This window comes from Xenopus laevis, chromosome 9_10L, assembly GCF_017654675.1.
Source record: "Xenopus laevis strain J_2021 chromosome 9_10L, Xenopus_laevis_v10.1, whole genome shotgun sequence".
Taxonomy (NCBI): domain Eukaryota; kingdom Metazoa; phylum Chordata; class Amphibia; order Anura; family Pipidae; genus Xenopus; species Xenopus laevis.
In genome coordinates, this window is record NC_054387.1 from 95,985,192 (window position 1) to 96,052,599 (window position 67,408).

Below are 67,408 nucleotides of genomic sequence, written 5' to 3' on the forward strand. Positions count from 1 at the left end.
GGCAGAAACACAGGCTTAGATTTGGGGAGGTTAGTCGGCCAGCGACAAATATCCTTTTCTCTTTCGGGGTGTCTAATCTCCTCAAACTGCCTCCCGCCAACTAGAATGGAAATCGCTGGCGGGGTGGCAATCGGTGCGCTTTGTTTTCCAAAGTCGCCTGAAGTTGCCTCACATCCCATCAGCGTTTTAGATTCTAGCCAGCAGGAGGCAGTTTGGGGAAATTAGTCGCCCCGAAGAAGAGGCGATTTATCGCCGGGCGACTAATCTCCCAGATTCCGAGCATGTGTCTCTGCCCTAAGTTATAAGTATTATCTATTTTGTAGCCACGGCTGGCTACAAGAAGCTCCGTGTGTCATTGCCCTTAGGCACTACAGTATGTGCATTCATGCAGACATATATTAAATTATATGAACATCATATACTTGTATGTATGCATTCATAGGCCCTGTGTTACTACACCAAGTCAACTTGGAAAACATTCAGCGCAATTGCTTCTCAATCATGTAAAAAAGCAAGCGCAGTTGCATTCATTTTGGAGAATCGGCTGCAGTTGCATCAGGTACAATGCTCCCTGGCCAGCTCAACAAAATTTTGGTAAAAATGCTTCCTCATGGGAAAAGGCATGGCGATAGCACTCTGAATTGCCCTTTGCTCGCTCCACTTGTGGTCATAGTTGACCCGTGTACCCTACAGTGTTAACAACATTGGACTTATAATTAAACTTTTTGCAGTACAGAGGAATAATTACTTTGTGTTCAATCAATAATTTTTCTTACAGGCGCCTGAAGATGCATTTGTTAGAGCTAAGAAGGCAGATCAAAATTTTTACCTATTTGCAAAAAAATTGGGAGCGGATAGTAAGTTGCTAAGTATATTAATGCTTATCCCAATATGACAGTAAGGAGAGCCAGAAATATAAAAGATACTGTTGTGCATAGTCATTATGCAGTGCTAAAAAAGAAAGAAAGTTGGCTGAATTGAATGAGTAAAAGGATCAAGGAAAGTTTTCAGAGTGGAAATTGTAAAATGTGTTATTTTTATGTAAACCAAAATAGTGTTTACACATCCAAAAAAGCACTGGTGTTATATGTTTTATGTTGGGAAACATTTTCGTAATTTAGAAAAAAACTTAGCAAACAAGCTAAAGTTAAAAGATCCCAAGAATAGTGTAGAGACTTATCTCAGGGCAAAACATGATGGGATTGTGTGTGTGATGTGAAGGCTTTTGGGTTAAATTTATATGGGTTTAGAACTGGGGATTTGAATAATGGCCTCTTGCAAATTGAATCCAGATGGATTTGCAAATTTGAACCCTTGTCCCATCTCCATTCTGCAAGTAGAAAAGCCATGGTCCTCAAAAAGTTAACTATTTGTAAGAGTTGATTGATGTTTAGAATAAGTATTGGCAAAATATTTTTCTTTTTATTGGAGTTTTATATTTGTGTACAGAGGGGGGGGGGTGAGGTTGGTGTACCCTGGAAGGGGATATTGTCGAGGTAACAAAGTAGGGCAGGGATCAGAGTGTTACGTATAGTAAGAGCAGGAAGTGTTAAAACATTCACAAAATTATTAACATTCTGAGCAAGTGTTTAATAAGGAATCTTCCTCTATTGGCATGTAGTAGAGTGAGCATGTCCAGCAGTGTGTATGGACGCCAAGTAAGGTCTTCATTTGAGTTAGGGCTTGTATATAAATAACTGTGGCATCAACCCCTTTATTGCCTCCTCGAGATTGGTACTTTTATGGTCATATTAAATAATTAGCAATCTGAGGATAAGAAGATTTTCATGCAGTGTGGAGCCGTTAAATTAGTACAGACTCCTGATTAATGTCCCAATTATTCCAAACTTAACAGTTACCAGGTAACTGAAACTTACCAGGAACTGTTTGTTTCCACCTCTGGTACCATGCAGGATGCTGCCTTAGGCAAGTTTCTCTGCTCGCCTTATGGAAGGAGTGACCCTATGCATAAGATGTACTTTTGGTAGTACACAAAGTCTAGTAGTGGACATTGATAAATGTTTTTCTGCAAAAAGTTCTCATTATTACAAGTGTGTGCTTGGCACAAAGGACCTCCAAGTCATACTTGCACAGGTTATATTAAACATTAAGGACAATAAAGAGACATACAGTCTTTTATCTGCTGGCCTCAATATTTTCTGATGGTTGAAGGACACAGAGTCCTTTTTAACCATATTAAACATCCAAACGTTAAGTTTAAACTGGCAAGCCTTGTTTTAAGTGTGAAATTTATATATTTGTGTGTGTTTGTATGGGTACTTGGATTAGGGTTTAACTTAAAACACTTTAAACTTTTACTTTAAAACACTTTCATTTTTTTAATGTTACTGTTCCTTTAACGGCTAGGCCTGTGAAATAAATGTAAATAAAAAACTCATATTTGAGATATAAGATCTGCAAAAATACACACCAGGATAAAAATAATAATAAAAATGTATGTTTTAAGCCATTCTTAAAAGAAAAACAGGTTGTGTTTGGAGTGCTTGGATTTTCAGAATATATATATATTATGAATTTAAGACTGCGTAAACACTAGCTATATGTCTCTGGGTATTATTAATAGTAAGTCTGCATTTTATTGTTTTATACTAAAGTAGAATTGTAAATGAATCTATGCTTTTACTTTTCCATTAACAGGTTAACCATGACAATATTGCAGATATGGCAGAAACAGTTTCCTTTGCTGTTTCATTCGGGGTAGGGTGGAGTTGATGGTGAGAAATATAGGAGAAAAGGTTATTATACAATAGAACCCTTACCAATCAGTCACGTCGCAAACAAATTAGCTATACTTAAACATTATCTTACTGTGCGTAAGTGTTTAAAAATTCACACTATTTACATAGTGAAAACATACCTTTTCATGAGTAAGATAATAAGGCACGCAATCTGACTACCTTCTGATATTCATATATTAAAAGGTATGTTAAAAGAAGTGGCTTGGTTGGAGGTTATTTATTGCTCTGGGCCCAATGCTTGAGAGGTGACCAGTACTTTAAAATGACAAAAGGAATACACTGGAATGGCAGTTACTAATGGGTATCTGGGTTCTGACATACAGACAGGCTTTGGTATATCTTCACAAAGCCTATCTGCAGATCAGCTGAAGACACATGGGCTTGGTGTATATCAGTAGCAGTTTTTTGCTGGCTTTTGCTGGTGTGTGGATGGTGTCGAGTAGAGTGGCTTTCACCTCTACTGGAACTGTTCTTGCAGAAGAATTTTGAAATGCGTGTTACTATAGTGTGTTACTAATTCTATTGGTTAAATGCAGGTACTGCGACAGAAGGGCAAGGAGCTGGCTGAGCTAAGGATTGCAGATGGGCTAGAAATAAAGAAAAATTATCTGTAGCAGTAAAAAAAAGTAAACAATTCTGACTCTGTAAGGAAAAAAAAAGAAAATTTATTTGTAGCAGTAAAAAAAAAAAAAAAAAAAAAAAAAAAAAAAAAGCAAACAATTCTGACTCTGACTCTGGTTCTGAGTCCCAACAGAGGAAAAGCTGGTGTAAAAATGGGCAAAAAGTGGGGAACTATGAAAATTTTCAAGTGGAAAATGGGGCCAACATTGGGGCCCCATACAAGATAGACCCTTCCAGTGTCTAGTTCTTCAATAACCTTTACAAACTTGGAAAACATGGATGTTCCATGCTTACGGGTATATGAAGGGCATATTTATCAAAAAAAGAAAATAAATGGAAATTGCATAGTTATTTATTCATATTTATGCCTCTAAAATACAGCTGGGAAAATTCCCTTTGGTTAAATTTGTTGTTAGTCTTTCGTACTTATCTCAATCAGAGCTCCAAAATCTGCTGTAATCAAACTACCCATGTTTATTAACATCTGGTTTTCATTCACATAATGGGAGAAAGATCTTTGTGGCATATGGAAGATGCTTCTACTTATAGGAGGCAAATACTTCTACTTATAGAAGGTGGCCAGTCAAGAAATGTAGGCATTCCCAGGTCATTCCCCAACTGCTATAGACAATGGGATACCCATTTAGATAAATGGGAAGCTGCTGTTTAATGAAACAGGATTTTTGATTTCCAGCGTTTTCTCTCAGAGGACAGTAATTAAAACATCTGTGTGCCATTAGCCTTTTAGGTGGCTATACACGCAGAGATATTACTGTATAAAGGGCAGACATAACACACTTGGTATGTAGAAAGATTAATCATTAACCTAAAGCCTGCTATCTTGGAAATATGATTATTCGTATAACAAATTAGTTGGTAAACGGGTGTCTTTACACGCACCGCCAATCAGGAATCGGCTCAAGGATGTCTGTCCAGATTATACCTTGGACATGTCACAAAAATCTAAAAAAGAGATACTTACACCAGAAATTACAATTTCATTACATCTATCATAATTTTGGCTTTGAAAGATACTTGTAGCTTTGCCATAAAGTATTTGCACAATGCTTTTGACTACCCGTGCTCGTCTATGAGACGACTGCCATATTTGTGCAGCAGGAGTCCGTTAGCATTAGAAACTCTAACTGACAGGCTGACAAAACAGTCAGGTTTAGAAACTTCAACTAACAATTACTTACAAAAACAAACCTCTCCGCAAAAAAAGATCAATATGACCTATAGGTAACTTTAATGTACATTCATATTTTAAAAAGTAGTTTTTTAGTGTTGGTATCACTTTAAGATTGCCTGTTGAATAATATAATAAATAATCTAAAGTTTGCATTTTTTTTGTCTGTTTTTTTACTCACAATGAAGCTTCTGTGATTTGTCTGATGCAATTGCGAGCAATATGTCAAAGTCCTTGTACATGTGTGTACTCTTTTAAGGTCCCCATAGATAGAGATTTTTCTTTGGTGAATGACTGATTTTAGCAAAATCTGACCAATCCGTCAAATTATCGTGAAGTTAGTGGGAATCGAACAATCAGCCAGGTTAAAAAAAATTTATCGGTTCCAGTGCAATCTATCTATGTTTGTAGGGCCAAGCAGGCAGCTACCCTGAGTTTTCCTGGCAATATCGCCTGAAATGGTCTTTTTAGTTGATGGACAAATCGTACATTATTTAAACAATCGTTTCGAGATAATCGTGGTCTCACGATAACGAAAAGATCTTTTAAAGATCTTTACATCTATGGCCAGCTTAATGCACATTGGATGAAATTGCATTGAAAAAAATGCTAATCCAGAGAACTGTCCAAAACAAATTCACCACTACCAACTTTATGAAACACTGAAATAGCTGTGCAATGGGGGGTGGGGGGGGGGAGTAGCAGGGAACTTAAAGGGGTTGTTCATCTTTATATGGTGTATGTTTGAATGATATTGGTTATTTGTGGTTTTTGCGTTATTTAGCTTTTTATTCAGCAGCTCTCCAGTTTGCAATTTCAGCAATCTGGTTGCTAGGGTCCAAATTACCCTAGAAAGCATGCACTGATTTGAATAAGAGACTGGAATATGAATAGGATAGGAACTGAATGGAAACATGAGTAATAAAAAGTAGCTTTATAGATGGGATCAGCGACCCCTATTTAAAAGCTGGAAAGAGTTAAAAGAAGGAGACAATATTTAAAAATACTATTTATAAAAATGCTGAAAACCAATTTAAAAGTTGCATACCCTTTAAGGTGGCTGAAGAGCTGAAAAATCTGGTGTTAAAATGATTATATGATGATATACCACCACTTATTTACACTCTTTTATAAATATTGCCCACAGTTATACCCCCACTGTTACTGTTGGCTTATTGCTTTTCTACTTGATAAATATTACCATCAGAATTTTGCACGTTCACTAAAACATTTTAGACCAGGGCATCCCCTGAATCACCAGGCCACATAACAAATTTACTCAAAACTTCCACCTTTGTTTGGAGAGGCCATACTCCACTTCAAACATACCAGCTAAAAACGGTCTGTTGGTAATAGTGACTCTATATTGTTTGTTCATTGTCAGTGTGATGAAATGTGAATACGTGTGTTGTGAGTAAGTGCTGCAATGTGTATGTCCAGGTTCAGGGGTTCAGTACAGCAGTATAGTGAAGAACTGCACATGTGTGACTGTTTGTGGTACCAGTGTGTAAATGTGTTGTACTGTGATGCAATATTGTTTATGTGATGTTACTATTATTAAAAGTGTGTGTGTGTGCATGGCGCTGGAGTTTGAAACTGAAACTGAGAAGCCCCAGGAGCTTGTGACCCTAAAGACATGCTACTTGGATAGCAGGGGGTTAAATGATTCTGCTGTTTTATAACAGGTGAAGCAGTCAGACATTTATAGTATAACATGGCAGGTAAGACTGGCCTGCTCTATTCTTGCTTTCAGCTAAGACAGGAAGTGGGAAACAGGAACAGGATAATAAATCAGAAGACAAATGGCAAAACAGTAGGATTGCCCTTAACCAAAATATCCACACAAGCAGAGGCAAGTAGACCAATGGCCTATAGACCAAACCGATGCATAATTTGTATCCCCTTAGAAAAGGTTTAAAAACCACTTGCATTGGGTCCTGTCTTCCTAAATGACAGTCATTATGTTTACACTAGGTTGCAGTGAGTCAACCTCCCCAAATAGCAAAACCATTGCTTCAAACACGCTAACAGTCCTGTCAGTGCACAATGACCATAGGGCAGATTGGCAAAGAGAGTGCCCTATGCTTTGTGTGACAATGGCCTTAGTTACTAGCACTAATGTAAATTTTGTGACTGCCACTGATTATGCTTGTCACTGGATTTGTTTCCTGTTTATCGCTACTAAAAGCATTGCGTGCTTAAGGGAGCTTTAGCACACGTGCAGATTCGGGGAGATTTAGTAGCCTGGTGACTAATCACCTCTTCTGCGGGACGACAATCTACCCGAACTGCCTTCCCCCTGCTATAATGAGAAAATGGCAGCTCCAATGCACTCACAGTGCTTCGATTCCTGAAGTCGCCTCACGAGGAAACTTCGGATGACTCAGGAAATCAAAGCGTTGTGAGTGCATTGGCGCTGGTGTTTTCTCATTAAAGCAGGCAGAAGGCAGGGGGAAGGCAGTTTGGGGAGATTGTTGCCCCGCAGAAGAGGCGATTAGTCGCCGGGCGACTAAATCTCCCCGAATCTGCCCGTGTGCTAAAGCCCTAAAGGCACAGTAACACCAACAAGTTTTTTTTCAACTGTATGACTATACTCTGCTGTTGCCCTGATAAGACTGGTGTGTTTGCTTTAGAAAGACGACTCAATTTTATGTAAACAAGCTACTGTGTAGCCACGGGGCAGCCATTCAAGCAGAGGATACACAGTAGATAATAGATAAGTTCTGCAGAATTCCATTGTACTATAGTACGTATCTGTTATCTGCTGTGTACCCATTGTCTTTTCTCCCTTTTCAGCTTTGAAGAGCAGCCTCCATGGCTTCACAGCAGCTTGTTTCTATAAAATATAGTTGTGTTTCTAAAGCAAACACACCAGTGCAGCACAACAGTACATTATAATTTAATTACTTGAAGATATTTTCAGTTTTTGGCATAACTGTTCCTTTAAGAACATATCTATTATCCGCCTCTTTATCATTAAGGCTATGGTCCACACATTTGAGCATTTTACAATCAAATTTGAATCTTCATAGTCTTCCATGGTAATTGCTCTGAACCTGTTGGTGCACCGAAGGGTCAGGGGATTGAGGCTTGGAAATTCACCACTAAGAAATTTTTGACAAATGGGGACTATTGATTACCATTATCATTATAGGGGCTTCACCGACTAGTTAGTCTGACTAAAGTTCATCACTACTTTTCCCACATAGTTACATAGCTCATTTAGATTGGAAAAAAAGACAAAAGTCTATGAAGTTCAACCCCTCCAAATGAACCCCAGTGCATATATACACATACAGTGCCTATACCCCTTACAACATTACTCAGCAGGGTGTTCAACATTTCTCTCTCTATTTCTAATCTCTATTGGTTGTATTTGGGTTGACTGATTAGAGCATGGACTGGACACTGCACATTCTAGTAATCATTCTAGATTAAGAAGAAAAGAAAGAGGATTGTTCATCGTTTTTCTAATATGGTTATTTTCAGAATAAGCTTATGCATGAAAAAAGTTGAATATGTTACCAGCCCCCTTAGGTTCACCTTTTAATATGCAGGTATGGCTATTAACTATCCAGTAAGCTGTATATGTTTGAAAAAAGATAAGGATAATTGGTATAAATCAAAATTAATTTTGTCTACGGAGTGCACCATTCCTTTGGATATATATATATATATATATATATATATATATATATATAATATCAAAACAGGGGGGTTGTGGGAGCACTCTAAAGGCTTTAAAGTATATATAAGTATAATAAATGCTTTTGCATATGTACCCAAAACAGGGGTTATTTTGTTACAAAGTTATGATCATAAAACCCCGAATGGCGGTCCCTAACTTGTTTTATATTTTATGTGCATTTTAGCATTACCTGTAATCAATGTCCGTTGAACGCTGTTTTTTCACTAAGGGCTAAATCCTCCCCAGCCAGCAATCAGGATTTTAAAGGAGAGATATTCCCAAAACAAACGCCCAGTTTTAAAAGCATAGGATCACCACTAGTTTAAAGGGGGGGTATGGGGTGCTACAACCACTGAAGCTATGCCACAGCTCCTGGCTAAATATACAATATCAAAACAAGGGGGTTGTGGGAGCACTCTAAAGGCTTTAAAGTATATATAAGTATAATAAATGCTTTTGCATATGTACCCAAAACAGGGGTTATTTTGTTACAAAGTTATGATCATAAAATTGATAAGCCACCATACCACGTCAAGGTAAACCCCGAATGGCGGTCCCTAACTTGTTTTATATTTTATGTGCATTTTAGCATTACCTGTAATCAATGTCCGTTGAACGCTGTTTTTTCACTAAGGGCTAAATCCTCCCCAGCCAGCAATCAGGCTTTTAAAGGAGAGATATTCCCAAAAGCCCAACTTACCCCAGAGGAGCAGGAGCAGCAAGAGGACGGAACCGCTACATTGTCGCCTTTCTGACAGGAGACGTTATCCCACACGTCGCCGTACACCACACCGCCAACCACACTGCTTAGGCTCGGGCCGCGCCCCCACTGCTGTGGGATAACGTCTCCTGTCAGAAAGGCAACAATGTAGCGGTTCCGTCCTCTTGCTGCTCCTGCTCCTCTGGGGTAAGTTGGGCTCCAGTGGTCTGTATTCTAGCGCACACGGGGAATGTGGTTACTCACGATGTGAGCACTAAATTACCTGCACTGATTGGCCATGGATATATCAGTTCACCCATCACGCACGGACCATTACCTCACCTTATGGGACGCAGGTCCTTTAGAATAAGCGGCCGATCAACGTTATATATTTATACACTCTTACTAGTGACGCACATTTGACCCCATGATGTCACAGGTTGTGCTTTTGGCGCCATTTTGTGTTTAAAAGCTGATTGTTATTTTTACTGTACACACCACCTGAAGAAGGCTCGAGTACAGGAGCCGAAACGTTGCAATAAATTGGTTATTTTTTTGCACTTTACAAGTCCTTTGTGTGCGGTTTTTGTTGCTTTATGAATTTTTCATGATAACCTGCACCTGGGCAATTACCTAATTAATTTGAGTGCTCCAGCTACATGCATGATTATATATATATATATATATATATATATATATATATACACACACACATATATATATATATATATATATGCCCTTTGATTTTTGTTTGCCGAAACGTTATTCGATTTTGTTTTCTAAATAAACACTTTTCATACTGCTAAGACCTGAGAGTGCTAGCTTTTTTCCTGCTATACCGAATATTTTGTCTTATTGCACCCAGGCAATTTTGACTATTATACGAGTTGTGCCGGCTTCCAGACTGCTTTATATATAATATATATATATATATATATATATATATATATATATATATATATATATATATATATATATATATATATATATATATAAATAAATAAATCTACTGCATACATTTATGAAGGTTCTGTTATTTTTTCAAGGATTTTTCAAGGTTTCATTAAGGGAAAACAAGGATTACAATGTTATATTGCATAAGAGTAACCAGAGAAGGTAGGCTGGCTTCCTAGAGACCTTTGTCAACTGGCCAGATGAAAGATTAATTGAAGAAAATGTAATAAAGAAACATCAAAATGCTCTGATCTACAAAGGACATAAAATGAAAAAAAAATGCTAATAGGAGCAAGGAACTGAAAAAACAACTGAAGCATTTCTCAACAATATAACAAAATTAAAGTTAAAGGAAAGGCATAATTAATTAGGGGTGTCAGTGTACCCCAGTTCAGTGCAGTTTTCAGGGAACAGGGTATCAGGTAAGTGATTGTAATACACAAGAGCCATGAATATCCTCTAAATTATATAGTGAATAAAGTACCCCCTCTTGTAAAATATAAGGATATTATAAGTTACAGAGGAGTTCCATGACCATATAAAAACAGATAACATCACTAAACACAGTATATAAGGATATAATTTACAGGATATTCATAGCTCCTGTGTATTCTATCCTTATAAATGGTGCTTGGTGATGTCATCTATGTCACATGACTCACTGAAACTTGTGTATTATAATAAATAATGTAGCCCCTGTTGTAAAATATGAGGATATTAGAAGTCACCTTAGAGTTCCATGACTATATAAAAGCTGTTTTTATATGGTCATGTAATTCTCTGGTGACTTATAATATCCTTATATTTTACAGGCTGCACGTTTTTCACTATATAATAACTCGGGGAGGGGTGCTTAACATTTGACACCCCCAGTGCTTTTTAAACGTTCTTCTTCTTTAACAGGGGTAACACATGGATAGGCAATAAAAGAGAATGTCAGAAAATACTAGACACTAGATTAGAATTTTTAAAAATGCAGTGTATAAATTCCACATTTGGCATTAGCTTAAATAGAAAATACATTTTCAAGCTAATATTGTCTAATTGGGAGCCTGTGGGACTCTCTTACACAAATGTTATAAAAAAGATTTGATTAAGCTCAAGTAAGCGACTTCTGTAGGATTTGGCCATACAGTATTTAAGAGCATGTTACATTAGATCCATGCAGTATTGTCAGTGCATCAATGGATGTTTTACTACCCCCTAATGAAAATGTTTCTGTACCACAGGCTGTTTAAAAAAAAAGAACAAAACAAAACTTTTTTTCCTTCAAGGCATGTTTCAGAGGCTGTGCTCACCTGAATGCTCCTTTAAATACAGTATGAAAGCTAACACAGAGGCGGATTGGTGTTTTACACATGAATAAAACCAGGCCACTCCTGTGGAAGGAGGGGTTTCCAAGTATTTACAGCTGTTCTTTGAACAACTCAACAGTAATTTGTGGCTTCTTCCAAGGGGAAATAGTTGTATTCTGCTCTGAAAGTAGAAGAGACTAAGCATTCCTGTCAACCATGGCTGATTTAACAGCAGCTGACATAGAGAACATTAATGAAATATGGTGCAAAATATACGCGAATCCAGAGGAATCAGGAAAAACAGTTGTTATCAGGTAACTGATTTAAGATCAAATTTCAGCTAGTGTTTGCAGAGGCAGGGATCATTGTACACTGTCAGCGTGAGCATTTTTATATGTGTCTGTGGTATACAAGTCTCTATCCACTGCTCTGTTTGTAATGCACATTGCTAGTCCTACAGGATAGTAGGTATATCATAGAAAAAAATGTATAATGCTGAGCAACAGTAGTCAGTAACAAGCTTTGGAAGCAGCAATGTGTATGTTCTAAATTATAGGACTCAGCAGCAATATCAGCAGTTCATTTGCATGAGCATGGTGAAGAATTCCCAAGGGGAAAAGCTGCCAGGAGCAGGTCCATCATTAAAAGGACAGATTGTGTTACTGAATGACGTAAAGTCCTTGTCACTTCAAAGCCTGCATTTTCCATCCGTAAATGTATCCAGTAAACCAAAGAAATGCAAGCAGGGCATGTAGTAAAAGCTTATTTGATGCTTCATGTATTCCTACATTTTGGGTTTAAATATATAATGCAAATGTATTGCACAAAAGCATTATTCTCCAAAACATTTTGTCTGAATTGTATTTTGAAATAATCCACACATAAATCTCAAAAGATAATAAACTATGCCGGCTACAACCAATGTGCATAAAATACATACATGTGCTGTAATGAAAGTGGTTTCCACTCTCTTGTTAAAGGAATATCAACACATAAATGGACTGCTTACATGAAATACTGGGTACAGATAAAACATCCTTGAATGTATTTGAATTATTTTCACTTTTTTGTGTTACCAGTATTTTAAGTCGCATAGGGGGTCTAAAAACCAAAATATTTACATTTTTATAATTGTGCAACATAGCACTGTCAGTAATACAATGATATATTTACAGCAATATCCCTTGGGTGCATGTTATATCAAGAACATATGCATTGCACAGCTAGTGGGCTCAGGTTTCAGTAAGTCAACATTGCTCTAATGTATGGACAGGATAATACCATTCTTGACGAGTGCTAGAATTGCTAGTTTACAGCCCTTCTCACCCTAACCAGGTTTGGTTTCCCATTTAGTTACTGATTGTAAGTCACATTATCTTTCACCCTGAGGATACTTACAGTGTCGGACTGGCCCACATGGATACCAGGAAAACTCCAGGTGGGCCCAGGTGTCAGTGGCCCTCATGCTGCTAAACTTTTGGCCTATTTCATGGCCATTCCCTATTTCTATGAGAACAAATAGCCTAAATAGATTGACTAATTGATTACAGTATTTAGAGAACAGACTAGGAGAATAGAGGTTGATTAAGGATATGAAGAATATTAGTACTGAGAGTGGGCACCTGATCTAAGGTTATATGGTGGGCCCCTGGTCTAAGGTTTTTGGGTGGGCCCCTGGTGTCTCAGTCCGACACTGGATACTTATTCTGGGTTGTTTATTTCTGGTTTTCCACTTTTTTCTTTTTTTTGGCAATCGCCACTTACTGCCCTGACCTTGCACTGCTGACTTTACAGGATTTGTTATTTTCTAGACAAGAGGAATTCTGATTTATTTCATGTGGGCACTCATAAATGTGCTGTTTCCAGGAGCCATTTATATGATACTTGTTTTCTGAGAAATGTATGTAAGCTGTTTGCAGCTGGAAGTTGATGGCCACAATGAAGAATAATACTTTACAGTTCTTTTTCTTGATACACTTGATAAAGGGCCTTGCCCGAAACATGTAGTGTGCTGTTCACTACCCCAATAAAGATACACTTGCAGACTCAGCTTGCTGCCGTGGACTTCCTGCAATTACCTCCTTTCTATCACATTGATCTATTAGGGTATCACCACAGGATACCCTGCAGGAGTACCACCAACACATCATACAACTTGCCAGAGTTCAGCCCTGCTACTTTTTGCAGTTCTTTTTCTTCCCTTGATCACCATTTCTGGTTCAGAGACCTAAAGGCCCATTTATCAAAGTCCGAATTTATCTCAATATTATCTGAAAAAACTGTGACCAAATCCGTACGGGGTTTTTTCTCCGTATTTATCAATACACTTTTACGAAAATTTTGCTTGCGGGGAAAAAAATCTGAATTTTAAGAATTTTTAGGAATTTCCACCCAATTTTTTTCAGATTTTTGCCCGAAAACCTTGAAAAGTTTGGATTATTGCACGCAACCCAGTGCAGATCAAAAAATCTTTGGGACTTCTCCCATTGATTTATATGCAACCTCGGCAGGCCTGACTTTTTCCATCCTCGGGGTATAATAAATTCCGAAAAATTGTGTTTTTTTTAATTCCGATTTTGTGCTAAAAAAAGATGAATTTTTTGGATTTTCTGCATTCGGAGATTAGTAAATAACCCCCTAGTATGTTGCACATTTCTTTAAAGGGATCCTGTCATCGGAAAACACGTTTTTTTCCAAAACACATCAGTTAATAGTGCTACTCCAGCAGAATTCTGCACTGAAATCCATTTTTCAAAAGAGAAAAACAGATTTTTTTATATTCAATTTTGTAATCTGACATGGGGCTAGACATTTTGTCAATTTCCCAGCTGCCCCTGGTCATGTGACTTGTGCCTGCACTTTAGGAGCGAAATGCTTTCTGGCAGGCTACTGTTTTTCCTTCTCAATGTAACTGAATATGTCTCAGTGGGACATGGTTTTTTACTATTGAGTGTTGTTCTTAGATCTACCAGGCAGCTGTTCTCTTGTGTTAGGGAGCTGCTATCTGGTTACCTTCCCATTGTTATTTTGTTTGGCTGCTGAGGGGGAAAAGGGAGGGGGGTGATATCACTCCAACATACAGTACAGCAGTAAAGAGTGATTAAAGTTTATCAGAGCACAAGTCACATGACTTGGGGCAGCTGGGAAATTGACAATATGTCTAGCCCCATCTCAGATTTTTATTCCCCTTTTCCCTTTAATCAGAGTATTCAGTCATTCACATCAGCCCTATTAAGCTGGCCATAGACATGCAGATAAATCCTTATGTCTGACAAACAATTGCACGTTGCAATCTCCCAACCTACCACTAAACATTCAGATTAAATGAAGTAGTAAAAACAACAAATCAGACAATGCTTTGGCCATTTAAATCACAGATAGTAGTGACAGTCCTCCTTTGATATTCTCAGATAGGCAATACATGCAGAGATATTGTCAGTAGCCCATATAAATCTTTTAACCAGTTCGATAAACCAACTGAACAACCTCTGCAGTTTGGAATTTTAGCAGCTACCTTAGCCTGGTTGCTAGGGTAATCTAGACCCAAGCAAACAGGCGAAGGTTTGAAGATGAAGGTTATGGAAGATAAACAGGAGAGGCCTGAACAGAAACATGAGCAAAATAAGCAATATAACGTTGTAGCCTCACAGAGTAATACTTTTTTGGCTGCTGAGGCCAGTGACCCCCATTTGAAAGCTGGAAAGATTGAATGCAAATAATTGAAGACCAGTTGAAATGTTGCTAACAACTGACCTATATAGCATACGAAAAGTTAAATTGAAGGTTGACTAATTAATAAGTAGGTTTTTGGTCTGTTAGAAAAAAACAATGCAATTCAAAGAGTGGGCAAATGAGTCCAGTGTTAGCATATGACCCTCACAGACCCAATGCAGACAATGTTAAGCAAAGCCAGAACCCCCTTAATTCAAGATCATAATTCTCATAACTGCATCACTATAAAACAGTGCTGATAAAATATTCCTGTAGGAACCAAAGGTACCATTGTTTCATTTATATGCCACAGGCATGCAACACTAGGAGGCAGATTTATCAAAATGTTAGGTTAGAGCTCGCCATATCTCATCCACGTTCTATTCATTCCTATGGGATTTCAAAGTATATTTATCAAGTTGTGAACTCCACCCACTGATAAATACAATTCTAAAACTCCACAGACAATATTGTATAAATACATGAATGAACTTTATGACAAGTGAAACGTCAGTACAATCTCTACTAGTGTATGGATGAATTAGATAGCAACCACAATGTTGTTCATGGTTTGCATTATTTATCATTCAATTGCTGTTTGTGACGATCCTTTACACACTCCAGATGTAGATATGGCTTAGTTAATTCTATAGTCAACTGTAAATGAATTTTGTATTTATGAGAGAGACTGTGAGGCAGTGGGTGTTAGTGGAGTTGCGGGAGTAATCCTGCCTTAAAGAGACATATAGGAGAAGTTAATTCCCCCCCTAATATTGTGAGCAATAATGTATTATATATAGTGTTGATTTTACTTTGGCTAAAAATAAATATCTTTAAAAATGAGAGCTCCCTTTAGATCTTCTACATTTGCTGTCTGAGTTCAAATGAGGGGTGGGCATAGGAAGTCCCTTCCAGTAGGAGGGGGACAGCCAATCACAGCCCTACAGTCTTACAAGCAAATCCAGGCTTAAGTTTCCTATCAGGTCAGGCTTCTGATTGGTTCCTGTAGAGCGCTGTCAGCTCCCCTGCACAGCCTGGCAAATGAGGTAGCAGGAAGTAGAACAGACACAAGGGACTATTAGGGTTTTTGAAGAAATCAATCAACCCAAAACACTATTATTTTCACAACTTTCCTTCTATATAGATATTGGTGAGCCCCATAGATGGGCCAATAAGCTTGTTGGCAGTTTTTTTTTGGTCAGTGAATGGCCAATTTAAGACTTTAGTTATTATGGATTTTATACCCTATTTATGTAGTAAGGATGTATCACATGGTAGTAAGTAGGAAAGCAAAATAATGTCTTACATATTATATAGATTCTTAATATGTTGTGTAGTATTGCAATATTTTTCAGTACGCTTGTATTGAACGTTTAACACATATAGTTTTCTTCTTAAGTGATATATATATACAGTATATGTATATATATATATTCTTAGTGATATATATACTATTAATCTCATGTTGATTTTGGCAGTCAAATTAACATTCCTTCCTCTGAACAAAATAGTCTGGTTTCCCCAGAGCTCAAGTTTCTTATGAGCATGAATGATTATTTTTAAATGAACGTTGGCTTATTTCTTTGTATTATAACATGAAGTGATTTCTGCAAGCTTTTAGCATTCCTTCAGCAAGTTATTATTCTACAACCAGAAAGGGCATATTTGGATGAACTTTGTGTATAAATCATTTTCATTGCAGTGAGTTCCAAGTCAATGACCATTACTACGCATTAAGCATTTTATGAGGCAGGAAGTAGTGTTCATGATAGATGTAAACACTTTATTTAGACCCACATCTCAAACTGCCTCCTAACTATCGCCTCCTGGACGAACAATGCAACCTCAAACTGAACCTAACTAAAATTAAGCTTCCTACCCTTCAAATTACATTCATGCAATTTCCAAAGCCTGATGCTGCTAAATCACTCATTCGTGTCCTTCTCCTATACCACTTAGACTATTGCAACCTACTTCTAACCGACTTCCACCTTCCCCCCTGTCTAAAACTCAACTAATTGGAGTCATTGGAGTCCTCCTGCTCTGTACTGTTCATCCCCTGTTAGGGCAAAGGCACACAGGATGTTTTATCATTGGCAAAAAAATCTTGGCTACCATAGGTGACAATATGACCCCTCTTTTATTCCCGGAAATTTAAACAAAGGTATTTTATAAGCAAAAATAAATATTCTCCACACTCTCTAAAGCAGGGGTCCCCAAACTTTTTTTTACCTGTGAGCCATATTTAACCATACAAAAGTTGGAGAGCAACATAATAATGCAAAAAGTTCCCAGGGGTGCAAAATATAGGATGTGATTGGCAATTGGTAGTTACTCTGTGGATTTGTAGCCTACAGGAGGCTCAGTTTGCCAGTTCACCTGGTTTCTATACAACCATAATTTGCCTCCTAGCCAGGAATTCAAAAATAAACACCTGCTTTGAGGCCGTTGGGAGAGAGCAAGATGTTGCTCACAAGCCACTGGTTGGGGATAACTGCTCTAAAGCATCAACCAGTTCCTTTAACAAAAAATTGGTTTTCTATTGTTCTTTGAGCCTTTCTTTTCTAAAGCCATTCATTGCTTATTTTATCAAGCCATCCTTCATCAAGTTTCTCACCCCCTGCATTCTAAAACTAAAAGCAACTCCTTCCAATCTTTAAATTACTACTGCTGCCATCACCTGCCTGTCCTCCTCTGCTTACCTTGTGTAAGCTTTAAAAGGTATCAGTACTGATTCGGGTGCAGATCCTGAACTGTTACTGCAACATTTAGTGTATACATTTTTCAGCAGCATCTCTGGAGTAACGAAATAAATGTCCTGAGCAAATTGTTGATGGATTTCATGTTCAAGGGGAACTTGTAATTGGTCAGCTATCCTCCCCTTCTAAACTTCCTTAACAATTCTTAATTTTACCCTGTCAGGGTGTTCATTACAGGATCTAAACCTTGCTTGCAAAATGATGGCCTGTCTGAATGTTATATGACATTCATCTAAAAACCTCATCTCTAGCAGACATTAACTGTTCCTTAACAGCTGTGCTTACTGGTGACCTCCTCTTTTCCTGTAGGCTCAGTGACCTTGGTCCCAGTAGATAATAAACAGCCGGCACATGGATATGCTGTTTTTACTGTGTCAAAAAGGGAAACAGTGTTTGGGGGGGCTGTCCCCCCAGGGGGGGAGGGCTGTCCCCCCACCCCTACACTTGAAGAAAAGGCATTATTTTTGCTTTTTCCCGGCCTGAGCTCCATATACCCTATGAACCTAGAAAATACTAGTAGCAGAACAGACTTGAACTTGAACATAAAGACTTATAGCCAATTGCTGAAGGTACACAGTATTAACCTACACTCTAGACCGGGACACCAGTCTTTATGTTCTTCTTTTACTAATTTTGTTACCCTGCTCTGTTTTCTGATTTATGTGTTTCTTTAAATTAAAGACCACATTAGTATCTCATATTAAGAATGTATTAAATGGTGCTTAATAACATGTCAGAATTGTATACAGCCTCCCACACACATCCCTTTTAATTTAGTACAATATCTTGTTGGCTGTAGCATGTGTGATTTATTCAGCTGAGTACTGGGCAATATATTAATTACAAGTGCTGCTAAGATCTCTTCATCAAGGATGCATTTAGTCCAATGAATATTTGCACTTATCTATTATTTATATTCCATGTGTTGCTTTCAATGGCAAGTTGTTGGTTATTAATTCTCTTATGCAACATATGCAGTCATAATACAGATTCCTATACTACACCACTTAAAATATAGTTGCCACTTAATCTCTTGAAATTAGAGACGTAAACATTTACATTAATTTGGATCTATTAAACATTACTACACAAAAACTAGTGAAAACTGCAGTATGTATGTAAATGTATTGCTGATAAGCCGTCAACAGGGCCGGATTTACATAGTGGGTGCCCCTAGGCCCACTGACGTTCGTCACCCCTGTCCCCTCCACTTTATTCGTACAAATTTTCATTATCTGGACTGGAGCAATGGGAATTGGTGCATGGGAAATTTGAAATTTTTTTGTATCTCCATCGCATCCCCAGTGTTTTGGAATCAATGTGGGTGTGGTTGGGCAGCAATTCCCCCCCCTAAAATCCTGCCGCCATAGGCCCAGGCCTAGGTGGCTTTTCCACAAATCCGGGACTGGCCGTTCAGCATCACTTAACATATTGTAGACTAAATGCTCTGGTGTGGTTTGTCAGGCTGCAATCCCAGTACCAGTACATTCAGGTGATTCCCTTAAAACTCTATGGGAGATGGCAGGGGACCACTTAATTCTCTTTTTCCAGCAGACAAAAATTCAATGGGTTCAAAATCCACCCTGCTGGCTAAATCGAATCCATGGCCTGAAGCTAAGAAACTTAATGCTGCATTTCAACATATCAGACTGATTAACAGCTGGTTGATTTGACCAAACATGTGGCAACCAAATTGTGGGAGATTGGTCAGACCAGTCTGTGAGGATTCATATTGTTTAGGGTTACATTTGGGATTCATTATTTGGTCTGGTCCACTAGTGCACCAGTGTGGTGCATTAATCATCATACAATTTGGCCAGAAATGTCAGATTGAAGGAAATAATACATCCAGGACTCTTAGGCTATCATTTAATATCACCCAAACTGTTCTGCATAAAGTATGACCATTATTGAAGATAGCTACATCAAAAATGTTCACATTAGCTTTAAGCGCAAAACTGGTCCAATCTTGGGGCCAGCAATGAAGTTTTTTCCCTTCGAAATTTCAGATGGGTTTTCCACTTCCTTTGGAACAACTAGCAGTTAGGCAGGTTAAACTTAGATCAAAAGGTTTAACTCAATGGACGTCTCTTTTTTCAATCTAATCAATTTTACCTTGTTACCTTCATAGCACCTTTTATTTGACGTGTATTAGGGATGCAATGAATTCAATATTTTGGGATTTGGCTGAATCTTGAATCTTTCAACAAGGATTCAGCAAAACCCAAATTAATCTAAACCCTAATTTGCATATGCAAACTAGGATAAAGAAGGGCTAAAAAAACCCTGACAAAAAGTCAAGTTAAGGTTTTTTATTCAGTTCAGCCAGGCACTTGGATTTGGTTGAATCCTGCTGAAAATGGCAAGTCCCGAGCCAGATCCTGGAATCAATACATCCCTGAGGTGTAGGCTGTATACAGCAGTGTTATAGACATTTCTCTCTACTGGACATGCTAGAAAAATACACACTTTATCCCTGTTTCCCTTCCTGTATTGATCAGAATTTGCATGTAACCTATATGTTTGGTATACACACACTTATATTGTACTGGGCTGCGGAAGATGTTGGCGCCTTATATGTGTACATAACAATCTTAATAATGAGAATATGTTCTGGCACTATCTGTGCAACAGATCCACTCAGAAATGCTGAATTGTGGGGACATTTCTAAGTAAACAATTATAATAATATTTGTAAGAGAAATGAAAAACTCCACACTAATTAGCCTCCACACAATAATTGAGTGGGTCTCTCAAAGTCTAATGGGAAAATATTTAGAATTAAATACTTGGAAGAGAAGACTAATGGGACAGAAATAGCTTTACAAAGTACTGCGGAAGTCCAGTATTGGGTGGCCAGGAAGTCCATTTTTGGCTTTGCATTTGTTGGACAACGTCCAGACATTTATCTGTTCTCTCTGTACACCACTAACAGATGGACAAGAAAAACACTCTCTGAATATTGTTACAAAATAAAGTTCCATTTTAACCTTAAGTTTAGAGGTTTGGGCTTATGCCATAACAAACAATGAAGGACAGAACATTATTATTATTATTATTATTATTATTATTATTAAAAGTGTTAACATATGCTGCAGTGCTGTACAAATATTTGTAGGGAATGCAAATAGTACAACAAACATAAGCAAACCAGTTACAATCAATGGAACAAGTATAAACAAACCAACATAAAAAGGACCCTGTCCATGGGACCTTACGGTCTGGGGGGTTGGGGTACAAGAAAAACTATGAGGTTATGAGTTTAAGGCAGTGTATAGTAAAGGGTGATGTCAGATACACTATGCTACATGGACACAGTAGATATAGAATTGTTATACTGAATTTTGCAGTAAGAAGGTGGTGTTGAAAGATTTCAGGAAGGATAGACCCCTCAAAAAGGGAAAATTTTAAAACATTTTAACATTTTAAAATTAGGCTAATGTCACACAATGAATCTCTCCTCTGATGTGTTTTCCCCTCAATGCGGAGCCTTTTTCACTTTTGCTTCACAAATTATACTTTTCTAATTTTTGTTAAAGTAAACCTTTATGTTTACTAAAGGTTCATTGCTACTGGTCCTTAACAACGCAGGGTTTTCTGTCTTACTGCATTAATTATTTTGGGTGATAGCTCTTCTGCATAGAAACACAGTGGAGAAAAGCCAATGTGAAGCACTTTCACACTCATGGTGTCATGACATAATAAGAAGGAGTGAATCAATTTGCATTGCCTTTTTAGCCTTGTGCCACTAGCCTTAGGCTAATGTAAGACAGGGCATTTTAAACAGCACCATTTAGAGAAAAATATGAATCGCATGGTAATCTATGGGAAATAATGTACCGAAAGAACACATAGCATTGACTGGTGGACCTGCGCTCACAAATCTCCAACCGAATGATGAACAGAGGAGGTCTTTTTGGCTTTTACTATTTTCCACCTAATGCCAGTACCTGTGGAACAAACCCATTTGATATTAGCCTAATCCTCTCCATTAAACTCTCCATTAATTTCTAAGTGATTTTTAAAAGAGTATTTATCAATGGGTGAAAGTGAAAGTTCATTCCTAAATACGCCTTTCAAATTCCCATAGAAATGAATGGAGAGTGGCAGAATTTCAGTCTAGAGGACTGTGGCGATCTCTAACTTCACTCTTTGATAAATATACCCCCATGTTGGCCCAGCAACATTTCCCTTTTTACTCACTAGCATTGCATGTCCAAAGCAAATAAGCAGTATTGTTATTAAATATGAGACAGAGTAAACCACCTTATACCATGAACACTTTCTTTATCTGTGTATCAAATTATTTTTGTGGTTGCTAAACCACCAAAACATGAAGAATTATGAAAGCTTTGGAGTAGTTTCTCTTGTCTCTAACTGCAATAATACTTTAATACATTCTACAGAAATAAAGATAACCAGTAAGACATTCTGTATTTCTATGTACTATAATACACAATGCATAGTACTGTATATAACATATTTAATAACAATACATGAATATTCATTATAATAATAACAATATAATAATAATAATAATATAAATTAGCTCCTGTGATGCTCCTCCAGCATGGCGAGTACATAGTGAATAAAGTACCCCCTCTTGTAAAATATAAGGATATTATAAGTTACAGAGGCGTTTCATGACCATATAAAAACACTGGGCCATCATGAAACCCAAACTTATAACCCCTTGTAGGGCTACCCCTGCTACTGAGAATGTCAGTTCTCCCCCCCCCCTTCTTTATCCCCCTACAAACACATTTTCATAGGCAAGGAAGTATTCTGTACATCTATAGCTGTGAATTCTGGCATCCCAGGAATGTAGTTGTAAATTAAAAACATATGTTATGCATGTGTTTAGATCATTAGAAGCATTTCACATTATTTTGAATTGAGAAGGGGCTTTTTGATTGCTGTACAACATGCCAGTGTTTGAAAATTTAGCACTTGCACATAAATAATTTAAGATGTTATGATAGCGTGTAATGTTTTGTTATTTTGTAACTGCTGGCTTTGCTTTTTGAATATTGGAAACATCTGTGTGGGTTATTCTCTGCTTGCTGTGGCAACATGTAGTGTTTCTCCTGCCCCTTTTCCATTGGGAGCAGCGTGCTAAATTAACATGGCACTCACTTTTAATAAGTGCAATGACTCGTTTTAAAAATTTTACAGACACATGAAAAATAGTAAACAATTTCCTTACAGGCCAACGGAATAATGTTTGTAATGTGATGCATATGGTGTCTGTATCAAATTATCTGTTTTTAGGGTTTTGTCAAAAGGCTGGGTTTGTCTCCAATAATGATTAATTATATCTTAGTTTTGATCCAGCACAAGGTACTGTTTTATTATTACAGAGAAAAAGGAAATCATTTTTAAAAAAATTTGGATTATTTGGATAAAATAATCCAAATAAAGCTCCGTAATTTTGAGATTTCTGGATAACGGGTTTCCTGATAACGGATCCCATACCTGTAATATGATACATGGTAAGTACCAGAAAGATACTCTTTTTGACCTGGATAAAGACTTTGATGTCAGATCAGCTTAGGTTGAACTAGTTTTGGCTCCCAAGGCAAACCTTGCAAATGTTATCCCTACCATCAGTTTACATCCCCATTTATTTGCGACTGTAAAATAGTAAAAAAGTAGATTATGGAAATGTTGTCATTCCATATTTTTAAATTCCTTTCCTTTGCTTACTGTATTTCTCTGATCTTTTCTCTTATCCTAAAAACCTTTGGGGGTCAGGGTCGGACCTGTTCCCCTGATTGGCTGCCCCTAAAAAAAAAAAAAAAAGATCTTCTGCCGCTGCGTCGGTGTTCACACATGTGCGTGGCAGGGGTGGGAATTTAGAAGTCGGAAGGGGGCCCCTGGTGACCCTCAATGACCCTTCATTTTGCAGCCCTGGTGGCCCCCAATGCTCCAGTCCGACCCTGTTGGGGGTCATTTATAACCACTGGACAAATTTACACATGGGCAGTAACCCATAGCAATCAATTATTAGCTTCTTTCAGCCATCTGCAGGTTTAACGGTGAAAGCAAAACTGCCCAGGTGCAAATTTGTCACCTCCCCTGGCAAGTTTAATTGCTTACCTGATACCATGGGCTGATGCTGCTATTACTTTTGTACCAGTCTGGGGTCATTTTTCTTAGGGCTGGTATAGGGCGGGCCAACTTATTGCTTCTTCTTCCCATCCATACCTTGCGTGTAAGTGATTAAAGCCGCTGAGAGTGCGTACCAAATTAATCTTTGTACTAAGTACTGTATAAATGGATAACATTATGTGTGGCTTTTATTTGTGAGTAGGCATTGGGTTCCGTTATTTATTACATAAGAACTGATTTTTGTAGACTCATATAAAAGTAAGTTACGGTAAGTTATTTTCCAAATTACAACTATTCTTTAGGAATGAAAGCCTTTAAAAGAATAATGATTAATGAAGCATTTGCATTTGTCACTATTTTAGACTATTTACAACGTATCCCCAGACAAAAGTCTATTTCAAGAACCTGAAAAACATTGCCACACTGGAAGAGATGCAAGTGAATCCTGGAATTCGAGCTCATGGAAAGAGAGTTATGGGAGCCTTAAACCAAGTCATTCAGAACTTAAATGACTGGGAAGTCGTGAGCAGTGCTTTAACTCATTTAGCACAAAGGCACCAAGATGTGCACAAGGTTGGAGTTAACAACTTTCAGGTATGCGACTTTATATATTAATATATATCACTATATCATATTACATATTATAGTATTGTTTTATATACTGATTTTTTTCATTACAGGTAAATGTTTCAGTCACAATAAGTTCCTAAATGGTACTTGTGTTAAACAATAATTATTACTAAATACAGCAATAAAGAGCCCATAGACCCTAATGTATTCTGCATAGAAAGAGTAACCCAGAAAAAAAACAGGGTGGCATTTGCCCCATTATATTGTGTGTGTGTGTGCAACTTTATATATAAGAAAATAAATATATTTGGCACCACGGCTTGCGACTCTAATACAGTGTGTGCATAGAGCTTATACAAGAAATATATATACTGCAACACTTACGGGTGCAGAATTAAATAAACATGTAGAAATCTTTAGAAGGACCCACATGCCAATTTGCTGCAAATCAAATTGTTTTTATTATTATTAAGTTGTGGCCACTTTAGGGCCTTGAGAAAGTTGCAGAGGAGTTCCATGACCATATAAAAGCAGGAGGCCAAAGGCCAAGGGGCAAATTCACTAAGATTCGTAGTTGCGCCAGGCGCAACTTTGCCGCGCTTCGCCGCACTTCACCAGGCGTAGTTTCGCCAGTGCTCCGCAAATTCACTAAACTCCGAAGTTGCGCACAGGGGTAGCGTAAGGTTGCGAAGTTGCGCTAGCGTTGATTCGCTAAGTGAAGCGAAGTTACGCTAGCGAAGGTTAATTTGCATACGGCGCCAAATTCAAATTTCAATGGAGGAATACGTAGAATCACTACAAATGCCTGGGAAACCTTCAAAACATCAAATATAAAATTTTTCTACACATGTGCCCACTGTATAGTTAAGTTGCCATGAGTTAGGAAATGAAGGGGGGAAGGAGGGGAGCCCCAACAAAAATTCTCGATCTTTTTCAGCCTATCACCCATAATATAGAAAACACGCCAGCGTTTTTTGGGACTTAGAAAAAATTTGAACTTTTTTGGAAGCAATCCCTATCTACTCTATTGCGATTCGCCTGGTCTGAGGTGGCGAAGGAAGTCTAGCGTAAAAGGTAGCGTTCAGTACACTGCACGCGTTAGTGAATTTGCGTAGTTACGTCCATAGCGAAAATTCGCCAGGCGTAAGGGTGCGAAGTAACACTAGCGAATCTACGCCAGCGTTCGTTAGTGAATTTGCGAAGTAACGAAAATGCCCAACGCTAGTGAATTGACGCTAGCGTTCGGCGCTTCAGCGCTTAGTGAATTTGCCCCCAAGTGTTTTTATACAGGTCATGGAACTCCGAGGTGGCTTCTAATATCCTCTTATTTTGAAACGGGGGTACTTTAAGTATTATAAGACACAAGTTTCAGTGAGTCATGTGACAGAAATGACTCAATTTTGTCGTGAAGTAAACGTGCGGGAGTGCAGGTCCTTCTGCTAATCTATATATCTATATATCTATATATATATATATCTATATATATATATATATATACACACACACACATCTTGATAAAGGTCCATGGTGAGGACTGAAACATCGATCAAATATATCATTAACTTTTTTCATGATAAATCCTGGAGTGCAGCAGCATTCTTCTCGAGTGGATATTGTATTTCTGTATTGCAATTGCACCCTGGTGTGTAACTCCTTATGTGTGTGCCCTAGCCCTTCAATGCATATATATGCCCAATTATGCTCTCTGCGCTAGCATTCTTGGCCCTCTCCGCCACCCTCGTGGACCCCCCCCGGGACCCCCTCTGGCGCAAAAAAAGGTGATCGTATGGGGGAGGGGGGTGGCAGCAACAGCAAGCTGCCTCAGGTAGCGGAGGGGCCAGGATCGCCCCTGCCTACATTCATTCTAATATAATTAAAAAAAAATCATAAAAAAACCTACCTTTCTAAAGAAGTGTATTTTTAAAAATATGCATTACATGTAAATGCTGGTGCTAACTCAGAGACAGCAAGCAAACCTGGCCAACTTAAAATTTGTTGAGTGCACTTAAGAAAATTGTAATTAAATGAGATCCACTTTGAAGACTTTAATAGCCTTTGTTTAGCATCAAACTTGGTACAGGTTAGTTTGTACAGTATGGAAAGAAAGAAAATCATTCATTCCTAACCATACAATTGTCTTGTGGTTACTTGCCATTGTCTGTTTAATTTCCTTTGTTATTTATGCCACATAATTATTATGTTGGCTTTGAAGAAGCCAACATACTGTTCTACTAGTTCAGCTCGTTCTTATTCTTATTATTATGTTGGCTTTGAAAAAGCCAACATCTTGATCTACTAGTTCAGCTCGTTCTTCTTCTTCTTATTATTATTATTATTATGTTGGCTTTGAAGAAGCCAACATACTATTCTACTAGTTATTATTATGTTGGCTTTGAAAAAGCCAACATCTTGATCTACTAGTTCAGCTCGTTCTTCTTCTTCTTCTTCTTATTAGCGCCCCCACATTTTCTAAACGCTACTCCTCCTACAGTTTTAGGGGTACAAGCGCCAAACTTTCCACACCTATTCGCCTTATTACGTTGCTTGTGCTTTAGTAAGGGATCCCACCCACTGCGCCCGTGCGGCGGACCACCGAAGACGCCGTTTTTCGTATTGACTTTGACAGGGAAAATTTTCAAATCAATGCCGCTCGTACAGTTTTGAAGCGACACTCCCCAAACTCGGACCACATATTGTTGGTGCCACCCCGAATAAAAATATGTATTTTGGGGGGGGCACCCCAAAGTGGGCAGAGCTACCAACAGCCAATGAAATTTTGAAATTTCTAAACGCTATTCCTCCCAGAGTTTTAGGAGTACAATTATGAGACTTTGCACACTTGTTCGGCTCATACCCGAATAGGTTGCTTGTGCTCTGTTAAGCAATCCCACCCTCCGTGGCCCCCCAAAGACCCCATTTTTTCCCATAGACTTTCATTGGGAAATTCAAAACTTTTGCCACTCTTACAGCATTAAAGTTACACTCACCAAACTTGGGTCACTTAGTCATGGGACTCCAAAAAGTGGGCGGAGCAAACAGCCAATCAGATTTTCCCTATTGACTTCAATGAGAAAATGTCAAACACTGTCATTCCCACAGTGTTAAAGCCAGAGACCCAAAACTTGGCACCAAGGGTCACTGGGGTTAAAATTTTGAAAAGTGGGCGGAGTCTACCACAGCCAAATATTAGCCATTTGTTTAAATGGGAAAAGTTACAACTGTCGCCACTCTTAGGTTGTTAATGGGAGGGTCCTCAAACTTCACTGGAGGACCGGGATCAAAATCTGGAAAAGTGGGTGGAGCCAAAAACAACCAATCAGATTTCTTTGATGATTTAAATGGGAAAAATTAAAATTGCTGCCATTTGCACGTTATTGATGTCATGGACCTCGAATATCACAAATGTGGTCACTGGGTGTTTGCACTTCAAAGTTAGGAAAAGTGGGTGGAGCCACCAACAACCAATCAAATGTCATTCATTGATTTTCAAGAGAAAAACATAAAACTGCTGCCATTTTTACAGGTTAAATGTCATGATTCCGAAACCTTAAAGTGTTAGTCACTTGGTGACTCTGGTTCAGAATTAGGAAAAAAAGGGGCGGGGCAACAACAGCCAATCGGACTTCAGCCATTGACCTTAATGAAAAACGCCAAATTGCTGCTATTATTACGGCGTACATGCCAAGTGTCCCAAACTCAGCACAATTACTCACTGGGTGACTGTGGTCAAAATTTAGGAAAAGTGGGCGGAGCCAATAACAGCCAATCAGATTTTACCTATTGACTTCAATGTAAAAGTTTCAAATACTGCCATTCTCACAGTTTTAAAGCCAGAGGCCCCAAACTTGGTACAGACCATGACTGGGTGACTGGGGTTAAAATTCGGAAAACTGGGTGGAGCTTAAAACAGCCGATCAAATGTTACCTATTGCTAATCAATGTCAATATATAAGTTGCTGCCATTCTTTCACAGTTAATGGCAGGGACATCAAACTTGGCACAGTCGGTCACAGGGGGACTGGGATTCAAACTTTAAAAGTGGGTGGAGCCAAAAACAGCCAATCAGGTTTTTTGATTTATTTTAATGGTACAATTTGATCTGCTTCAATTTTCACAGTTTTAAACCAGATTCTACCAACTTTGTGTACTCTCTATGCACCAGGGGCGACTGGCCCCAACACCTCTTGCGTTTCAAAGCCAACATCTTGTGGTTTCTTCAGAAACGACACCATCTAGTTATTATTATTAGCGCCCCCCCACTTTCTAAACGCAACTCCTCCTACAGTTTTAGGGGTACAAGCGCCAAACTTTCCACACCTATTTGCCTTATAGCAAAGTACATTGCTTGTGCTTTAGTAAGCGATCCCACCCACTGCGCCCGTGCGGCGGACCACCGAAGACGCCTTTTTTCGTATTGACTTTGACAGGGAAAATTTTCAAATCGCTGCCGCTCGTACAGTTTTGAAGCAACACTCCCCAAACTCGGACCGCATATTGTTGGTGGCACCCCGAATAAAAATATGTATTTTGGGGGGCACCCCAAAGTGGGCGGAGCTACCAACAGCCAATGAAATTTTAGCAATTTTCTAAACGCTTCTCCTCCCAGAGTTTTAGGAGTACAATTATGAAACTTTGCACACTTGTTCGGCTCATACCCAAATAGGTTGCTTGTGCTCTGTTAAGCAATCCATTTTTTCCCATAGACTTTCATTGGAAAATTTGAAACTTTTGCCACTCGTACAGCATTAAAGTTACACTCACCAAACTTGGGTCACTTAGTCATGGGGTCAACCTGAAAAGTTCTGTCACATTTTGGGGACTCCAAAAAGTGGGCGGAGCAACAACAGCCAATCAGATTTTCCTTATTGACTTCAATGAGAAAATGTCAAACACTGTCATTCCCACAGTGTTAAAGCCAGAGACCCAAAACTTGGCACCATGGGTCACTGGGGTTCCAATTTGGAAAAGTGGGCGGAGTCTACCACAGCCAATCAAATATTAGCCATTTGTTTCAATGGGAAAAGTTAAAACTGTCGCCGCTCTTAGATTGTTCATGGGAGGGTCCTCAAACTTGGCACAGTTGGTCACTGGAGGACTGGGATCAAAATCTGGAAAAGTGGGTGGAGCCAAAAACAACCAATCAAATGTCATTCATTGATTTTCAATAGAAAAACATAATATCATTTTTAAAGCCAGAGGCCCCAAACTTGGTACAGACCATGACTGGGGTTAAAATTCGGAAAACTGGGTGGAGCTTAAAACAGCCAATCAAATGTTACCTATTGCTAATCAATGTCAATATATAAGTTGCTGCCATTCTTTCGCAGTTAATGGCAGGGACATCAAACTTGGCACAGTCGGTCACAGGGGGACTGGGATTCAAATTTTAAAAGTGGGTGGAGCCAAAAACAGCCAATCAGGTTTTTGGATTGATTTTAATGGTACAATTTGATCTGCTTCCATTTTCACCGTTTTAAACCAGATTCTACCAACTTTGTGTACTCTCTATGCACCAGGGGCGACTGGTCCCAACACCTCTTGCGTTTCAAAGCCAACATCTTGTGGTTTCTTCAGAAACGACACCATCTAGTTAGACCTATTCTCTTTTACTTTATTTGTTAATAGTACTTTCTTGATACAGTATTAAAGTGATAGTGACACATTCCTATAACTTTAAGAAATGTGTTAGTATCACTACAATGCTCCTCTGTTATTCTGTTTAAAAGTTCCCCTAAACCACCTACAGCCCAGCTGCATTAATCCCCTTCCCACACTCTGACCAGGCTATTGTTGCCAGAATATGGAGATCCTTTCCTAGGCTGGAGTACTATATACACTTACTTCACAAGGTCCCTCACTCTCCACAGACCAAGGACACATTGGGACAGGGTAAGTGCTGTAGAATCAGAGTGGCTTAGAAGAACGTAGTTAATACCGACAAGTGCTTTGTAGTTACACACATTTGCATGATTCACAGTTGAAAATATGCTCGTTAAAACTAAATTCTGTTTCTGTAATGTTAATTTATATATTTTTTTCAATTTACAGTTGCTGTTTTTGGTAATACTGACCATCTTTAAAGAAGCCCTTGGAGCAGATTTTACTCCAGAGCACTGTAAATCCTGGGAGAAACTTTTCTCTATAACCTACAACTTCTTGGACAGCTGTTACACAAAATCAGATTCCTAATAAAACTTTTTTGAAAATAAAATATCTCGAACGTTTAACATGTAACAAAACGTAACATGTAACAAAAACACATTTCACACAACAATGCCAAATGCATATTCATATTTTTTCCCTTGTCTTATTAAAAACTATGTAAAATAAATGTCCCTGTTTTCGTTTGTTCCTAGTGAATAATGAAAATATAGTTATAATTCTTCAGTCTTCTGACAACTTTAATTTCTTCTCAATTCCATGCATAGTTAAACCCAAAAGCCATCATTTTTTAAAAACCTCCTTCTTGCATGATCATGTGAGTTGATTTATAGAAGTGGTCCCCAACCAGTGGCTTATGAGCAACATGTTGCTTAATGACTCATTTGCTGCTGCTCCCAATAGCCTCAACGTGAGTGCCCATTTTTAAATTTGTGGCTTTGAGACAAGTTTTGGAGGCATAAAGATGCAAATTTACTTCCAAACAGAGCCTCCTGCAGGCCAAAGATCCACAGAGGCATTTTGACACTTATTTGACAACCCACAGAAACTTTTCCCATGTTTTAGTAGCTCCCACACTCTTTTTACATATGGATTTGGCTCACAGGTAAAAAGGGTTGGGGACCCCTGACTGGCTACAGAAAAGAATGAAGCCATGGAAAAAAGAACTGCATTTGTTCAAACAAGTGAATTCATCCGTTTGTAATTCTTCCATAACACAAATTATTGATGCCTGGCTATACTAGATTGACAAGTGGTACCCACAAATTTGACCTTAATATGGTTCAGGCTGTTGGGAGAGAAATGTGTCTCTGATGGCAGCAACTCACTGTTTACTGGATGCCCCGAACCTCCCTGGATCCCCTCCATCTCCAAAAAAGGGACCTGCGAGTAGGTGTCCTATATAACCTGTATTAAATATTCATCTTACTAGGAGCTGGGGAGCCTAGTGGCTGACGGATGGTGCTCAATTTTAATAATATCACAAAAGGGCATATTAATAAAGATGTGTAAAATAACTTTTAAAGGTCAAGGTCGGAACTAGGGGTAGGCAGAGTATGCACGTGTCTAGGGTGCAAAGGTGGAGGGGCGCCAGGCACGTACTTACTCCTACCCCTAGTCCGGTCCCTTCTCTGCCGATCGGCCACTTGTTCCCATCTGTGCAAGTGCTCATGTGTACGAGCGTCTATTCGCGCATACGCAGAAGCCTAGGGCGCCTGCCCGACTTGCCCCGGCTCTGTTTAGAGTACAATTTACAATCCACCCTAAATTTTTGGACTAAAATTCACCCCTCTGACAGGAGAAACGACATGTTACATAGGCCTAGAGGCTACAAAGGAAACCGTTATGTCAATTATTTGGTCAGGGACACTTTTCCCAAGAAATACAACCAAGCGGAGATTGCCAACCTATGAAAAAAGCAAACACGGGAAAATGTAATTGCTATTAATCATACTACATATGATATAGATATCGATGAGCGAGAGACCCTTCCCATCAGGAGTGTCTTTGAGATCTGGATGCCCAGATTACAGTATTTAGGAATTACAATTTTCCTTTTCCCTGGCTGTCCATGTCAACATTCACTCATGGGATATATCCAAAATTCCAAGTTTTAGAACAAGATTTAGCCAACAAAATATAAATACAAATATAACCACAAATCTGCATTCAGAGAGAGTAGAACACAATAATTACAAGAACACTACAAGCTGCTATACATGTTAATGCAAAGATATGAGCAAATCATAAACCGCAAATGCATATTAACTGTAAACGCCATAAAAGTTTACAAAAACAATATCCATACTGCAACAGCTGTATGCTGCAATGGGAGCAATTCTGCAACAGCAGTATGCTGCAAAAAAAGTCATGCTGCAAAAAAAGTCATGCTGCAACAGTAATGCATTTTAACAGTAGCTATGCCACAACCACACTATGCCAACAGGGGGCCCACACTGTCGCTGCAACAGGAGCCACTCTACAATAGCCCTACACCCCAGCTACACTACATGTCATGTTGAAACAACAATAAATTCTGCATTGTAATGTAGCTACATAGCAGGTTAATAGCATCATAATAATGGTGAGCTGCAGTGCTGCAGATATACACATCATTTATATACTACATAGCAGCAGTGATACACAAAATATTAAAGGGGTAGTTCACCTTTAAATAATATAATGTAGACATTGATATTCTGAGACAATGCAATCTGAAAATTTTTATGTTTTTTCAGTAATTTAACTGTTTGTTCTGCAGCTCTCCATTTGGTATTTCAGCAGCTATCTGGTTGCTAGGGTCTTATTTATCCTAGCATCCAGGCAGTAGTCTGAACATGAGATGGCAATATGAATAGTAGGGGCCTAGATAGAAAGAAAAGTAACAATAACAAAAATAATTGTAGCCTCACGTAGCATTCGTTTTTGGCTGGTGGGGTCAGTGACCACCATTTGAAAGCTGGAAAGAGACAGAAGAGAAAGGCAAATAAACTATAAAACTATAAAAGATAATAAAATCCAATTGCAAAGTTACTAGGAACAGGGCATTCTATAACATAAATGTTAACTTAAAGGTGTATTGAAAATGCTTATTAATATGAGAATGGTGTTTTAAATGAGCTTAAAAAATTATTTATTTTTATAAAGACCTGCAATATTAAGGGGTATAGCTTCTATTTAAAAGGACCACAGGCTGTAGTGGTTTTATGGATATAAATAATACTGTGCATTGCTGCGGCAAAGAACTGTAGAAATGCACCTAGTATAAATCCACTTCAACGAAATAACATTGATGAACTTCAGAGATGCTCAGAGCAGTCATATTCTAAATGGCAGTAACTTCAAATTGTATTTTTACTACAGTAAATGCAATAGAAGCAAACATTGAAAATAGTATAGTATACTGTATATGTATATGCAGTATAGTAATATATAGTATAGTAATCTGTCAAAAATAACTTACCTTTGCACTGCATTGTGATACGAGCAGGGGTACTTGTGGAAATATAGCAAACAGAGGTTTGGCCATAAAGCAACAGGTGAACAACAGTCAGTACCTTGCATACAGTCGAAGTGTTTGGGAGTTCAATCCCTGCAGGCTGCAGGTGAATCCAATAAAGCCATAATCAGTCTGCTCAGGCCTCTCCATCTATTAGGAGCTCTTGATCAATTCCCCAATCCTTTCATTCTTCTTTACCACTTTAATTGCCAAAAAGCTTACCCATAACCTTAACCATAGCAGCATTACAGCATTTCAAGGATCACCAGCCAGAAGGGAGGTAAACAAGTTTGAAAGACATTGGGTTAAATGTTGATACGTTCCCTTGAATTTGAATATATTAATCCAAATGTGCCTCATTGGTTGATTTGAATTGTATGCTATTCAGTTGTTATATCTTGCTATGTATGTTTAAGAAACATTTATATGCTGTAACATATACAGGTTTGGAATCCATAATCCGGAAACCCATTATCCAGAAAGCTCTGAATTATGGAAAGGCCATCTCCCATAGATCCAATTTTATTCAAATAATCCAAGTTTTTAAAAATGATTTCCTTTTTTTCTGTAATAATAAAACAGTACTTTGTACCTGATCCCAACTAAGATATAATCAATCCTTATTGTAAGCAAAACCAGCCTATTGGGTTTATTTAATGTTTAAATAATTGTCTAGTAGACTTAAGGTAAGAAGATTCAAATTACAGAAAGATCTGGTATCCAGAAAACCCCAGGTCCTGAGCATTCTGGATAACAGGTCCCATACCTGTAGTAAGTGGCAGGTACAAACTCTCACCCCCAAAGGGTGCTACTCGTGGAATGATACAAGGGCATTGCCCTGATGGCCCTGTTAGTTTATACGTCATCTTGCAAACAATGCAACTAGCAAACAGATAGTTAGGTGCTAAGGGAATATATATATATATATATATATATATATATATATATATACTGTAATTTAGCCACTAGCTAGAATTAGCAAAAATATTAGCAGTGATATAGAAATTTGAAGGATAGAGTGATGGTGATTTGTGAATCAAATGTGATTAAGTCTACACTGTGTGTAATGAGTTTTCAGAAATCATGACATTAAGGATTGTTATTATTCCCATTAATATAGGTTCCCTCAGAGTTTAAATATCTGATAGCAATCTCATATCTTATATCCATATTAGGTAAACACGTGTTCTACTTCTGCTTGAAGTAATTGAACAACTCATTCTTTTAGAAGTTTGACAAGAAAGCTTTATTAACACTTATTGTGTTGTTATAGAATCATCTTTATCACAGACAAGCAGTTGTTGGACTTTGTATGAAACAAAATTCTTTAGAAGTAGCCATGGCTAAGAGCAGCCACCAGTCCAGCGCTGAACTTCTCCCAGGCAGCTTGAACTTGAGGAGTGAAGGAAGCTCCCAGTTTGCCAGCCAAGACAATAACAAGCACATCAGCAAGACGCTGTGAAAGTGACAAACATTAAAATGTTAAAAGTCTTCCTTTATTCCTTCCTTTAACACAGTTGGGCTTTTTTATAAACAGTGGGCAAATTTGCACCTGGGCAGTAACTCATGGCAACCAATATAATGTTTGCTCTTGTTGTTCAACCTGCAGCTGGCTGAAAAAAGCTAGCCAGTGATTTGTTTCTATGGGTTGCTGCCCAGGTGCAAATTTGCCCACTGTTTATACATGAGCTATTATGCTCACTTATGTAAATAAGAAGGCATATCACACAAACAGCAAATAATGTTTATTCAAATATATGTTAAATAAACCCTTAGCTATGAAGCAGTTTAATAAAAACATTTAAAACTCAAGAGTATATTTTAGATGCAAGCATACACAAACAGAAAACTATATCTCATTATAGTTCTCAAGAACAATTTTGTGTACAGTATGTCTGCATTAAAGGGAAGATCCTATTATAAAACATATTCCACTTAATTATGTCTCAACAATTAAAAGTCAAAAACTATTTTTTAATAGTCCACTACATTTTAATGGATATGAGCAATGGTTCCCTTTTAGTATGAAAACTAATAAGCTGATTTACTAACACAGCGACTTAACCCTAGAATCAAATCAGATCTTTGACTTTAACTTGAAGTACACCGATCAGAACAAATTGCTCATTAGTTAATATGGTTAACTATACTGGAATACTTTTATGTAATTAAATAAATACTGGAGATACTTCATGGCTGTATTCTCTTCTCATACAGAGTCATGTTTAATTGTTATATATTGTAATTAAAATAAACTGAAAACAGAAAAGTGTGCCTAAGAATTTTATAAGGTTATAACCCATACCTTGAAGTTTTCGGGGTCCACGTGGAGTTCCTGAGCGTGTTTCTTGCTCAGACTGGAAAGGAAGTGCTTGACATCATCTATATGGTGGATGGCTTCATCAACAGAAGACAAAACCTTCTTGCCATGGGCACGAACCTTGGCATTTCCAGAGATGGCAGCCACATTGGAGAGGTTTCCGAAGCTGCTGAAATACCTCTGGGTCCAGGGGTAGACAACCAGCAGCCTGTAGAAATGTTACATCATTTGAAAATGATGAGTTATTATAATTATCTTAAGCAATGTTAAAGAATACTGAAATATTTACATTAATAAAAATAAATCTTTCTCAATGCAATATTTAATATATCAGGCAAACCCCTTTATTTCAGCATATAGAAAAAGGGCATTTATGTACTTTGTCACTCATGGAGCAGCAGGAGTGTTGTTGGACGGCAACTACTAGATACATTTAAAATAATTTTACATTTAAATGTTTGCTATCATAGTGCTAGAACCTCTAGGGTCTATTTAACTCAGTCTCTAAACCCCTAAAATAAAACGATTTTAAGCCATGAGCAATGTGTTTCAGTTACCTGGTGAGGGCATCATGGCCATCATTTTCAATGCTGACCTTGGACCATACGGCATTAATGGCGGATTTCTCATCAGCTGACAGGTGGACCATGGTGGCTGTAGATGGAAGTTGCTTCAAAAAATGAAAAGTAAGAGGCTTCTATCCCTTGGAGTTGTTGGCCTTGCTTTATATGGCCATGCTGAGTCACACCCAGTGTGCATTTCTGCTGTGTCATATTTTCATTCCTCCACCCTCCTTTACAGCTCGGACCCTACTGACTTCAAAACTATTTTTTTACCCAAATCTATTATATCTTATGTATAAGTTTTAATACATATATTCATGTATTAAAATTATTAAATTATTGATAAGTTGATTCTTTATAAAAATATGAAACAAACTTAAAAAGCACTTACCAGTAGATAGAGGGTATTAGTGAAAAGACGGGTATTCACATTCAATAATCACGTGTTTGAAGGTTCCATGCAAAATTCAACTTTTAATAGAGATTGCTGAAAAATTCAAATTATTACTGTTGATTGTTCATTTTAAATAAAATGAATTGTATTAGGTACATTGTGCACTTAATCATTTTTTCTGGATATATATATCTATATATATATATATATGTACAGTATATACATAGATTAACTCTCAGATAGAGGTAATAGTGTTTATTAAAAATAGTCCACAGTTTTTATTACCTATAATTAACCCTTGATATTCGACCCTCCAAGTAAAATCCTTCGACTTTGAATATCGAAGTGGAAGGATTTACCGCAAACACTTCGATCGATCGAAGGAAAAATCGATGAAACGATTCGAAGGATTTTAATCCATCGATCGAAGGATTTCCCTTCGATCAGAAAAAGCTTAGAAAACTTATGGGGATGGTCCCCATAGGCTAACATTGTAGCTCGGTAGGTTTAAAGTGGCGAAGTAGGTAGTCGAAGTTTTTTTTAAAGAGACAGTACTTTGACTGAACGATTTTTAGTTTGAATTGTTCGAATCGAAGTAGAAGTCATAGTTGAAGGTCGAAGTAGCCTATTCGATGGTCAAAGTACCCAAAAAAAACCTTTGAAATTCAAAGTTTTTTTACTTCGAATCCTTCACTTGAGCTTAGTAACTGTGCCCCTAATACTTTGCTTTTCACTAGAGCTAAAGTGCAGTTCTATATATACAGACACACTCCTATATATAAATTATAATTTAGTATAAATAATTTCAGTTAAATTTTAGGTGCCTCTCTTTAATTAGGTTATAGAAGAGGTTTATTGCTACAAGAGGGTTAACAACATCGCCTTACGAGTTTTGGGAAAAAGGCTCCCTTAATTATAGGCATCATGCCTATGATTAAGGGAGCCTTTTTCCAGAAACTTGTAAGGCGATGTTATTGATGTTATTAACCCTCTTGTTGCAATAAACCTCTTCTATTTCATCCGGAGTGCCACCTGATTGAATTGCGGATTGAACCTATACTACAGTGGGGACGCTGGAGGCTGAGCACACGGAGCTGAACACAGGGGTACACGGGTTTACCTCTTTGTAATTAAACTGGTTTTCACAAATCCATCTAATAAGTCAAAGCCTGGTCTTTAAAAATATAACAGTATAACAAGATGATTTACAAGACATTATATAAGAATAACTGTACACCCTACTGCATATTTTAAGAGTTTTTAACTAAGTCATCAAATAACTTTTAAGCACAGTATAAACACAAGTGTTTACAGGGATGGTAGGTTTAAATGTCCACTTGCCACTAGGCTAATGAAATATTACTATAACTATTTACAGATGTCGGATTAATTATCCAGAAACCTGTTATCCAGAAACCTCAGAATTATGGGAAGGTCAGCTCCCATAGACTCCATTTTAATTAAATAATTACAAATTTTAAAAATGTAATTCATTTGTTTCCTTTTTCTCTAATAATAAAACATTACCTTGTACTCAATCCTAATTAAGATATAATTAAACCTTATTTGTGGGGAAACAATCCTTTTGGATTTATTTAATGTTTTATTAAAGGTCCAGTTTGTGAGTTTTTTTCCTTCGAATAAACTCACAACTCAAATCTTTGCTTATTTATAAAAATTAAAAAAAAGCCTAAAATAGAAAAAACGCGAATGAATGCAACCGGGGGGAAAACTTGACTACCCAAATTCATGGAGTTATCAGCGAAAAAACTTTGAATAGTTTTTGAGCGAAAACAGTAAACAACCCAAAAAATCATTAAAGGGATACTGTAATTTTTTTTCCCCAAAATGAATCAGTTAATAGTGCTGCTCCAGCAGAATTCTGCACTGAAATCCATTTCTCAAAAGAGCAAACAGATTTTTTTATATTCAATTTTGAAATCTGACATGGGGCTAGACATATTGTCAATTTCCCAGCTGCCCCTGGTCATGTGACTTGTGCTCTGATAAACTTCAATCACTCTTTACTGCTGTACTGCAAGTTGGAGTGATATCACCCCTCCCTTCCCCCCCAGCAGCCAAACAAAAGAACAATGGGAAGGTAACCAGATAGCAGCTCCCTAAAACAAGATAACAGCTGTCTGGTAGATCTAAGAACAACACTCAATAGTAAAAACCCATGTCTCACTGAGACACATTCAGTTACATTGAAAAGGAAAAACAGCAGCCTGCCAGAAAGCATTTCTCTCCTAAAGTGCAGGCACAAGTCACATGACCAGGGGCAGCTGGGAAATTGACAAAATGTCTAGCCCCATGTCAGATTTCAAAATTGAATATAAACAAATCTGTTTGCTCTTTTGAGAAATGGATTTCAGTGCAGAATTCTGCTGGAGCAGCACTATTAACCGATTCATTTTGAAATTTTTTTTTCCATGACAGTATCCCTTTAAGGCAAAAAACATCTTCAAATGGTTCAAGGAACCTCTGCCATTGACTTCAACATGACCTTGACAGGTTTTAGCTGGATTTTTTTATGGATTTGGGCCCTTAGCAGCTTCGGGGCATAATAAATCTCGAAAAATTTGAGTTTTCAGTGAAACTACCCTCAAAATTTTTCAGGAAAACCATAACTTGACCTTTAATAAATAACCCACTTAGGGTAAAAAGTTCCAAATTACAGAAAGACCCCTTATCTGGAAACCCCAGGTCCCAAACAGTTTGGCTAACAGGTCCCATACCTGTACAAAATGTTGTGACATAACTGATGTCTCATATTTTAACATTAGCAGTGCTTCTCATTTACTGTGAAATGGTACTAGGCAATACTCAGGTAAGATGTGTTTTTTATATACTAAGCCACCCCCTTAATAAAGTATTATTTGAATGTTAAGCTCAAACATTTGTTTCCAGAAGCTGTACACATACGTCTTTGCTATAAATTATAAGATATACTGTTAAGCTACAAACTAACATGACAAATAGTTTGGGATAAAATCACTAATGTCTCATTTTTTTTGCACAAACAACTATATCTGCCTAAAAAAAGTCAAAATAAGATGCCAAATGTTATTTTTCCTTTAGGTGGCAGAATTGTCATGGATTCTGAAACAGGTCTACGTGCACAGCTTTTGTTTAACGTTCTGTTTTGCAATATATCACTAAAAAGCAGGCTGACCCCTATGACAAGATATGGGTGCAGAGATAGCATTGTTCAAGCAATTAATATTTTATCACCGTGTCTATGTATATGTGAAAGAAGTGTACAAACACACATTTTAAACGTTGCAGAAATGTGTGCACTAAATTGCATTTATTTCCTATAATTATTGTGCCTTAATGCATTTTTCGGCTTTGAACCACAGCTGTAAAGCATGGAACTGAACGCTTTAAAAAAAAAAAAACTGAAAATATTAAAAGTGTCATCTCACAGAACCTCTGAACATGGCAAGGCCACATAGGCCCGGGCCTAGGGTGGTGCAATTTCAGGGGCGGCCCAGCCGCATCAGTAACTAGCACTGGAAAATCACGTCAGTCTCCAGTGCTGTTCCCAAGTGTTAAGATGTGCGCATGCGCGCGCACACACTGAGGGGGAAGAGGACGGCGCCTGGAAGGGGAGGGACATCGCTGGACAGGGGGAAGCAGAAGTGGAGGCGACCGTGCTGGACAGGGGGAAGCGAAGGGGATGGCGCAGTGCTGTTCCCGAGTATTAAGCTATGCGCATGCGCACACACAGAAAGCGGAAGGCCCTGGAAGGCAAGAGGACATCACTGGACAGGGGGAAAGCGGAAGTGGACAGCACCGGCAGGGGAGTGGGGGCGATGAGTAGAGCCGGCCTAGGGGCGACAATTTTGTAAATCCGGGCCTGGCAGTGAGTAAAAAATGCCAGAGAAAATAAGCAGGGAGTTTCAAGCAGGCCCGGATTTGTGGGAAGGCCACAAAGGCCCAGGCCTAGGGCAGCAGGATTTTAGGGGTGCATGCCACCCAGCTTCATCCACATTGGTTCTATAGAACTGGGGAGGTACAAAAGATATCCCACTACCAAAATCCAGTCCTGGTTTCATGAAGGACTCACTGGCTGCTCCAGGATCTTCAACATCTCGAAGAGCCACAGAAGTCCAATACTTCAAGTCTGGCACAGTTATCCATTACATTAAATTATTCCAGCGCTCATCACACTTGAGTTTTGAGCACATGCACAATATCAGAAGAAAAAATGAAACCAATATGAGGAAATCTCAAAGCAACTGCATCTAAGGTGCTTATTTCAAGTTGGTCAGTGCAAATTAAATACAAATCCATGCTACACTAAAATACATACCAATAGTTTATTCCCCACACAGGTGCAGTACAAACATAGGGCAGTACCCTGGTACCAACATATAAGCCAAACAGTAAACCAAGAAAACAAACAACCGCAATAGAAATGGAAAATGTTAATACCTCATTGTCTAACAGAAAAAAACCCCGCAAAAACAAAAAAAGAGAAAATCTTGAGCGCTCAATTGAACCCACATTGTGGCGTTGAACAGCTGCTACTTTTTACAGTGCTATATTCTGTAGTTGAACAACTGCTACAAATTATATACGGACATTATTTGCTCATACAAAAGAGAGGAAAATGCTTGCAGTGCACACATTCAGCCTGTGTGAATCTCTTTAGATACATTTCACAAAAATGTAGGTTCATATTTTTAAGTACAGAGTAGGCTGTGTAGGGCTTGTGTTAAATTAAGGACCTTGATGTGGCACGTGAGCTTACATATATTGGCCAAAATGTGGAACAAATGCATACATTTTTGTAAAACGTATTTAAAGGGATTCACACTGACTGAATTTGAACACCAAAAGACACCAAAATACAATCCAAATACAAGTACAGACGTGGACCTTAGGCAAAAAATGGCCTTGTCCTAAAATAATTATAAACTGTTCATAATTTAAATAAAGGCTGTGACAACAGAAAATAATTAATGGTAAATATGTGTTAAGCTGGCCGTAAAGATCTGCTTGGAAAGGTCACCAGATAAGCGGATGTATGTCCTATTTGGCCACTCACAAGCTGGGCCAAAATGGACTGCTGGGCCAATAATTAGATCATACTGAGGGCCTATAGTGGAACACATGTCTATGCTGTCCTTACCTGATGGGATTTTGAAACATACCCAATAGATATCTTGCCAATATTTGTCTAGCTATTGATAGGCAGACTGTGGGGTTAGCCCCTACTGTATATACAGACCAATATACCGCAGAAGCCAAGTTTGAAGCTGAAAGGAAACTTATTAGGCAAAAATGTGTTCCCCCCACTGGTGGTGACGGCTAATAAAGCCTGCACTTTGGTTCGGGGAAACAATACAATTTTGTGAAAAAATAAATGCTGGTAGCTAGCACTAGCCCACCCAAGGCACACACACATACAAAAATAGTATTATTCCCCCAACCAGAGTGTGGGTTCTATTATCCTTCACCTCTGGTGGGGAAACAGTTTTCCTCCCATAGGTGCCCTTTATATTGGCTGATGTATGGCCAACCGGTTATGTACAGCTTTTGCCTTACTGGGTCACAGGCCCAGACTAATAATCTGTGGGTTCCGGCTATTGTAAGATGCCATAGAAAGTCATTATTTAGTGGGCATGTGGGGGGAGGGGGGCTGTTTGGGCCTTGTACTTGGAATACCAGGGCCTGTTTTAACTCCAGACCTTCCTGGTCACTTAGATCCTGCGGTTGAGATGAAGATTAGAACTTAAAATGAGAAATTAATGACCTAAAATATATTTTAAAATGTACTGATATTACTTTGTGAATGTTTCAGTCATAGATATTTGATGCTCAGTTTAGGGACGTGAACGCAGCAATACAAGGAAATGTCTTGATGAATGTTGCTCTTAGTAAGGACTTTGTAGAATATTTTGGAAGGCAAGGAACACAAACAAATGGATCCTTGAGCAAATGATGTCTCACAATCCAACTGAAGCACAAATAAGACAGTTTTGAATATTTTGAACACATTTAGGGGCCGATTCATCAAGCTCGAGTGAAGGATTCGAAGTAAAAAAACTTTGAATTTCGAAGTATTTTTTGGGCTACTTCGATCATCGAATGGGCTACTTCGACCTTCGACTACGACTACGACTTCGAATCGAACTAAAAATCGTTCGACTATTCGACCATTCGATAGTCGAAGTACTGCCTCTTTAAAAAAAACTTCGACCCCTACTTCGGCAGCTAAAAGCTACCGAAGTCAATGTTAGCCTATGGGGAAGGTCCACATAGGCTTGCCTAAGTTTTTTTGATCGAAGGATATTCCTTCGATCGTTGGATTAAAATCCTTCGAATCGTTCGATTCGAAGGATTTAATCGTTCGATCGAAGGAATAATCGTTCACTGGAAGAAAAGGGTTAAAGAAGAGGACAAGATTCCCTCTTTTTTGAGGCAAACACACAAACGATTTGTAGTTATTTGACCCACCCACCATTAGATTGCAAAGCAGAGCAGCATTTTTAGATACTCTTGGTTCTATGTTGTCTATTCTTATCTAACTAAGGCAGATGCTGAAAAAACAATACTGACAATATATTTGCCTTTGACAAAGATATCGAAAGCCACCCTGGACATCTGTTAAGTAAAATAGTTAAGGATTGTTTCAAAAACTGCCCACCACACCCGACAAACAAGCACATGCAAATAAATTAATAATTTAATTTATCTGGTGAGCTACAATTTGACCAAATAAATCCAAACTAAATCCAAAATATAACCATTTGTCATATGATTTATCAACTGCAATCTTGCTCCCTACAAGGAAAGAATGTTATAGTTGCAGACAGTCATGCTTATTGCTTAAATGTAGGATCTTAGTGCTTGTAAGGAGCTTTGCTTGCAAGCAGCACAGTGCAACAATCAGTATGCCTTTAAACGAATGCAAAAAAGGGGGTTGCGGGAGCACTCCAAGGCTAAGTAACAATATATAAATATAACTGATATGTAACTGATCTGGTCTAATTAGCTACAAGCATACAAAAAAAGAGAGGGGGTTGATAAATGCACATTTTAGTATCTATGAAAGTGCATGTATTTTCAAAAACAGGGTTATAATCATAAAATTGGTAAAATAAATATGCATGACCCCTCTGCAATTTCCACTATATATGTAAGGGCCTTCTACCATTAGATACTAGTACAGGTTGAAAAATAGACTAAAGCAGTTTTCTTCAGAGGTCAGGTGGGAAAATATTTGTATAAACATTAGTCCTGTACTTACTTTTTAAAAAGGCATCTAGCCCTTTTCAAAACTTTTCAAAAAATAATTCAACGTATCTGTGTATATGTTTACTATTACAACAGCTTCAGAGAAAGAAATTCCATATTATCAAAACATGAAATTAAACCTTCTTATATCAAGGGATATCTTTGGTAACATGTGCAGGATGTGCACCTGGCCCCGCCACCATCCCCACATCCCCCATGAATTGCATACAGGTGCATATAAGGAAAGTCGGCTCTGGTGGGTCTCAATGGGGTGTGGCCCAAGTGAAATACCCCCAGTGCCCCTGGTAGTTACACCACTGCTTAGACAATAAAATCTGCACATCTATTGCCAGCGTTAGTCTTCTCCCCCTTTTTGTTCCCCTTATCTCTCCCTCAACTTCACTTTGTCCTTCCCTTTTAGCTCCCCTTTTCTCCCCAATCCCATTTTGCTTTCCCTTTCTCTGCTATTTTATTTTTTCCTCTCCCTCCCTCCTTATATTTTTGTTCACCTTTCAGTTTCTCTTTTTTTCCCCTTCCTTCATTTCTCTTATTTTCCTTCATCAATTTCTTTCTTTCACAGCTGCTTTTTCCCCTTTGTGCTCTCTATTATGTGTTCCCATTTTAACCTCCCTCTGCTCTCCTCTTTATCCATGTTTGTTTGGTCTAATTTACAACCATTTGCTTACCCTGATTCCTTCTACTCTCCCTTTTTGCTCCTTCCATTCCCTCATTGATCGCTTATTTATTGACAGTTTACTATCCCCTTCCATTGAGCCACTTTTCAATCATGCTCATTAGAAGAATATAAATATATTTATATATATTTATATTCTTCTAATGAGCATTGCAGTTGCTGCTAACACTTAAATGATGAACATGTTCACTGTCATGAATATTTAATTGACACTTTACACTGATTGGTGGATTTCTGTATTTATGTATCATGTGATGACCACTGGGTGCATCCTGACGACGGTTCTGAGAGAACCGAAACGCGTTGATGTGGGGTAGTTTGTAACACTCCAATAAAAGATATCTCTTTATCACCACACTCGTGAGTGCTCCTATATATATATATATATATATATATATATATATATATATATATATATGTTGTATCCCTATAATAATCCAGGTCTTGATAAAGGTCTAAGATGGAGACTGTGACGTTGGCCTGTTTTTAATTGTTCTAATAAATATGATTCATTTTTAAAACATTTTTCAGAAGTTCCTGGGGTGCATCTACATACCTTGGAATTTATACAATTGTGGGTAGCACCCGGGTCAGTTAACCAATTGTAGTGTGGAAAACTCAAGGACTATTTATATTTATATATATATATATATATATATCTCAGTCAATGTATCCATATAGGACCAGCACTCTCTTGTATTCAATTTATAACAAAAAACTCTTTATTTCACATACCACTTGGGTCCACATTAGGACCTTTATCAAGGATAACAAATAGTGACTTGTGCAAATCTTAAATACCCATAACCATTGTGAAAATGGGTCACGTTTTGGCTCCTAAAAACAGTTAGAATAATGCAATTCTAACTACTGTCCTCTGGGGGTCACTACAATGCTTTCTAGGGACACAAGTCACAGATAGATGGTAGAGTGGTAAAACATACAGTTACTGCTGATAAAAGAAAGTAAGCAAACTATTTTATAGATCTATATGAATTAAACTGCAATCATCAAAACTCCTGGAGAATTTACTAAAAAAAATAGTGACAGAAAGAAAGAAAGCATAAATTCATTATTTCCAAATAAATCAAATATTGGAATGTTAAATATTTTTAATGTTCATAAAAAAGACTAATTGTCAGCTATGTCAAGATAGCACTCCCCTGACAGTATAATAGAGCTACTGTCACTATACAGTTAATTAAAACTCCTGCCCCAAGTAGGCCGTTTTTTTTAGGAGTAAATAATAGTGTGTATATCCAACGACTTTTTTTGCAGTTAGCCTTGTTTTTTTCCCAAAATGCTGAACTTTTTACACATAATTCCCATGTGGCTGTGGTCACAATGAGGAAACACCCACTGAGGCAATAGCGCATATATTTCAGTATGTTTTCAGGTCTAAATTAATTCATGTTTACTGGAATTTGTTGAATCAACTCATAGCCATATACTTATGTTGACTGATAAGGAGGCATTAATTCCTCTATTTTACGTAGGAGAGCAGTAGGCCCCCATTATTAATACAATTTGTTAATGTATAATGTGGCTAGTATTATTAAGAACCACTAGTGCTGGGACTAATTAATGTGGTTGCTAGTAATTTGTTTGTTAAAATTCCTTCAAAGAATAATGGGGTTTTTCACCTTAGCATTAACTTTTATTATGATGTAGAGAGCAATTTGCAGTTGGTTTTAATTTTTTTTATTATAAGTAGTTTTTGAGCTATTTAGCTTTTTATTTAGTTTGCAGTTTCAGCAATCTGGTCGCTAGTGTCCAAAATACCCTAGCAACCATGCACTGATTGCACAAAAGACTGGAATAGAAATAGGAGAGGGCCTGAATAGAAGGATGAGGAATAAAAGGTAGCAATAATGATAAATGTGTAGCCTTACAGAGCATTTGTTTTTAGATTTGTTTTAGAATTGGCCATGATATGACATACTAAGGGTTAAATTAAAGGTGAACCACCCCTTTAAATAGACATGGGACAAAAAGATTTTTTAGGGGCAACCATAATAAATCTGCGGGACAAATGCATGTTTGCACCTAATCCTACATTTTCTATTATTATATGATCTAAGGTAGACATTCCCTTCTGTAGATCACATATTCAATTTAATATATTGTTAGATTAGTCATGGGGAACATATAAACCTTGTGGTTTACAGAATTCTCCATAGACATTTGTTTGATGCAGTACACTCCACTGTAAATGACCTTTAATTAGTGACTGTTTAACAAAGAAAACAGTATCATTTTATATATTTTATTGCATAACAGACAAGAACATTAATTAATGATCTAAAAGTAGCCATGGCTAAGAGCAGCCACCAGAACTGCGTTGAACTTCTCCCAGACAGCTTGGACTTGGGGAGTGAAGGCAGATCCAGATTTGGAGGCAAGAACGACCACCAGCACATCAGCAAGGTGCTGCAAATAAATACTTGAATAGTTATTTCTATTCTAAAGGTTCTGTGAGAAAATAACACTATGCACAATATAATATAAAGAACATAATTCAAACTAGGTATAAGCCTGAGTCAGGCACTCCAAATGTTGCAGAACCACAACTCCCAACATCACATCAGCAGCTGAGCTGGTGCAAGGTTAATGGGATCTATAGTTCTTTAATGTTTGGAGCACCAATGCCTTCCTATTCCTGGTCAAAATGAAAAGTTTCCATTACTGGCACTAGCAAACACTCTTATTTGTTTTGAATTTTCAGTGGGTGCCATTATCCATGGTGTGTACATGCTGCTTAATACTATGAAAACAGTTATAGAAGTTACATACCACGTGCAGTAGCATTAGGTTAAAAAGCTTTATTTTTAAAAAAATGATCGGCATCAGTCTTAGCCCTTTGTTTAAAACTTAAGGCTTTTAATGTAATGCTACTGGAAGTGCTGCTTGACTTTAAGCCAAACCACAGGAAATCATTGTATTATTGTGGCTTTTTGGCTTTATGTTTATTAACTGAATTCTTAAACTAGTTTATTTTACAAATTATTATAGTATATACTTATCCCCTAATGTGCATTGCATCTCTTATATGTATTACTCTACTTTAATGAACTATACATGTAAGTGGCTATATAACCATGTATATAAATATATATATATATATATATATATATATATATATATATATATATATATATATATATATATATATATATATATATACCGTATATACTCGAGTATAAGCCGACCCGAGTATAAGCCGAGGTACCTAATTTTACCTACGAAAACTGGGAAAACTTATTGACTCTAGTATAAGCCTAGACACAACTACAGCCCTGTCTCCCAGCAGCGCACATTCTGCCAAAGCGACCCCCCCAGCGATCAACCGGACTTCTTTGCAAAGTTGATGGTGACAGAGAATTGCCAAACGGATTACTGTGTGCATTGTCCCACTGTCCAACTACCATGTGCAGAGGGTGCTGTTTGATATTGCCATCACTGTTAATCTTTCGTATAACCAACAGAGGGTGCTGTGTGATATTGCAGTCACTGTTATTCTTTCATATAACCAACAGAGTGCGCTGTGTGATATTGCAGTCACTGTTAATCTTTCATATAACCAACAGAGGGCACTGTGTGATATTGCAGTCACTGTTATTCTTCCATATAACCAACAGATGGCGCTGTGTGATATTGCAGTCACTGTTATTCTTTAATATAACCAACAGAGGGCGCTGTGTGATATTGCAGTCACTGTTATTCTTTCATATAACCAAGAGAGTGCGCACTGTTATTCTTTCATATAACCAACAGAGGGCGCTGTGTGATATTGCAGTCACTGTTATTCTTTCATATAACCAACAGAGGGCGCACTGTTATTCTTTCATATAACCAACAGAGGGTGCTGTGTGATATTGCAGTCACTGTTATTCTTTCATACAACCAACAGATGGCACTGTGTGATTATGCAGTCACTGTTATTCTTTCATATAACCAACAGAGGGCGCACTGTTATTCTTTCATATAACCAACAGAGGGTGCTGTGTGATATTGCAGTCACTGTTATTCTTTCATATAACCAACAGATGGCGCTGTGTGATATTGCAGTCACTGTTATTCTTTCATATAACCAACAGAGGGCGCACTGTTATTCTTTCATACAACCAACAGATGGCGCTGTGTGATATTGCAGTCACTGTTATTCTTTCATATAACCAACAGATGCCGCTGTGTGATATTGCAGTCACTGTTATTCTTTCATATAACCAACAGAGGGCGCACTGTTATTCTTTCATATAACCAACAGAGGGCATTGTGGGATATTGCAGTCTCTCCCCAAGTGAACTGTTGGTATAGGAATGATTAAAAGTGACTGCAATCTCAGCTACTCTGGTCTGGTACCGCTGACCCGAGTATAAGCCAAGGTAGACTTTTTCAGCACAATTTGGATGCTGAAAAACTTGGCTTATACTCGGGTATATACTATATATATTAGGGATGCACCGAATCCAGGATTTGGTTCTGGATTCCGCGAGGAATTGGCCTTTTTAAGCAGGATTCTGATTCCTGCTTTTTGTCACAAAACAAGGAAGTAAAAAATGTTTTTCCCTTACCACCTCTAATTTGCATATGCAATTTGCAAAGATTCGGCCGAATCTTTCGCAAAGGATTCGGCCTAATCCAAAAAAGTGGATCCCTAATATATATATATATATATATATAGTCAAACGATTCTCCGGCACTCACCCTCAATTGATCACAACCCGGGTGCTTCTCAGGGGGAAACACATGTGTACAGATAGGAGCACTCACGGGTATGGTGATAAAAAAAAGTCTTTTATTGGAGTGTTACAAATTACCCCACATCAACGCGTTTCGGTTCCCTCAGAACCGTCGTCAGGAGGCATCCTGACGACGGTTCTGAGGGAACCGAAACGCGTTGATGTGGGGTAATTTGTAACACTCCAATAAAAGACTTTTTTATCACCATACCCGTGAGTGCTCCTATCTGTACACACATATATATATATATATATATATATATATATATATATATATATATATATATATATATATATATATATATATATATATATAATACACAAACACACAGTTTGTCTGGACAATTAGCCAACACATTTTCCACCAGTATTAAGTAATGTTTATTATATGATAGGTAGAGAGGGGGTACCTTAAAGTTTTCAGGATCTACATGAAGATCCAATGGGCCTTACTGAGAGCTTTCAGGTGTCCCTTCACATCATCCAGATGGTGGATTGCAGTGCCAACAGCTGGCAGGACCTTCTTTCCGTGGGCCTTAACCATGGTATTTCCAGAGATAGTGGAGACATTGGTGAGGTTTCCAAAACTGCTGAAGTACCTCTGGGTCCAGGGATAAACAACCAACAGCCTACAGAATAAATATAAACATAAGATTAGATTCAGATATGAAGGACATAGTTCTCTTAGCATATTAAATGTAGCACTTCCCAGATATTCTCTTCATGTTCACTGCAATGCAAAAGTGGGGTTGCTACACTTTAATCTAGAAAGTGTGACATACATTGGTATTAATTTGTGACAATGCTCAAATTCTCAAATGTTTTGCATTTCATGCATAAATACAATTAAGAAAAAGGAAAAATATGGCTTTTTATATCCCAGATTAATTATTCCTAGTACATGGATCACATTCTATTTTCAGTACCTGGTTAAAGCATCATGGCCATCCATTTTTTTTTTTACCATAAACATACTTAAAGCAGATAAATCATATTCTACAGATCAAGTCAGTACAGATTTAACAGACCCATCTTACAAAATGTGAGCTTTACTGAATATTAATGCAATACAGTAAGCAACTCTTTGGTGTCATAATTTATTAGTATAGTCTAACAGAAATATATATATTTAGTGAAACCTCAATTTTAAGTAACCTTTCCCACATTTTACATTTTTTATTTGTGTTCCCACCAATTTATAATGCATTTCAATGGGTGCATTTCCCTGATTTTAAGTAATGGTTTCCTGGATTTTACTTCAAAATGTCAAAATGTCATGATGTACCCATGATGTACTCAGTGGAGTTTGCCCCTGTCAAGCTTATCTGCACATTTTTTTGCTCGATACACACGTTATATAACTTTCTAGGCAGTTTGTGGGGAAGTTATGTAAATTTGACATACCGTGAAACCTCATTTTTTGTGTCTGACGCCTACATATTTTGCATAATACATTTCCCTGATATTACATTTCTCCAGATTTAACACCATTTTTTTCTGGTCCCCAATAAACTTAAAATGGGGGATCTGCTTTGACAGTATACTTATCTTATGCAATTTGAGTAACTTTCACGTTGCAGCCAGGCCCCATTCATAAAAATGAATGGTTGCCCTTGCACCTGTAATATTACATGTGCAAATTCTGTTCGAAAAAATATATTCCAAGGCATTCTATAAAAGTTAAAAAATCAGTTTTTATTTCACATAAAATATTAAAAAGAAGGCATACAGACCAATTGATGCTCCGCGGAGCATCAATTGGTTTGTATGCCTACTTTTTAATACTTGATGTGAAATGTGTAAATGTAATAAACAAGATTATTAAAAAAATGGTAATCCAAAGAAAGATGGAGAAATTGTGGTGCTAATTTCTGTTTTATATAGGCAATAATTTGGTACATATAGGTTTAAAATATGTAAAACCTTTTGCTATCTTGTTCATATCACTAGCCTTTTCATCAAAAAACTGTTCCTTTGCACAAATGTACTATAGGGTTGGTGAATGCATGAAATAATTTAGTGGCCCTATCTGCCACCAGACAAGAGTGAATAATTTATAAATGTTCACATTCAAACACTCCTTAAAAATTACATTATGCAAAATAAAAAAAATTAATTAATAATCACAATTTAATAGCTGTCTAATTAAGAATATTGCATTGCAAAATTAAGGGGCCTATTTATTAAACCTCAAATTTTTCTGGTCAAGTTTTTAAAGAGCTAAATTCAAATTTTTAGAGAAAAGAAAACTCGAATTTTAAGAGGTTTATTATACCCCAAAGCTGCTAAAAAATATTCCATCAGAAACCTGTCAAGGTCATGTAGAAGTCAAGGGCAGATGTCCCTAAGGATGTTTTTTGACATTGTGATACGTGCTGGTTTTCTTCCGATAATCTTATAAATTTGAGTTGTCGAGGCGACAATTCGATAAAGTTTTTGGATAGTAAATTCGAAAAAGTCCCACAATTCAAATTGAAAATTGATTTTGTCTTGCTGTTTTTTTCACACCAACTTTTTCGAGCTGCTTTTTTGATAAATGAGTCAGATTTGTGGATGGATTGTTTCAATAAAAAAACAAGAAAAAGTTGAGTTTTAGTAAATAACCCCCTCATTTTTTAATGTTATCCAGACTTCAGGAAGAACTCTAATCCCTGAATAAGCGAAGGCCCCTCAGCACAATATACGATTGTGGGCATCAGACAAATGAAACCTGTGATTGTACAAATGGAGGACAAACCTGAAAATTGCATTGAAATCTGTTGGGAATTGTACAATCCAAGTTACTCAGAAGAGAAATGTTGATCTCCTATTTCATGGGTCATTTCAAGTATTTTACAGAAACTACTAAGGGATATTTAGAGTAGTTAAAAAAAAAAAGCACAGTGTTTGCCCAGGTCTAGTAATCCATGGCAGCCAATCAAATGTCTGCTTTTAAACAACTGACCAGTTGATTTGTTGCTATGATTTATGAAACCTGGAGAAATCTTTGTTCTTTTGATTACCCTCAAATTGTGTTAAATTTTAATTTTGCTTTTAACCTTATATTAATGTTGTCATTTATAATAGTATTTTATGTGCCTAAATATTAAAGTGATTGAGATTAAGTCAGTATATTTCATGCGAATCATTCAGAAGACTGGATGTTCCAGGGACAGCAAATTGTAAAACAAAAACACCACTACTGCTAACCAAGTAGTGAGTTTGGGTGTGCAGACACAGTTTTCATGTATGGGACCTGTTAGCCAGAATGCGTGGGACCTGGGGTTTTCTGGACAATGGATCTTTCTGTAATTTGGATTATCATACTGTAAATCTACTAGAAAATCATGTAAACATTAAATAAACCCAATAGGCTGGTTTTGCTTCCAATAAAGATTAATTATATCTTAGTTTGAATCAAGTACAAGGTACTGTTTTATTATTACAGAGAAAAAAAGGAAATCATTTTTAAAAATTTGGATTATTTGGATAAAATGGAGTCTATGGGAGACGGGCTTTCCGTAATTTGTAGCTTTCTGGATACCGAGTTTCCGGATAACATTTCACATACCATTTACTTACAAATACGTTTTAATATTACTAATGTTCATTCAGATGAATGCAGAAACAAATAATTACGTGAACCAGTTTGCTGTTTCATTGTGTTTTAAATCTGTTTATGCACATGAAGGTTAGGGTGTGCTGCTGTAGCTCTAGAGTTAATGCTATCATATTTTTTAGGTAACCTTTGACTTTTTTGCTTAATCTTATGGCCACAGCTTTTTGGACATTGCCTTTGTAAAAAAGAAAAAAAACAACCAAAACCCCACTGATAATATCAGCTGACTGTAGAAATGTAGGAATGCCATCTCAACATATTCTGTGCCTTCTCAACAACACAATTTAGCAGTGTGACAGCTTGTATTAAAAGGAATGGGTGTGTAGTCTTTCTGCATAAGCTGTAATACAAGACCACAACTAAAGAGTACAGCATTCTAATGTGTATGAATAAGGCCTCTGTTACTTATGGACTTTATATTACATTGTGGGATCTGTAGTCATTTGAAACAGTACAGTCTAAAGCTGGCCATGCCAAAGGAGCTGATCCTTGCTCACCAACTCAGATCATAATGTGGGGGCCAACAAAGACTCTTTGGGGAAGACTCCATTAACATGCCATCCTCAAACCAGCCCAGTACCTTGCCAAATATCTATAAGACATCTCCCAAGGGCCCTGTACATGGAGCAAAAAGCTGTTGATTAATGTTAAGCATAATGACCCTAAAGCAAGCTCTAGCTACAACTTTTACAGCCATATAAGTTTAACCCTCACAGTACAATATGTGACACATGTCAGATCTGAAAGGCTTTAAACTCTTAGCACAACATTTTGATGGATGTAATGGCAGCAGATCACAACGACAGAGGTATAAAAAATCAACATCAGCATAGAGATGTGAGTGGGTTTTACTTTAATTCATATTTATATTTTCCAAACCATCAGGCTGTGTATTATAAAGGATTATATTCAAAGGGGATCACCAAATCCCAGGATTCTTTTTACAGAATTCAAATGAGGCCAAAAAAGTATTTTGCCAAACTAAATCCAAACAACATGATTGACATTTTGCCAAAAGATAATAACTTTTTAGGCTTCTTTTATTTTTAATATGGAAAGTAGGATTTGTATTCATATTCTTTTTCGAAGATTCAGTGTATCCCTATAATATTCCACTACTAAAAGTTTTAAAGATTTTTAAACTCTTGCTTTTTATTTAATCACATAATTTTTCAACGATTTGTTTATGAGGTACAGTAATGGATGCCCAACTTTTACATCTTTGAATGTCCATACGAAATGGGGCTGTTTGCATACACCTCTTCAACTAAGTTCAACAGACACATTTATTTTTGATATGTGGATTTGCAAGTCCCGCATTGGAGTAGACTATGTCAGCTCGCAGCTCTGGTAGAGGAAGATAGTTTAGGGATGGTAAGAAAGGGCACTATTTGTTTAATGAACACCATGGTGAGTACTGACAGTTAGAAGCTTTTCTCTTCTCCTGTATAAATTAAGCATAAATTAAAAGGAAATCATACCCAAATAATGACAATTTTGCATAAATAAGAAAATTCGTTTTACAAATTACCTTGACATTCGTTTAAAGGTTAATTTAATGCATATTGGAAAATTGTTTAAAATTTGCAAATTTTGTGGGTGCTGCTGTATTAGGTGCAGAGTATACTATATAATCTAGCAACAGGAATAAAAGGTATACTAATAATAAAAGTGGGTGACAAATCATCCCCTGGATTGCCTCCAAGCTTGTGGAACTTCCAATTTTATCTGTATTTAGTGTTTGAGTGTGCTGTGGTCTGTACATGACAATAGATGAGACTCAGAGGCCCAAACAGCCCCCCACCAGCCCACTGAATAGTTACTTTATATTGCATCTTACTACAGCCCCTCTGGCATTTGCCAGAACCCACAGATTGTCAGTCCAGGCCTGCATGTAAGGGCCCTAACTTGGCTATAAATTGATTGCAACTGCAACAGGGACAACTACCTTGTTTTATTTCATTAGATATATAATTAAATATTTTACTTAATTTTATTTAATGAGCTACCATAAATCAATATTTTATTAAATGAGATACCATAAACCACTGGCAGCATAGGTATTTTTTTAGAACTGGCAAAACGAAAAGAAAAGGACGGCACTTTGATAAAAAGAGAGGCAGGTTTATTGCAGTTTGCTGCAAAAGTCAGACACTGTACTTAGAACTGCTGCAGTAGTCCGGTCCCTTATTTTAATCCTCCTCCTTCCAGAAACTAACAGGGTCCCTCCATGACAAGATTGCAACAAGATTCTGACACAAGTTGAAGGTAGAGCAAAAACCAATTGTAAAGATTATAGCAAATATTTTGTTTTCACTAAATTAAATGTGAATGGGTGTAGCACTAGAAAGCAAAGGGATAATGTTGATGTTGCCATTGCATTATACAAAATGCAATATTCCTTGCTTTGCATGGTTGGGTATTTTACATACAGTAGTTTATAGTATACAAGCATTTTACATAGTTTACATGATTACGTGCCTTATATTTATTTAATGTTTTTTAAAGCTCAAGTGCAGAAAATAAATTGACGTGAGTAATGAGGAACATGTTGTTTGGACCATTGGCGTAACTACCATACAACAGACCATGTGACCATGAGGGGTCTGGATTGTGGGGCCTGCTGTTCCGTACTCTCCCCAGTCCCTTCTGCTGGTTGAATTTTTAGGACCTGCAGCTAGGGAACGTGGGTTTGAGCAGTAACGTAACCCCGCCCCCTCCATACGCCTGGAACCGCCTGGAATTCCGCCAGAGTCAGTGGCGCGTGAGCTGCCGGGGGGCCCTGAGGGGGTGCGGGCTCTGGCCCATTCGCACCCCCTGCTCCCCCGGTAGTTACGCCACTGGGTTTGAGCTAGTGGTGGCAAGGGGGGTGAGGTTGGTGCTCTAGTGGGATGCCGGGACAAACAGTTTTGCCTTGGGCAGTGATAAATACTTTTTTTAAACTGCTTTCCATGTTGTATGTCTGTCTGTTTTTCCAAAATTGAAGTTATAAGTTTAATGTTCCTGTCTCTGGTGTTTCAGTCTGGCAACTCAGTAATCAATGCGCAGATTCTGAACTGTTACAATTTGCTACATTAGCAAATTAGCAAATATTGTATCAATTCTAACAGCTGCCTCTAATGAAACTCATGGATTCTGCTCAGCAGGGACAAAGATAAGAAATGTATCAACTAATATATCAATTTAGAACAGTAACAGAGTTGGTGACTGACCCCCCTCACACAGATGCTTCAGAAAGACATAAGAAGGTGAAAAATGTAAACTTTAAACTTCAATATTAGAAGAACAGTCACAAAAAGAAAGTAATTGGAAAATTGGTATTTATTTCTTCTGAACTACTGTATCTACAAAACAACTGCACTAAAAAAAAGATTTTTGGAAGGTGAACAACCCCTTTCAAGAAATACATCAGTTTAGTCATGACCCAACGCTTGCTTGCTCTATCCCAAGTTACAAATAAAGTTTTAGACATATAATTGTTGGAACGATGCTGATTAGAAAATAGTACAAAATAATTATGAAATTGTAATACAGTAAGAAACATACATATACGTAACAGAATAAAGTAAAAACCTGTAAATGTATTTATACAGAACAACAGTGCAAATGCGTATGCCTAAGCATCTGGTAGTCTTCCCTTAAAGGAGAAGGAAAGGCTTTGTGCACTTAGGGTGCCAAATGTTAGGCACCCCCAAGTAATTGTACTGACTTACCTGAAACCCCAGGCCGGTGCTCCTATCAGCAGCAAACTGCACGGCCCGGGTTTAAACGAGCAAGCACCACGGAGTGATCCTCTTCCAGTTTCTTCTTTCTTCAAATTTCCCGGGGCAGGCGCATGTGCAGTTTAACAAATAGCCGACATTTTAGTTAAAGTTCAGCTTTTCACTCTAACGCGCATGAGAAGAAAGAGGAAGATGGAAGAGGATCGCTCCGTGGTTCTCACTGGTATAACTCCGTATACATGCCGTTTTCTGCTGATAGGAGTTCTGGCCCAGGGTTTCAGGTAAGTCAATACAATCACTTGGGGGTGCCTAACATTTGGCACCCCCAAGTGTACAAAGCCTTTCCTTCTCCTTTAAAACTAAATTAATAACCTCTAGCTGCTACACTCGTTGATCAGAGGATATTCTACTGCCTGCTATTAAGAAGTCTCCTATCATTACAAAATGTCATAAATCTTTCCACTAACGGTCACCCATACCGAGTGTTAAACCCCCACACAACAATTATTTTATATACCAGGATAGATCTCTCTGATAGACTGACAAAGGCCCATGGATGGAGACCATATTTTCTATTGACCAACCTAAAATAGCAGATGAGCTGTTTTACTTTTCCTAACTCTAACTAACCAACCCACTCCATCTAGCTTCTAATCCACCCCTTTAGATTGAATGGAAAAATTTAAAGATGTGATTTGCATAAAATGATTTTGTTTTCTGTTTTGCTTTTCTTTCCCCCAACCTAATATTTCAAAAATACTTGTGTTTTGGTTGGCAGCATCTGCAGCCCTCAGAGAGCATTTTGAGGTCATTTTGGCCTCTCCAAAGGAGATCTTTAAAAATATGGCCAGCATTAGTCAGAAATCCTAAACCAGCCAGCTCAGAATAGATGTCTTAAAGCAGAAAATACAGTCTAGTTAAGCTCTGTAACCACTAAGCCTGGCAGCACAGTTCCACAACTTGGCAGCACATTAACTGATTTATTTCTGCCATGTATCTTGTACCCAGAAGGACAGAGATCAATGCTAAACTCAGCGAAAAAAAACAGGCCCTGCACTGACTGCACTGCAGGGCAAATGAGCTTATCAATGCCTGTGGGTGCCGAGGCTGAATGTTGTAAAGTCTGTACAGTCTCAGAAATGCATGCTGCCTGATTATGAAATGTAAAGCATAGTTAATCCATCTACTATACATAATATTTAGATAGATATAGAAATATAATAAATAGGATATATATTAATAGTGTGGCACACCACTTCACTCAGGTGCACAGTAAATAGGTAAAGGCTTCACGAAAAGGCCATCAACACCGCAACTGTATAATAATCAAAGAGAGGTATTGAGTAAGTACACACAGCAAACCTGACTTTCCATTACATTTTTCATAATGGAATTTGCTGTAAAACAAGTGATAATACATTCAAGCAAAAAATTTACTCTCACATGAATTATTTGTATATATTGTTAAACAGTAATAGACGATCATGAAGCAGCCTGTGCATTTGAAACTCTTATAGCTAATAGGTTGGAGTGGATTCTAATGATGTTGCAAAGATTCAAAATGAGGGTGCGGTTAGAAAGATTGAAGGATAAATAGGGCTGGAAACTTGTAGTGTCCACTGACCACACACTGTGTAAAGCAGCTCAGTCAGTATCTGCACATTCCCCCCAGCACTACAGCCACCATGGTTCACTGGACAGCGGAAGAGAAAGCAGCCATTGCTTCTGTGTGGGCAAAAGTCAATATTGAGCAGGATGGCCATGATGCTTTAACCAGGTACTGAAACTAGAACTCTGATCCATTTAGAAAATTAATTTCTGGTACTGTTAATAATTGAAACTGTTTTCTCTTACATTTAATAATCACGAATATTAGATATTATTTAGATCTTTGAAATGGGTCAATAATCAGCTACTGTCAACAAAACAATAGGTTGAAATCATGGTTAATTCATAGAAAGTGTCTAAAGGTTGCAAACATTTTTAATTTCTGTATTTATTCTGTAGGCTGTTAGTTGTTTATCCCTGGACCCAGAGGTACTTCAGCAGTTTTGGAAACCTCTCCAATGTCTCCGCTATCTCTGGAAATGTCAAGGTTAAGGCCCACGGAACGAAGGTCTTGTCAGCTGTTGGCACTGCAATCCACCATCTGGATGATGTGAAGGGACACCTGAAAGCTCTCAGTAAGGCCCACTCTGAGGATCTTCATGTGGATCCTGAAAACTTTAAGGTACTTCTCCTATAACTGTATAATTAGAAAGTCATAGCATTGAAATGTGCTTCTAAATGCCATGAAGAAATGATATTGATTGTGTAGAACCCTGCATTCTATTTATTTATGCAGGATTCCTGTTGTGAAAATTGTGGTTTGTTCATATAAGTAGATTCAGTTGTAAAGAAAAAATGATTTGAAACATTGGTATCCAAAAAAGTTAAAAGCACATGCATTAATGAGTGTTATTGCAGCTTAATCGTTCAATTACTCAGCACTAACTCTTTAGGGGCATTTGAATATTCATACATTGCAAAAAATAGCCCAAAAGTATTGATGAAAAAGTGCATTGATGAAAATATTTTATATACATGTGAGCTAAACTTTCAAGGTTACAAATATTCAGCCATGAAATAATCATTTGTTTATGTTTACAGCGCCTTGCTGATGTGTTGGTGATTGTTCTGGCCTCCAAACTTGGATCCGCCTTCACTCCCCAAGTTCAAGCTGTCTGGGAGAAGTTCAATGCAGCTCTGGTGGCTGCTCTTAGCCATGGCTACTTCTAAAACACTTGCCAATGTTCTGATCATTTTATTTTGCAATAAATACAATAAAAGAATACTGAAGTAAAGCATTGTGATTATCATGCAATATAAATATCAGGTTCAGTAAAACAAGCACACATACTTGGTCAACCAGAAAGCTACAAATGGGATAAATATGCCTATAAATAGGATAAATGTCCCACAAATGGGCTGTGAATACACAACTAAAGTCAATGGAAGAAGGTTTAAAAGCAAAATATTTATGCTGTAAACCCCCCCTTTTTATAACTTTATTCATAAAAATGAAAAAAACATAATCTTGCATATGCATAATATATGAAAATCAGAGAAATATGGTGGCTGCTCTTAGCCATGGCTACTTGTAAAACACTTGACAATGTTCTGATCATTTTGCTTTACAATAAATGTAATAAAACAATATTTTTAAAGTAAAGCAATGTTGTTATCATGTTATTTAAATATCAGGTTCAGTGAAACAAGCACACATACTTGGTTAACCAGAAAGCTACAAATGGGATAAATATGCCGTAAGCTGGTCTGTGCATAACAGTACATACACAACTAAAGACCAGTGGGAGAAGGCTTAATAGTTAAATATGTATGCCGTAAAATCTTAATAATATTATATAAACTGTATTCATAAAAAGAAAAAACAACATAATCTTGCACATAATGATTATGTCTTGATGTATTTATGCTTTAAAAGGGTTGTTCACCTTCAAATTACTTTTAGTGTGATGTAGAGGGTGATATTCTATGACAATTTGTAATTGGTTTTCATTTTTTATTATTTGTGGTTTCTAAGTTATTTAGCTCTTTATTCTGCAGTTCTCCAGTTTGCAGTTTCAACAGTCTGGGTTGCTAGGGTGCAACCATGCACTGATTTGAATAAGAGACTGGAATATGAATAGGAGAGGGACTGAATAGAAAGATGAATAATAAAAAGTAGCAATAACAATATATTTATTGAATTACAGAACATTTATTTTTAGATGGGGTCAGTGACCCCGTTTGAAATCTGATAAGAATCCAAAGGAAAAGGCAAATAACTTAAAAAAATGATAAAGAATAAATAAGACCAATTGAAAAGTTGCTTAGAATGGGCCATTCTATAAAATACCAAAAGTTAATTTAAACGTGAACCACCCCTTTAATATGTTGCATATAAAAAATCAGTAAAATATGCCATAAAACAGGTTACACTCAGTGGGCCATTAATCAATATTTCTAGAAAGTAAGCCCTTGGTTAAACTAAATAGACTCAATACAAGCAGAAACTATGCACCATATAATAGTTAATGTAAACCGAAGTCTGGATCCCCTAAGACCCATTGGAGGGCCCCATACGCAGGCCAGTGTGTTAAGAAGGACAAAGTCAGCAGCTTTTTTCAGCCTGTGTATATGGTTATTGTATGACCAGAACTTCTCCCATAATCTCTTTACTCCACTTTCACCCAAGTTGGTGGAACAAAGTGCTTCATTAAAATAACATAAATACTCAGAACAGCATATGTAAGATTTTGGTATAAGTTATAAGATGGGGGGTGGGACCAGGTAGGAAGTTTGGAACCTGCAGTAGGCTATGGGCAGGGAGCAGGTCTGGGCTGGCAGGGCCCACGAGGGCAGAGGCCCTCCGGATGTCTTCCTGGTGTCCCGCAGGCCCAGTCCAGTTCTGAGATTGGAAGCCGAGAAGGCATTTGATCGTCTAAGCTAGCCTTTTTTATTTTCTATGGTTGCTGTGGAATATATGTAGTAACTCCTGAATAAATTGGAGAGACAGAATTTTTTTTAACTCATTCTGGGTTTAATGAATTTCCTGGTTGCTATGGAATTTATGTATGTAGTAATTACATAAATGCTCCTCTCTAGGTTTTTTATTTAAAAAAAATAATTAATAAAAAGGGCAATCAAATGTATTACTTTGGGATTATTGGGCTTCATTTGTTCATTTTAGAATTTAAATGAAAGCTTACCCTTTTCACTGCTGACCCCAATTCTTAAGTACCCCTTGTTCAAGCCAGGGACACATGCTTCCTTCTATTGAAATTGTGATAACTTATGATACCCTTCAACTGCATCCATTTGGGGTCCTTCACGAGATCCCTATAAAATGTTATGAGTACCTACAAGTGAAGCACATATAGACTCATTCCTTGCTTCCCAGGTTAGAACAGTCCTTTCACTGAAAGGTGGTTGGGCCCAAAAGGCTCTCTGATCGAACATTTATAAGATTTTAATATCTCTATCATCTGTAGACTTCGCAAAGCACAAATATATGCTACAGTGGGAACAGGAATTAGGAGAGACCTTGGAACTTGAGGATTGCAAATCCATTTGGTTTAATGCTAAGAAAGGGGTTACATGCATAAAACAGAAAGAAAATGTATACAAAGTTATGATGCAATGGTATATGACTCCCATTAGGTCGAACAAAATATACCCAACAGCCTCTAATTTATGCTGGAAAGGGTCCTGTAACCCAGGTTCTCTATATCCTCTTTGGACATGTCCAGCTATCACCTCCTTTTGGCATGAAGAGTGATTGCAAAAGTCACCTGCAAAGCTATAACTAAAGAACCAATATTTTTTTTACTTGGAAAAATGTATAGAAGAGATTTCTAGTGCCTCATAAAAACTGGTTAAATATATTTTAACTATGGCACGTATAACATTAGCTACAAAATGGAAGTCAGCTGCAATATTATTTTTATTATTATTATAAACATGTATTTTTAGAGCGACAACATATTGCGCAGTGATGTAGCGCTGTAAAATAAACGTGTTTATATAAAAAAATCACTTGAATTTCATACATAGAAAAAACAGAGTTACATACATAACAACCAGTAAAACATATGAGTTTGTTTACTGAGGGAGGAAGTATAGAGAGAAAAAAAAAGGGGTCCAAGACAGAGCCTTGAAGATACCTTCTATAATGGAGGTTCATAGAAAGCTTATTACAAATATGTCATTTGACAGCACTGTTGCACATATCCAAAATAGGACCCTAAATTTCTTGCTATCTGGGCTCCATAAGAACTAATAGTGAAACCTTCTAATTTATAACATATTTGAAATACTAACCTGGGGAACTCTACTGTATAAGATAACTCTAGATAAGGTGTTCTTTTCTGTAGAAAAGTAATTCATGTATTTTTTGGATTGCACTACCACCTAGAGTATAGATTCTCCTTTTAAATGGCTAGTTATCAAATGAGTTATGTAATTCTATCCAATGGTAGAGACACTGTTTTCGTTTTGTTCTTTTTTTCCTGTTTAAGATTGTTAAATTTCCTTATGTGCCTATTGTTAGCACATTGCAGTAACTATGTAACTATCTAATTGCTTTTTTTTTTGCTATAATACCTTTTGGCTGTGATTCTTAAATAAGCACTTTATGAGAAACTGTGAAAGCTAACTGGTTCTTTGTCTCCATTTTTTCCTGCTGACACTATTAATTACATTTGCCCATTTAACATTTTAAAAAGCAATTGGATATTAAATACGTATACCAGAAGTTAAAGAAATTCATGAATTCATCAAGTCATTCACTCATTAGCTTGACTGATGTGCTAATTTACCAAAATGGCTGGTTATCAAATGAGTTATCAAGTGAGTCGAGCTGAGAAACTCAGGGCTGAACCATCCCTGAAAATGAACCATAGTGTAAGTGTAAGAATCTAAACATGAAATTCACATTCAAATTTAAAATATATAATACATGGGCTTTGGCAGTTAGGGTTCTATTTATGAAGCCTCAATTTTTTTCTGGTCTAGTTTTTTAGGGGGAGGAATTTTTAGAGAAAAATAAACTGGAATTGAGATGTATTATGCTCCGAAGCTGCTAAAATCCTGTTGAGGTTATGTAAAATTCAGTGGCAGATGTTCCTCTTACAATTTGAAGGTGTTTCTTGCCATTGCGATCTGCTCTGGTTTTTGTTTGTTAAAGTTGAGTTTCTCGGGCGACAATTTGAAAAAGTGATACGATTTGATCTGTCGCGACTTTTTCCTGCAATAAATTTTTCGATCTGATTTTTTGATAAGTTGGATACATTTGTGGATGGGATTTAGTTCAACTTTGTTTTAATAAAAAATGGGAAAAATTCAAGTCTGTAGCCCTCAGAAAGCAGTTTGACTCCAAATTTGATTTGTATTGATGTTACAATATTATTAAATGGTTTTCTGTTCATGCTCTTTTCATCTTCCCGTCTGCAATGCATGTGACACTTGGGGGCACATTTACTTAGCTCGAGTGAAGGAATAGAATAAAAAATACTTCGAATTTCGAAGTATTTTTTTGGCTACTTCGACCTTTGAATTGGCTACTTCGACCTTCGACTTCAACTTCGAATCGAACGATTCGACCTAAAAATCATTCAACTATTCGACCATTCGATAGTCGAAGTACTGTCTCTTCGACCACCTACTTCGCCACCTAAAACCTACCGAGGTACAATGTTAGCCTATGGGGAAGGTCCCCATAGGCTTTCTAAGTATTTTTTTATCGAAGGAAAATCGTTAGATCAATGAATCAAAATTACTATTTGAAGGACTTAATCGTTCGATTGAACGATTTTTCCTACGATCGTTCGAATGAACGAATTGCGGTAAATCGTTCGACTTCGATGTTCGAAGTCGAACGATTTTACTTCGACGGTCGAATATCGAGGGTTAATTAACCCTCAATATTCGACCCTAAGTAAATGTGCCCCCATGTCACATAAGCATATTTACTTTTTCTAATAAGCATGCATTTGTAAAGTAGTAGTGCTGTACAGCATATGAACTTCATCAGGCCCCATACACCATTCTGTAATAAATTGTAGAAGAGGAGAGCACTACAGACGCAGATTAACTGCTAGTGGCTGATATTTATTTTAAAGCTGCTGTACACGACATGTTTCGGGCTAACAATTGCCCTTTCTCAAGTCGAACGATTTTACTTCGACGGTCGAATATCGAGGGTTAATTAACCCTCAATATTCGACCCTAAGTAAATGTGCCCCCATGTCACATAAGCATATTTACTTTTTCTAATAAGCATGCATTTGTAAAGTAGTAGTGCTGTACAGCATATGAACTTCATCAGGCCCCATACACCATTCTATCTAATCTAATAGTATAATACAAGCATGTCCAAAGTCAGGCCCGGGGGCCAATTGTGGCCCGTTTTCAAATTTACACCTGCCCTCAGCCTCCATCATGAAATTAATAATAATGTGGCCCCCCAGCACAGTGCAATCCGGAATCACGTAGCCGTAGCAGTAATATTTAGTTCTATATAGTGAAATGATCTGCCACTTGGTCTATACTGCTGCCTGTGTGCTGAAGGTGTTAGCAATAGACACGTAGTTCACATACTTCTTTAGGGCTAAAGGTGTCAATAGACGTACATGCCAGTAGAGTAAACGAAATAAGTATGCGAGAGCGGCGTGTCACTATGTGCCAGTACGTGTCTATAGCTAACACCTTCAGTATAGTACAAGTGGCAGATCATTTCACTAATCATGTGCCCAAATATTACGGCTTGTTTAAATGAGGCGCGGAGAATAAGTCCAAACAGACTCCATCTCCAGGAGTGAATGATCCTGATCGCAAGCTAACTACCCCCACACATTTTCACCTCACCAAATCTGGCCCTTGTTGCAAAAAGTTTGGACACCCCTGGCATTATATTTTCACAGAATCAGGAATTCATATACCATAGTCTGAAATATCCCATTAAGACTTAGATTTACATGGTTTAGTGTTCTACGGTACATGCTTTATTCTTTATATTGTGTGTAATTTGTTTAAGCAAAAACTCAATAGTCTTACTTTCCAAAATTGAAGATTTTGAAAATGATCAATTTTGGGAAGTACACTGCAATATTTTTAATGGCCTGCTCAAGATGACCTGTTTCATGACGCATTTCTCTTATTTTCATATATGATTGCATAAATAAATCATTAAAAACTGTTCATCATTTAAAAGATTATCTTTTTGTTCATTGTTATGAATGCTGTTTAAAATGAAAATCGTGTAAAAAGCTGTGTAAAAAATAAATGGAGAACTTATCATGGTGTGTGATATTTTACACCATGCGAATGCCAGATTTTACCGACATTATTTCATAAAAATAAAACATTGGGTGGAAGTTGCTCAAAGAAAAAATGTGTAAAAAACGTGTGACGTGTAAAAAAATTAAAAAAATTTTTTATGACTTGGGGCAGCTGGGAAAATGACAAAATGTCTAGCCCCATGTCAGATTTCAAAATTGAATATAAAAAATCTGTTTGCTCTTTTGAGAAATGGATTTCAGTGCAGAATTCTGCTGGAGCAGCACTATTAACTGATTCATTTTGATAAATATTTTTTTCCCATGACAGTATCCCTTTAATGATTAAACTGCAGTGATGGACATTATAATTTTTTTTTTTACAATGGAACCTACTTATGTGAACAAATAACACTTTTCACAGACAATACAGATAGCAAAACATCTAGCTGCTCATAATTGCTTCATAAATGAATGCAAAGTAATTTTGGTTCTAAACTTGCAGTCAATATTTATTCAGCTCAGTAGACTTTTTTTTTCCATAAGGCACAATGTGTTGGTTGATTTAGAGGCCCTCTGTCTGTAATGTGCACCTAGTTGGGACTACTGGGTACAGCAGGGAATGCAGTATAATGAGAATTATTCTGATTTCTGTGGATGTAACAATTCCTTCTGGAAGTTGTAGCTCAGTAAGAAGCAGTGGGGAGGCAATACAATAAATAAATAAATATACTTATTTGGGGGCCTTAAGGGTACTTTGCGAGTACAGCTCAGGTTCAGGCAATGAGGAAATGTAATGTGACTAATTCTGCTGTCTGTGAATTGAAAGCCCCTGAATATTCAATAAGCACTGAGGGTAAATTTGATGAGAGAGCAAAATGTTGACCCATTTCAAGAGCAGAGGCTATGAGACTGATCTCTTGGAGAAGTCCAGGGACATTTATCAAAATCAGACTTGCTTTGTAAAAAAGCAAATAAAAAACCAAACAGGTTACACTTTGTTACCACATATTTAGCCCAATCAGGACACGCGAAAGACATAATATACCGAAATTGGCATTTATTGCCAATTTATTGCTATACTATATATAAAGAGATTCTTTTATTATACCTTTTGTTTGAATATTTTCTTTGAGTGTGCTAACCCAACATATGCAATGTAGAGGCTTTGGTTACTTAATGTAGGGCTACCTTTGGGTTGTTTGCACCTCATATAAAACTTTTGCATAGTCTTGCTTTGTTGCCAGAGTGCCCTCCATTGATCTGTGTTTTTGTAGCCCCTGAATATTCACCATGAAGCCAGCAAGGTTGGTTCTGGCCATTGTATTAGATAAGAATTGCATGTATTCTAGCAGATACCTACTTACTAAGCTATATCTGTGTGGACGTGTAGGTGCCAGTCCTCCCCCCTGCCTCAAGGAAGTACTATCTGTACTGTGCAGCAGCGGGTGGCTGGCCAGTGCCGTATGGAGGAGCTGCAGATGGTAACTGAGGTGTAACTGAGGTGGGGGTGTCTCTGACACCTGAAAAAATGTAGCAGATGCCAGTTAATTACCAAACCTAGAGGAGAACTGACTTCTGTAACATTGTTTTAAAAGCCATCAAGGTCAATTACATTTAGACCATTTATATTACAGTTTTTAGTCAATGTATATTTGAAAGTTGTTTTCATCCACGATAATATGAAATATTTATGGTGTATGGTACATAACTTTCTTACTGCATGCTTCTGTATTTAGCCAGTCTTTTAAAGAAATTTTTAGTAACTGTTTCTGAACTTTTGCTGCCAGATAA

The 67,408-nt window shown here is 37.5% G+C and overlaps 3 protein-coding genes across 3 annotated transcripts; 2 read left to right on the top strand and 1 right to left on the bottom strand.

Moving 5' to 3' along the window:
* Positions 1 to 11,422: 11,422 nt before the first annotated feature.
* On the top strand, positions 11,423 to 30,546 carry gby.L (globin Y L homeolog). The gene is given in 3 exon segments (NM_001095686.1): positions 11,423 to 11,520; positions 24,150 to 24,381; positions 30,406 to 30,546. Coding segments are annotated over 3 exon segments (471 nt in total).
* Positions 30,547 to 34,744: 4,198 nt separating this feature from the next.
* hbe1.L (hemoglobin subunit epsilon 1 L homeolog) lies at positions 34,745 to 36,541 on the bottom strand. The gene is given in 3 exon segments (NM_001093820.2): positions 34,745 to 34,973; positions 35,823 to 36,045; positions 36,395 to 36,541. Coding segments are annotated over 3 exon segments (444 nt in total). The 5' UTR covers positions 36,487 to 36,541; the 3' UTR covers positions 34,745 to 34,844.
* A 21,865-nt stretch (positions 36,542 to 58,406) lies between these two features.
* LOC108701506 (hemoglobin subunit beta-2) lies at positions 58,407 to 59,641 on the top strand. The gene is made up of 3 exons (XM_018236260.2): positions 58,407 to 58,575; positions 58,806 to 59,028; positions 59,448 to 59,641. Exons 1-3 carry the CDS (start codon positions 58,484 to 58,486, stop codon positions 59,574 to 59,576), a joined length of 444 nt encoding a protein of 147 aa, XP_018091749.1. The 5' UTR covers positions 58,407 to 58,483; the 3' UTR covers positions 59,577 to 59,641.
* The last annotated feature ends 7,767 nt before the right edge of the window (positions 59,642 to 67,408 follow it).

What these genes read in the sequence shown, in the direction of transcription:
- LOC108701506 (XM_018236260.2), top strand. Translation starts at nt 58,484, where the DNA reads ATGGTTCACTGGACAGCGGAAGAGAAAGCAGCCATTGCTTCTGTGTGG. An exon ending in GGCCATGATGCTTTAACCAG is followed by an intron (nt 58,576 to 58,805) that starts GTACTGAAACTA and finishes TTTATTCTGTAG; the next exon opens with GCTGTTAGTTGTTTATCCCT. An exon ending in TGGATCCTGAAAACTTTAAG is followed by an intron (nt 59,029 to 59,447) that starts GTACTTCTCCTA and finishes TTATGTTTACAG; the next exon opens with CGCCTTGCTGATGTGTTGGT.